This window comes from Triticum urartu, chromosome 7A (genome assembly GCF_056163025.1).
Source record: "Triticum urartu cultivar PI428250 chromosome 7A, HENAU_Tu73, whole genome shotgun sequence".
NCBI lineage: Eukaryota > Viridiplantae > Streptophyta > Magnoliopsida > Poales > Poaceae > Triticum > Triticum urartu.
The window spans coordinates 150045584-150117672 of record NC_141879.1 but is presented as its reverse complement, the minus strand read 5'-3'; the positions used below and the strand labels follow the sequence as shown (position 1 = coordinate 150117672).

General features: G+C 46.0%; 1 protein-coding gene across 1 annotated transcript; it reads right to left on the bottom strand.

Annotated features, from left to right (window-relative positions):
- Positions 1 to 34568: 34568 nt before the first annotated feature.
- On the bottom strand, positions 34569 to 38377 carry LOC125520958 (GEM-like protein 1). The gene is made up of 4 exons (XM_048685996.2): positions 37946 to 38377; positions 37758 to 37859; positions 35300 to 35571; positions 34569 to 35015 (listed from the first exon to the last, which is right to left on the bottom strand). The coding sequence occupies exons 1-4, from the start codon at positions 38274 to 38276 to the stop codon at positions 34827 to 34829; spliced, it is 894 nt and encodes a 297-aa protein (XP_048541953.1). The 5' UTR covers positions 38277 to 38377; the 3' UTR covers positions 34569 to 34826.
- Positions 38378 to 72089: the final 33712 nt, after the last annotated feature.

Sequence of the window (72089 nt, the reverse complement as noted above, 5' to 3'; positions counted from 1 at the left end):
ATGGCCCTTTGCGGTCTGGGGGCTTGACATGGTTGGACCCCTTAAAGGGGGAACCCATAAAAAAATACTTATTTTTCATGGTGGATAAATTCACCAAATGGATAGAGGCCAAACCTGTTAAAACAGCCGAATCCAGACCGGTGATAGACTTCATATCCGAGGTTGTACACCGTTATGGCGTCCCCCACAGCATCATCACTGATAATGGCACGAACTTCACAGCCGACGAGGTAAAACCCTGGTGCAGCAAAATGGGCATCAAGCTCGATTATGCTTCAGTCTATCACCCACAAATCAACGGTCAAGTCGAGCAAGCAAACGGTCTTATAATGAGCGGCATTAAACCTAGATTAGTGCGCTCCTTAACGGAGTCTAACACACACTGGGTAGAGGAGCTTGACTCTGTACTCTGGGGGCTGCGGACCACGCCGAATCGTAGTACCGGATATACACCCTTCTTTATGGTGTACGACGCAGAGGCAGTCTTGCCCTGTGACATAATTCATGACTCACCTCGAGTGCGCATGTATGAAGAAAGAGAAGCCAAGCTCGATCGGCAGGACAGTCTGGACACCCTGGAGGAGGAGCGCGACGTAGCCAAAGTTCATTCCACATTTTATCAGCAACAGGCTCGCAGATACCAAAGCAGAGAAGTACAGGCCAAAACCTATAACGTTGGCGAACTAGTTCTACGCCTGCCGGATAAGAAAAACAACAAGCTCGATCCCAAATGGGAAGGTCCCTTCATAATTGACCAAGTTCTAACCGGTGGAGCGTACCGACTGCGGGATGCATCGACTAGTTGACTCGAGCCGAACCCATGGAATGCGGCCAGGCTCCGAAGATTCTACGCCTAGCACCGGACTCTGTGTTTGTCCCCTCTCTTTGTCCATTTTTGCATATACATTATCTGTCTTGTTTTTCTTTCTTTCCTTTTTTCTTTTATTACTTCTCTAGGCCTTCAAGGGTCACCTTGTGCCTCGCTTGCACATTACAGATGCGCTAAGCCGCACTCTTCAATACTTGGGGGCTTCTTTCACAGAAGCTTAAATTATTTATCTGGGCCTCATGCCCAACACATGTGTTATACTTCCGCATGTACCTTTTTTCACCATTATATGCATCGATATGACTTAAGTTTTGGCCAAGCTGGGTTGCCTGGCTCTTGTATTTATGCCCTACGTTCCCGTTAATTCGACTAGGGAATAAGGGGAGCACCTCTACGATTGTTACTGCCGGGTCAGCCGGATGTGTACCTCAGACTGGGTGAAGCCAAAAACTAGCGTTCTTAAGGGAATATTCGGTCGGTGAACAAAAGATGATTTTTATTTATCCATATATGCCCCCAGATGTTTTTCCTATGTTTCCTATCGCAGTCCGGACATGCACTTTAGGGCATGATTACCCAGGGAAAGGAACCCTTAACGGAACTATTCTCCCTGGAAGATGTTTCTTACTACCCATGTAATATAATATAACTAGTTGGGCACTTGTCTGATAAAGCACTAATGACCCCTACGCCTGGTCTCCAAGCATACCCCGGTTCTTATATAACTGAGCGGGTATTCGGATACACTCCGGACTATTGGGCCCGGAGGTTGAAGCAAAAAGGTCCACAACGACAAATGATCTACAATCCGGCTAGAAGGCATTATACATGTCACTTTAATTACATAGTCGTGCAGACTGACTAAGTTCCTCTTCTATACCATCCAACAGGCGGTCTAGCTTACAATCCTGTTGAGAATACTTTGCGGCTAATTCTACTTGCCCATAAACTAAGCTAACGGGGATCTCTTTTCCGTTGGGCCCCACAGGTCCGACCTCGGCCATGTGATTTGGGTCTACCTTGGTATACCGCGTCTTCACCATGGCCCAGGCTTCTCTGGCACCCTGTCAGCAGGCTGATATCTTCCATAATCAGAAGCGCCGCCGTGCTTCCTTGAGCTTCTCCGCAAGCTCTGCAACTCCCTCTGGCAGGGAGACGGACGGCCACAAGGCCTGGGCAACACCCTGCATCACCTGCCGAACTTGTTCGTGCAGATGTGACAGCTCGGACAGAAGATCACCCGCAGACCCGGGCATTTCCTCCGCGGGACGACCCGTCAGCATACCTACAGACATAACGCTGTTAGTCGGCTTCTTTGCCGAACTCCTTTAAAAGGATTCGTTCAAGCACTTACTAAAAATGCCACGCCGAAGCCGCTTATTCTCCTTCTCGGAGTCTACAAGCTGGCCCCGAACGTCTTTCAGTTCCACGCTCAGCTTAATATTGTCATCTTGGAGATTATTTTTCTCCCGCCTAACCTCAGTCAGCACGCGTTTGCCAGCCTCTAGCTGTCACATAACATGCTGGTCCTTCGGATTCTCTCCGGATTCATCTGCAACATCTGTTGCTAGATCTGCAGCCATGCCGCACGTTATATGGTAACCATCATTCTTTAAAGTAAATGTTACCAGCAGGTGACTTTTTCGGTTCCTGCAATGCAGCCACAGCAGCCCACAGTTGGGTCTTGCATTCCTCCAGCTCCTGTGACAGCCTAGTATTCTTCTCTGTAAGAACCTGCACAATAAATATGATCCTTAAATCAGTTCTACTAACTGTTTCAAGTCTCAGGGGCTACTGATACATATAAATCTTCAGATTTACTCACCCGTATATCCTTTACATACTGATCCGTGGCTCTGGCTAGACCATCTTGAGTAGCATGGAGGTACGCCTCTCCAGAATTGAAGGCGTCAAATGCCTCTGGCGAGAAACACGCGTCACGGAGTACGGCCCGGCGGCGCCTATGATTCATGGCGCTTTCCACTTCTGAGTTTGTAGCAGATAATCTATCCGCATCCTCTGTAGGGGGATTATCCGGCGCCTGCTCCATATCGGCTTCTGCCTCCATGTCCGGTCCTAGCGCCCGACTGGTGGAAGCGTGATTGGCAGCATCGCCGGACATATTCCGGCGAGCGTTTTTTCTGTTAAAGAAACGCGGGCGTCATTACATTTTGATAAAGACGATAACCACGGAGCGGGGTTTTTCTTATACCTTTGCGCCGGCGTCTCCGTCCTGACCGCCTTCCTTTTTGGCCTGCCCGGCCTCGGTGCCTCTTGTTGGCGAGTTGCTGCGGGTTCGGCAGGGCGTCCTGAATGCCTTCCCTATAAAAGATGCCATGTGTATATGGTGGGTGAAGTGCTTAAAAGGGTATCCTAGTTTTGGAGTTGGGATTTTTGGTTTTTCTTACTTGCGATGCAGGGAGAAGTCCAGGATAGTCGGCCGTAATGGCCACCATGGCATCGTTGCAGCTTAACTGACAGAACTGCCGGTCTATCAGCTCCACGAATATAACCGAATCTTCTTCAAGTCCGAAGTCGAGGGCTCAGTCAGGGTCCTCTGGTTGTGGAGAAGGGTTGCTGACCTCCTTTATGGCTTTTCGCAGTTCCTGCCACAAAGTGGCAAGGAGAATACTTACAACAAAGAGTGCGGGAAAAATGGGAGCAGGGAGATATAACTTACCCAGCTTGGAGGATTGTACATGGAGAATCCATATCGTGGCTTGATGCGGATGAACTCCTCTTCCTCACCCTTGAACAATTCGGACAGAATTTTCGCTAAAGCGGCGGCATTGTCCGGACCCTTAAGCCCGCAGCGGGTGGCGTCATCCGCCCCGTTATAACACCACAAGGGGTGCCCATGGTATTGAAGTGGTTGCACTCCCCGCATTATGCAAATCGACATGACTTCAATTATTGTCAATCCTGATTGAGCCAGTGCTTTGATCCGGTTCATTAGATAGAGGACTTCTCTGTTGTCTTCCACCTGGGGGCTCCGTGGGCGCCAACTTCGGTGCTTCTTCAGAGGAGCATTGTTGAACTCAGGAAGACCCCGCCGAACAGGGTCCGGAAGGGGAACATCCTCCATATAAAACCATTCTGAAGGCCAGTCTTCAGACGACTTCTTTGGGGTACCGGACAGGTATCCGGTATCGGCGATGTGCCATATTTCGGCTCCGCCCACTTGATAAAGTGATCTCCCTGTATGCGAGGGACGAGGCAAAATAGCCTTTTCCACAGCTCGAAGTGAGCCTCGCAGCCCAGGAACAACTCGCAGAGAGCAACATAGCCGGCGATATGTAGAATGGAGGCAGGGGTGAGATTGTGTAATTGGAGGCCGTAGAACTCCAGGAGCCCGCGGAGGAACGGATGAATTGGAAATCCGAGTCCCCTTAGTAAATAAGGAACAAGGCAGACCCGTTCCCCCATGGAGGGACCGAGAAAGCTCTCCGCTTGCTCCCTGCCATTGTAGGTGGCAAGCCCGGCTCAAGCGGGCACCATATATGCCGGAGGGAGAAATCCCTTAGTCTGCAGTTCGACTAATCGACTGTGCGGGACTGAACACCTCTCCAAATCACCGGGCTTAGGGCTACGGGGGCGGGAGGAGGAGCTGCGGAGATCGTCCATGCTGGAATGGATCTTTTCGAAACACGCTCTGATGGATTCTCGCTGGGGGAGGATGGTATGGATCGGATCTAAGAATCCCCATCCCTTTAATAGACAATTTATTTATCTGGCTAGGGGGGGAATGTAAAAACGCCCTGGCGCCTTGTATTCGTTCGACGCGTGGGAGAAAGCCCTTATTGGGCACAGAAGCCAAGAGGTTCAACATTTATGGAGCCGGACACTACTTACGAACACTTGGAGATTGGAGAAGAACCCGCCTTACAATGCCGAAGACAACACTGCGCGCCGGACTCATCGTCATTGAAGCCTGGTTCGGGGGCTACTGAGGGAGTCCTGGATTAGGGGGTCTCCGGACAGCCGGATTATATCCTTTAGCCGGACTGTTGGACTATGAAGATACAAGATTGAAGACTTCGTCCCGTGTCCAGATGGGACTCTACTTGGCGTGGAAGGCAAGCTAGGCAATACGGATATGTATATCTCCTCCTTTGTAACCGACCTTGTGTAACCATAGCCCCCTTCGGTGTTTATATAAACCGGAGGGTTTTAGTCTGTAGGACAACATACAATCATACCATAGGGTAGCTTCTAGGGTTTAGCCTCTTCGATCTCGTGGTAGATCAACTCTTGTAATACTCATATCATCAAGAATAAATCAAGCAGGACATAGGGTTTTACCTCCATCAAGGGGGCCCGAACCTGGGTAAAACATCGTGTCCCCTGCCTCCTGTTACCATCTGCCTTAGACGCACAGTTCGGGACCCCCTACCCGAGATCCGCCGGTTTTGACACCGACAATGGGCTTCCTCAAAATGCCCTAGGTCTTCGTGAGCAAGCAAGTTGGATGCACACCCACTTAGTTTCTTTTTGAGCTTTCATACACTTGCATCCATTGCATGGCAATACCTACTCACTCACATTGATATCTATTGATGGGCATCTCCATAGCCCGTTGATACGCCTAGTTGATGTGAGAATATCTTCTCCTTTTTGTCTTCTCCACAACCACCATTCTATTCCACCTATAGTGCTATGTCCATGGCTCACGCTCATGTATTGCCTGAAGATTGAAAAAGTTTGAGAACATCAAAAGTATGAAACAATTGCTTGGCTTGTCATCGGGGTTGTGCATGATTTAAATACGTTGTGTGGTGAAGATGGAGCATAGCTAGACTATATGATTTTGTAGGGATAGCTTTCTTTGGCCATGTTATTTTGAGAAGACATGATTACTTTGTTAGTATGCTTGAAGTATTATTATTTTTATGTCAATATTAAACTTTTGTCTTGAATCTTATGGATCTGAATATTCTTGCCACAATAAAGATAAATACATGATGAATATGTTAGGTAGCATTCCACATCAAAAATTCTGTTTTTATCATTTACCTACTCGAGGACGAGCAGGAATTAAGCTTGGGGATGCTGATACGTCTCCAACTTATCTATAATTTTTGATTGTTCCATGCTATTATATTATCAACCTTGGATGTTTTATATGCATTTATATGCTATTTTATATGATTTTTGGGACTAACCTATTAACCCAGAGCCCAGTGCCAGTTTCTGTTTTTCCCTTGTTTCAGTGTTTCGCAGAAAAGGAATATCAAACAGAGTCCAAAGGGAATGAAACCTTTGGAAAAGTTATTTTTGGAAAGAAAGCAATACAGGAGACTTGGAGTGCACGTCAGGGGATAAACGAGGAGAGCACGAGGCAGGGGGGCGCGCCCACCCCCCTGGCCGTGCCCTCCACCCTCGTGGGCCCCTCATGGCTCCCCTGGTGTATTTCTTCCGCCTATATATATCCATATACCCTAAAACTATCGAGGAGCAGAATAGATCGGGAGTTCCGCCGCCAGAAGCCTCCGTAGCCACCGAAAACCAATCTAGACCCGTTCCGGCACCCTGCCGGAGGGGGAATCTCTCTCCGATTGCCATCTTCATCATCCCGGTGCTCTCCATGATGAGGAGGGAGTAGTTTTCCCTCGGGGATGAGGGTATGTACCAGTAGCTATGTGTTTGATCTCTCTCTCTCGTGTTCTTGAGGTGATACGATCTTGATGTATCGCGAGCTTTGCTATTATAGTTGGATCCTATGATGTTTTCCCCCTCTACTCTCTTGTAATGGATTGAGTTTTCCCTTTGAAGTTATCTTATCAGATTGAGTCTTTAAGGATTTGAGAACACTTGATGTATGTCTTTCGTGGAATACCCGTGGTGACAATGGGGTATTCTATTGATTCACTTGATGTATGTTTTGGTGATCAACTTGCGGGTTCCGCCCATGAACCTATGCATAGGGGTTGGCACACGTTTTCGTCTTGACTCTCCGGTATAAACTTTGGGGCACTCTTTGAGGTTCTATGTGTTGGTTGAATAGATGAATCTGAGATTGTGTGATGCATATCGTATAATCATACCCACGGATACTTGAGGTGACATTGGAGTATCTAGGTGACATTAGGGCTTTGGTTGATTTGTGTCTTAAGGTGTTATTCTAATACGAACTCTATGGCTGTTTGTGACACTTATAGGAATAGCCCAACGGATTGATTGGAAAGAATAACTTTGAGGTGGTTTCGTGCCCTACCATAATCTCTTCGTTTGTTCTCCGCTATTAGTGACTTTGGAGTGACTCTTTGTTGCATTTTGAGGGATAGTTATGTCATCCAATTATGTTATTATTGTTGAGAGAACTTGCACTAGTGAAAGTATGAACCCTAGGCCTTGTTTCAACGCATTGCAATGCCATTTGTGCTAACTTTTATCATTAGTTACCTTGCTGTTTTTATATTTTCATATTACAAAAATATATATCTACTATCCATATACCACTTGTATCACCATCTCTTCGCCGAACTAGTGCACCTATACAATTTACCATTGTATTGGGTGTGTTGGGGACACAAGAGACTCTTTGTTATTTGGTTGCAGGGTTGCTTGAGAGAGACCATCTTCATCCTACGCCTCCTACGGATTGATAAATCTTAGGTCATCCACTTGAGGGAAATTTGCTACTCTCCTACAAACCTCTGCACTTGGAGGCCCAACAACGTCTAAAAGAAGAAGGTTGTGTAGTAGACATCAAACTCTTTTCTGGCGCCGTTGCCGGGGAGGTGAGTGCTTGAAGGTATATCTTTAGATCTTGCAATCGAATCTTTTTGTTTCTTGTTTTAGCACTAGTTTAGTTTATTAAAGAAAACTAAAAAAAATGGAATTGAGTTTGCCTCATACGCTTCATCTTTTTAATATCTTTCGTGAGTATGATGGAAAGGAAAATTGTGGCAAAGTGTTAGAAAAAGAATGCATTAAAATGTTTGGCACTAAATATTTGAATGATGAGCATGATTGCTATGTTGTTAGTATGAATTCCTTGAATATCCATGATGCTAATGATATGCAAAGCCACGAGCTTGGGGAAGCTATGTTTGATGAAGATGATATTTTTGTACCCCAAGTTTTGATGAGCAAATTTATGATGATTAAAGCATGCCTCCTATTTATGATGATTATATTGATGAAAGTGGATTTGGAGAGGTCATGACTTTATTTAGTAATGATTCCACTATTTCGGAAGAAGTTCCAATTGATTATGAGAAAAAAAGTTGTTATCTATGATGATTATTGTGATGACTTGTATGCTATAAAGAATAATGATATCCATGAAACTTGTCATCATGATTTTTATTTTCAATTGGATTATGCCTCACATGATAGTTATTTTCTTGAGTTTGCTCCCACTACTATTCCGAATGAGAAGAAATTTGCTTATGTGGAGAGTAATGAAATTTCTATGCTAGTAGATCATGAAAAGAATACTTTAGGTGCTGGTTATATTGTTGAATTCACTCATGATGCTACTGAAAATTACTATGAGGGAGGAACATATGCTTGTATGAATTGCAATAATATCAAGTTTCCTCTCTATGTGCTTAAAGTTTTAAAATTATGCTTGTTTTGCCGTCCTATGCTAGTTGATTATTGTTCCCACAAGTTGTTTGCTCACAAAATCCTTATGCATAGGAAGTGGGTTAGACTTAAATGTGCTAGTCATATTCTTCATGATGCTCTCTTTATGTTTCAATTCTTATCTTTTATGTGAGCATCATTGAAATCATCATGCCTAGCTAGGGGCGTTAAACGATAGCGCTTGTTGGGAGGCAACCCAATTTTATTTTTGTTCTTTGCTTTTTGCTCCTATTTAGTAATAAATAATTCATCTATCCTCTGTTTATATGTGGTTTTATGCTTTTAATTAGTGTTTGTGCCAAGTATAACCGTTGGGAAGACTTGGGGAAAGTCTTTTTGATCTTGCTGTAAAAAACAGAAACCATAGCGCTCACGAGAATTGCTGCCATTTTTTATTGGAGAGTGATATTGAGTTAATTCTTTTTGCAGATGATTAATAGAAAAATTACTCAGGTCCACCATTTTATTTGAGAATTTTATGAGTTCCATAAGTACACATTTGATACAGATTACCACAGACTGTTCTGTTTTTGACAGATTCTATTTTCTATGTGTTGTTTGCTTATTTTGATGAATCTATGAGTAGTATTGGAGGGTATGAACCATAGAGAAGTTGGAATACAGTAGATATTACACCAATATGAATTTAGAATGCATTCACAACAGTACCTAAGTGGTGATTTATTTTCTTATACTAATGGAGCTTACGAGTTTTCTGTTAAGTTTTGTGTTGTGAAGTTTTCAAGTTTTGGGCGAAGATTCGATGGAATATGGAATAAGGAGTGGAAGGAGCCTAAGCTTGGGGATGCCCAAGGAACCCCAAGGTAATATTCAAGTACAACCAAACGCCTAAGCTTGGGGATGCCCCGGAAGGCATCCCCTCTTTCGTCTTCGTTCATCGGTAACTTTAGTTGGAGCTATATTTTTATTTACCACATGATATGTGTTTTGCTTGGAGCGTCATTTTATTTTATTTATTTTTACTTTCTGTTTGAATAAAATACCAAGATCTGAAATTCTTAAATTTTAGAGAGTCTTCATATAGTTGCATAATTATTCGACTACTCATTGATCTTCACTTATATCTTTCGGAGTAGTTTGTTGTTGCTCTAGTGCTTCACTTATATCTTTTTAGAGCACGGTGGTGGTTTATTTTATATAAATTAATGAACCCTCATGCTTCACTTATATCATTTTGAGAGTCTTTAGAACAGCATGGTAGTTTGCTTTGGTTATGAAACTAGTCCTAATATGATGGGCATCCAAGAGGGATATAATAAAAACTTTCATATAAAGTGCATTGAATACTATGAGAAGTTTGATTCCTTATGATTGTTTTGAGATATGGAGATGGTGATATTAGAGTCATGCTAGTGATTAGTTGTGAATTTGAGAGATACTTGTGTTAAAGTTTGTGATTCCCGTAGCATGCACATATGGTGAACCATTATGTGATGAAGTCGGAGCATGATTTATTTATTGATTGTCTTCCTTATGAGTGGCGGCCGGGGACGAGCGATGGTCTTCTCCTACCAATCTATCCCCCTAGGAGCATGCTCGTAGTACTTTGTTTCGATAACTAATAGATTTTTGCAATAAGTATGTGAGTTCTTTATGACTAATGTTGAATCCATGGATTATACGCACTCTCACCCTTCCACCATTGCTAGCCTCTCTAGTATCGCGCAACTTTCTCCGGTAGCTTAAACCCACCATATACCTTCCTCAAAACAGCCACCATACCTACCTATTATGGCATTTCCATAGCCATTCCGAGATATATTGCCATGCAACTTTCCACCATTCCGTTTATTATGACACGCTCCATCATTGTCATATTGCTTTGCATGATCATGTAGTTGACATAGTATTTGTGGCAAAGCCACCGTTCATAATTATTTCATACATGTCACTCATGAGTCATTGCACATCCCGGTACACCGCCAGAGGCATTCATATAGAATCATATCTTGTTCTAAGTATCAAGTTGTAATTCTTGAGTTGTAAGTAAATAAAAGTGTGATGATCATCATTATTAGAGCATTGTCCCAGTGATGAAAGGATGATGGAGACTATGATTCCCCCACAAGTCGGGATGAGACTCCGGACTAAAAAAAAGAGGCCATAAAAAAGGCCCAAATAAAAAAATAAAAAAATAAAAAATGAGAGAAAAAGAGAGAAGGGGCAATGCTACTATCCTTTTACCACACTTGTGCTTCAAAGTAGCACCATGATCTTCATGATAGAGAGTCTCCTATGTTGTCACTTTCATATAATAGTGGGAATCTTTCATTATAGAACTTGGCTTGTATATTCCAATGATGGGCTTCCTCAAAATGCCCTAGGCCTTCGTGAGCAAGCAAGTTGGATGCACACCCACTTAGTTTCGTTTTGAGCTTTCATACACTTGCATCCGTTGCATGGCAATCCCTACTCACTCACATTGATATCTATTGATGGGCATCTCCATAGCCTGTTGATACGCCTAGTTGATGTGAGACTATCTTCTCCTTTTTGTCTTCTCCACAACCACCATTCTATTCCACCTATAGTGCTATGTCCATGGCTCACGCTCATGTATTGCGTGAAGATTGAAAAAGTTTGAGAACATCAAAAGTATGAAACAATTGCTTGGCTTGTCATCGAGGTTGTGCATGATTTAAATATGTTGTGTGGTGAAGATGGAGCATAGCCAGACTATATGATTTTGTAGGGATAGCTTTCTTTGGCCATGTTATTTTGAGAAGACATGATTACTTTGTTAGTATGCTTGAAGTATTATTATTTTTATGTCAATATTAAACTTTTGTCTTGAATCTTATGGATCTGAATATTCTTGCCACAATAAAGATAAATACATGATGAATATGTTAGGTAGCATTCCGCATCAAAAATTATGTTTTTATCATTTACCTACTCGAGGACGAGCAGGAATTAAGCTTGGGGATGCTGATACGTCTCCAACGTATCTATAATTTTTGATTGTTCCATGCTATTATATTATCAACCTTGGATGTTTTATATGCATTTATATGCTATTTTATATGATTGTTGGGACTAAGCTATTAACCCAGAGCCCAGTGCCAGTTTCTGTTTTCCCTTGTTTCAGTGTTTCACAGAAAAGGAATATCAAACGGAGTCCAAACAGAATGAAACCTTTGGAAAAGTTATTTTTGGAAAGAAATCAATACAGGAGACTTGGAGTGCACGTCAGGGGATCAATGAGGAGAGCACGAGGCAAGGGGCGCGCCCAGCCCCTAGGCGCGCCTTCCACCCTCGTGGGCCCCTCGTGGCTCCCCTGGTGTATTTCTTCCGCCTATATATATATCCATATACCCTAAAACTATCGAGGAGCGGAATAGATCAGGAGTTCCGCCGCCAGAAGCCTCCGTAGCCACCGAAAACCAATCTAGACACGTTCCGGCACCCTGCCGGAGGGGGAATCTCTCTCCGATGGCCATCTTCATCATCCCGGTGCTCTCCATGACGAGAAAGGAGTAGTTCTCCCTCGGGGCTGAGGGTATGTACCAGTAGCTATGTGTTTGATCTCTCTCTCTCTCGTGTTCTTGAGGTGATAAGGAAAGAGAGGTCTTCACAGATAAATATATGATCATTGACATCTTTTATGATTGTGAGCACTCATTAAAATATGACGTGCTAAAGAGTTGATATTGGACAAGGAAGACAACGTGATGAGTTATGTTTTCTTATATCTGAGATAAAGTATGTTGTCATGGATCCTCCAACATGTTGAGCTTGCCTTTCCCCCTCTTGCTAGCCAAATTCTCGGCACCAAGTAGAAATACTACTTGTGCTTCCAAATACCCTTAAACCAGTTTTGCCATGAGAGTCCACCATATCTACCTATGGATTGAGTAAGATCCTTCAAGTAAGTTGTCATCGGTGCAAAGCAATAAAAATTGCTCTAAATATGTATGATTAGTGTGGGATAAATAAGCTTTATATGATCTTGTGATGTGGAAGTAATAAAAGCGATGGACTACATAATAAAGGTTCATATCACAAGGGGCAATATAAAGTGATGTTCTTTCGTATTAAGATTTTGTGCATCCAACCATAAAAGCGCATGGCAACCTCTGCTTCCCTCTGCGAAGGGCCTATCTTTTATTATTATCTTCTACCTTATGCAAGAGTCATGGTGATCTTCACCTTTCCTTTTTACATTTTATCCTTTGGCAAGCACAGTGTGTTGGAAAGATCCTGATAGATATATCTAATTGGATGTAGGGGCATGAGTTATTATTGTTGACATTACCCTCGAGGTAAAAGGTTGTGGGGCGAAACTATAAGCCCCTATCTTTCTCTGTGTCTGATTAAAAATCCGTAACCACAAGTATTGCGTGAGTGTTAGCAATTATGAAGGACTAGATGATAGTTGAGTATGTGGACTTTCTTTTTAGCTCTGACATAGACTCTTTCTGATGTTATGATAAATTGCAATTGCTTCAATGACTGAGGTTATAGTTTGTTGGTTCTCAATAAGGTTTCTGATTCATACTTTTGCATTGTGAATAGATCATCACTTGAACATAAGTAATCATATGACAATATCTATATATGTTGCTGTTATGAGAATAATCATGATGCCTTCATGTCTGTATTTTATTTTTATCGACGCCTCTACCTCTAAACATGGAGACATATTTATTGTTATCGACTTTCGCTTGAGGACAAGCGGGGTCTAAGCTTGGGGGAGTTGATACGTCCATTTTGCATCATGCTTTTATATCGATATTTATTGCATTATGGGTTGTTATTTCACATTATGTCACAATACTTATGGCTATTTTCTCTTATTTTACCAGGTTTACATAAGGAGGGAGAATGCCGGCAGCTAGAATTCTGGGCTGGAAAAGGAGCAAATATTAGAGACCTATTCTGCACAGCTCCAAAAGTCCTGAAACTTCACGGATGATATTTTCCAAATATATAAAAAAACATTGAGCGCAAGAACTTCACCAGGGGGGCGCGCCCCCCTACCTCGTGGGCCCCCTGGTGGCCCTCCGGTGACCATCTTCTGCTATATGGACTCTTTCGATGGGAAAAAATCATAAGCCACCTTCTCGAACGAAACTCCGCCGCCACGAGGCGGAACCAATCTAGGGTTCTGGCGGGGCTGTTCTGCCGGGGAAACTTCCCTCCCGGAGGGGGAAATCATCGCCATCGTCATCACCAACGCTCCTCTCATCGGGAGAGGGCGATCTCCATCAACATCTTCATCAGCACCATCTCATCTCAAAACCCTAGTTCATCTCTTGTCTCCAAGTCCGGGATTGGTGCTAGTAGGTTGCTAGTAGTGTTAATTACTCCTTGTAGTTGATGCTAGTTGGTTTAATTGGTGGAAGATCATATGTTCAGATCCTATTTGCATATTAATACCCCTCTGATTATGAACATGTTTATGCTTTGTGAGTAGTTACTTTTGTTCCTGAGGACATGGGAGAAGTCTTGCTATTAGTAGTCATGTGAATTTGGTATTTGTTCGATATTTTGATGAGATGTATGTTGTCTCTCCTCTAGTGGTGTTATGTGAACATCGACTACATGACACTTCACCATTGTTTGGGCCTAGAGGAAGGCATTGGGAAGTAATAAGTAGATGATGGGTTGCTAGAGTGACAGAAGCTTAAACCCTAGTTTATGCGTTGCTTCGTAAGGGGCTGATTTGGATCCATATGTTTCATGCTATGGTTAGGTTTACCTTAATACTTTTGTTGTATTTTTGGATGCTTGCAATAGAGGTTAATCATAAATGGGATGTTTGTCCTAGTAAGGGCAGCACCCAAGCACCGGTCCACCCACATACCAAATTATCAAAGTACCGAATGTGAATCATATGAGCGTGATGAAAACTAGCTTGACGATATTCACATGTGTCCTCGGGAGCGCTTTACATCATATAAGAGTTTGTCCAGGCTTGTCCTTTGCTACAAAAAGGATTGGGCCACCTTGCTGAACCTTATTTACTTTTGTTACTTGTTGCTCGTTACAATTATCTTATCACAAAATTATCTGTTACCACTTATTTCAGTACTTGCAGAGAATACCTTGCTGGAAACCGCTTATCATTTCCTTCTGCTCCTCGTTGGGTTCGACACTCTTACTTATCAAAAGGACTACGATAGATCCCCTATACTTGTGGGTCATCAAGAATATTTTCTGGCGCCGTTGCCGGGGAGTGAAGCGCCTTTGGTAGGTGGAATTTGGTAAGGAAAAATTTATATAGTGTGCTGAAATTTACTGTCACTTGTTACTATGGAAAGTAATCATCTGAGGGGCTTGTTCGGGGTATCTTCACCCTGACCAGTAGAGCAAAGAGTTGCTCCTCAATCTACTGAACCTACTAAAAATGAAAATACTTGCTTCGAAATTCCTTTGGGTATGGTAGAAAAACTGCTAGCTAATCCTTTTTTGGGAGATGGAACAAAACATCCTGATGAGCATCTAATATATGTGGATGAAGTTTGTGGATTATTTAAGCTTGTAGGTGTACCCGGAGATGTTGTTAAGAAGAAGGTCTTCCCTTTATCTTTGAGGGGAGATGCATCGACATGGTATAGGCTATGTGATGATATGGAGTCTTGGAACTACAAACGATTGAAATTGGAATTTCATCAAAAGTTTTATCCTATGCATCTTGTTCATCGTGATCGCAATTATATATATAATTTTTGGCCTCGCGAAGGAGAAAGCATGGCTCAAGCTTGGGGGAGGCTTAAATCAATGTTATATTCATGACCCAATCATGAGCTCTCAAGAGAAATGATTATTCAAAAAATTTATGTTGTGGCTTTCTGATAACAATCGCACCATGCTTGATACTTCTTGTGTTGGCTCTTTTATGATGAAGACTATTGAATTCAAATGGGATTTATTGGAAAGAATTAAACGCAACTCCGAAGATTGGGACCTCAACAATGGTAAGGAGTCAAGTATGACACCTATTTTTGATTGTGTTAAATCTTTTATGGATACCGATATTTTTCATAAATTTAGCACTAAATATGGACTTGACTCTGAGATAGTAGCTTCTTTCTGTGAATCTTTTGCTTCTTATGTTGATCTCCCCAAGGAGAAGTGGTTTAAATATCATCCTCCCATAGAAGTAAAAATAGCCGCACCTATTAAAGTTGAAGAAAAGACTATTACTTATAATGATCCTATTGTTCCTACTTCTTATGTTGAGAAACCGCCTTTCCCTGTTAGGATAAAGGATCATGCTAAAGTTTCAACTGTGGTTCGTAAAAGCGATATTAAAACATATACACCTCCTGAGCAAGTTAAAGTTGAACCTAATATTGCTATTGTTAAAGATCTCTTGTCTAATAATATAGATGGGCATGTTATTTATTTCTGTGATGAAACTGCTAGAATTGCTAAACCCCGTGATATAGATAAACCTAGACCTGTGGTAGGTATGCCTGTTATTTTTGTTAAAATAGGAGATCATTGTTATCATGGCTTGTGTGATATGGATGCTAGTGCTAGTGCAATACCTTATTCTTTATACCAAGAAGTTATGCATGGTATTGCACCTGCTGAGATGGAAGATATTGATGTCACAATTAAACTTGCTAATAGAGATACTATTTCACCAATGGGAATTGTTAGAGATGTTGAAGTCTTGTGTGGGAAAACTAAATATCCTGCTGATTTTCTTGTTCTTGGTTCCCCACAAGATAGTTTTTGTCCCATTATATTTGGTAGACCCTTCTTAAATACTGTTAATGCTACCATAGATTGCAAAAGGGATGTTGTTACTGTCAGTTTAGATGATATGACTCATGAATTTAATTTTTATAAATTTAGTAGACAACACCGTGAAAAAGAATTACCTAGTAGGGATGAAATTATTGGTCTTGCTTCTATTGCCGTACCTCCTAGTGATCCTTTAGAACAATATTTGCGAGACCATGAAATGATATGTTGATGAATGAAAGAAGTGAATTAGATGAAGTATTCTTTAAATAGGAACCTATTCTGAAACACAATTTACCTGTTGAAATCCTAGGAGATCCTCCTCCACCAAAGGGTGATCCCGTGTTTGAGCTTAAACCGTTACCGGATACTCTTAAATATGCTTTATCTTGATGAGAAAAAGATATATCCTGTTATTATTAGTGCTAACCTTTCAGAACATGAAGAAGATAGATTATTGAAAACTCTGAAGAAGCACCGTGCTGCTATTGGGTATACTCTTGATGATCTTAAGGGCATTAGTCCCACTCTATGTCAACATAAAATTAATTTGGAAGAAGATGCTAAACCAGTTCGTGATCATCAACACCGTCTGAATCCTAAAATGAAAGAGGTGGTAAGAAAGGAGATACTAATGCTCCTTGAGGCAGGTATAATTTACCCCGTTGCTGATAGTCAGTGGGTAAGCCCTGTCCATTGTGTCCCTAAGAAGGGAGGTATTACTGTTGTTCCTAATGACAAAGATGAATTGATTCCTCAAAGAATTATTACTGGTTATAGGATGGTAATTGATTTCCGCAAATTAAATAAGGCTACTAAAAAGGATCATTACCCCTTACCTTTTATCGATCAAATGCTAGAAAGATTATCCAAACATACACATTTTTGCTTTCTAGATGGTTATTCTGGTTTCTCTCAAATACCTGTGTCGGCCAAAGATCAATCAAAGACTACTTTTACATGCCCTTTTGGAACTTTTGCTTATAGACATATGCCTTTTGGTTTATGTAATGCACCTGCTACCTTTCAAAGATGCATGATGGCTATATTCTCTGACTTTTGTGAAAATATTTGTGAGGTTTTCATGGACGACTTTTCCGTCTATGGATCTTCTTTTGATGATTGCTTGAGCAACCTTGATCGAGTTTTGCAAAGATGTGAAGAAACTAATCTTGTCTTGAATTGGGAAAAGTGTCACTTTATGGTTAATGAAGGTATTGTCTTGGGGCATAAAGTTTCTGAAAGAGGTATTGAAGTTGATAAAGCCAAGGTTGATGCTATTGAAAAGATGCCATGTCCCAAGGACATCAAAGGTATAATAAGTTTCCTTGGTCATGCCGGTTTTTATAGGAGGTTCATTAAGGACTTCTCAAAAATCTCTCGGCCTCTGACTAATTTATTACAAAAAGATATACCATTTGTCTTTAATGATGATTGTGTAGAAGCATTTGAAATACTTAAGAAAGCATTGATCTCTGCACCTATTGTTCAGCCACCTGATTGGAATTTACCCTTTGAAATTATGTGCGATGCTAGTGATTATGTTGTAGGTGATGTTCTAGGACAAAGAGTTGATAAGAAACTAAATGTTATTCAATATGCTAGTAAAACTCTAGACAATGGTCAAAGAAATTATGCTACTACTGAAAAAGAATTCTTAGCAGTTGTATTTGCCTGTGATAAGTTTAGACCTTATATTGTTGATTCTAAAGTAACTATTCACACTGATCATGCTTCTATTAAATATCTTATGGAAAAGAAAGATGCTAAACCTAGACTTATTAGATGGGTTCTCTTGCTTCAAGAATTTGATTTACATATTGTTGATAGAAAAGGAGCCAAGAACCCCGTTGCAGACAACTTGTCTAGGTTAGAAAATGTGCTTGATGACCCACTACCTATTGATGATAGCTTTCCTGATGAGCAATTAAATATCATAAATGCTTCTCATACTGCTCCATGGTATGCTGATTATGCTAATTACATTGTTGCTAAGTTTATACCACCTAGTTTCACATACCAGCAAAAGAAAAAGTTCTTCTATGATTTGAGGCATTACTTTTGGGATGACCCACATCTTTATAAAGAAGGAGTAGATGGTGTTATTAGACGTTGTGTACCTGAGCATGAACAGGAACAGATCCTACGCAAGTGTCACTCCGAAGCTTATGGAGGGCACCATGCTGGAGATAGAACTGCACATAAGGTACTACAATCTGGTTTTTATTGGCCTACTCTCTTCAAGGATGCCCGTAAGTTTGTCTTATCTTGTGATGAATGTCAAAGAATTGGTAATATTAGTAGACGTCAAGAAATTCCTATGAATTATTCACTTGTTATTGAACCATTTGATGTTTGGGGCTTTGACTATATGGGACCTTTTCCTTCCTCTAATGGTTATACACATATTTTAGTTGCTGTTGATTATGTTACTAAGTGGGTAGAAGCTATTCCAACTAGTAGTGTTGATCATAACACTTCTATTAAAATGCTTAAAGAAGTTATGTTTCCAAGGTATGGAGTCCCTAGATATTTAATGACTGATGGTGGTTCACATTTTATTCATGGTGTTTTCCGTAAAATGCTTGCTAAATATGATGTTAATCATAGAATTGCATCCCCTTATCACCCTCAGTCTAGTGTTCAAGTAGAATTGAGTAATAGAGAACTCAAATTAATTTTGCAAAAGACTGTTAATAGGTCCAGAAAGAATTGGTCCAAGAAACTTGATGATGCATTATGGGCCTATAGAACTGCATATAAAAATCCTATGGGTATGTCTCCGTATAAGATGGTCTATGGAAAAGCATGTCACTTACCTCTCGAACTAGAACACAAGGCTTATTGGGCTATTAAAGAACTAAATTATGATTTTAAACTTGCCGGTGAGAAGAGGTTATTTGATATTAACTCACTTGATGAATGGAGAACCCAAGCCTACGAAAATGCGAAGTTGTTTAAAGAAAAAGTTAAAAGGTGGCATGATAAAAGAATACAAAAGCGTGAGTTTAATGTAGGTGATTATGTATTGCTATACAACTCTTGTTTAAGATTTTTTGCAGGAAAACTTCTCTCTAAGTGGGAAGGTTCTTACGTTATCAAGGAGGTCCACCGTTCCGGTGCCATAAAAATCAACAACTTCAAAGGCACAAATCCAAAGGTGGTAAATGGTCAAAGAATCAAACATTATATCTCAAGTAATCCCATAAATGTTGAAACCAATGTTATTGAAACCGTAACCCCGGAGGAATACATAAGGGACACCTTCCGGAACATTTCAGACTCCGAAAAGGAATAGGTATGTGGTACGGTAAGTAAACCGACTCCAAAACAGTTTTTAAGGAAATATTTCTACGTTTTGGAATATTTAGAAAAATAGAAAAAAAATAAGCAGCAGTCCGGAAAGGGCACGAGGGTGGAGGGCGCGCCCTACCCCCCTGGGCGCGCCCCCCTACCTCGTGGGCACCTCGTGTGCTCTCCGGACTCCGTTTTCTTACAGGACACGTATTTTGGTCGGTGAAAATTCATTATATAACCTCCCGGGGGTTTCGACTCCCGTATCATGCAAAACCCTCTTGTTTTTGTTTCGAGCTGTTTTCTGTCAGGGTTGTCAAGGCCAGGCACTATGTCGTCTCCCTCCTACTCCAACCATGAGGGCAGCGATGCTTGGCTAATGAAGATAGAGCTGAAGAGAGAAGAACCTATGGAGATCAACAAGGATGAAGGGATCAAGAAGGCCATGGAGGACCAAGTTCTAGAAACAGAAGACACCCTTCAACTGGATCACAATCTTCTTACCCCAACAGAAATCGACGCCTTCAAGATGATTGAGTTGGCTCGTATACAAAATAAGTATCTCACACGTGAAAATATTTTGTTGAAGGATCATATCATCGCACTCAAGGGCATTATCCGCAAGCTAGAAGACCTCCTATGCTCGATGTGCGACTATCCATCATCAACAACTCCACCTTCTTCACCAACAAGAGAGACATAATCACCTGGGTATGGGCACTCCACTTGGCAACTGCCAAGCTTGGGGGAGTGCCCCGGTATCGTATCACCATCACGTTTATCTTTACCGTTTTTCTTAGTTCGATCCTTTTGGTAATATTTTGATCTAGTAGAATAAAAGTTCTTAGTATGATCTAGTCATGAGTTTTGCTTTATTATCCTTCTATGTAATCGAGTCCTTGAGCTATATAATAAATATTAGTGTTGAGTCAAGGGCTTGCTTATTTTTTCCATGATCCCAAAAAAAAGAAAAAAAAGAGAAAGAAATAAAAAGAAACAAAGAGATCATGTGAGTCTTATGGAGAGTAATGAGCTCACATAGAAAGAGTATGATGAATAAAAGTTATTGAGGGTTGACAAACATAGTTTTGGTCATCGTTGCAATTAATAGGAAGTAATAAAGAAAGAGAGGTCTTCACATATAAATATACTATCTTGTACATCTTTTATGATTGTGAGCACTCATTAAAATATGACATGCTAAAGAGTTGACATTGGACAAGGAAGACAACATAATGGGTTATGTTTTCTTACACCTGAGATAAATTATATTGCCTTGGATCCTCCAACATGTTGAGCTTGCCTTTCTCCCTCATGCTAGCCAAATTCATTGCACCAAGTAGAGATACTACTTGTGCTTCCAAATACCCTTAAACTAGTTTTGCCATGAGAGTCCACCATACCTACCTATGGATTGAGTAAGACCCATCAAGTAAGTTGTCATCGGTGCAAGAAATAAAAATTGCTCTCTAAATATGTATGATTGATTGGTGTGGTGGAAATAAGCTTTATACAATCATGTGATATGGAAGTAATAAAAGCGACAGACTGCATAATAAAGGTCCATATCACAAGTGGCAATATAAAGTGATGTTCTTTCGCATTAGGATTTTGTGCATTTACCCACAAAAGCGCATGACAACCTCTGCTTCCCTCTGCGAAGGGCCTATCTTTTACTTTTATCTACTACATTGCATAAGAGTCATGGTGATCTTCACCCTTCCTTTTTACATTTTATCCTTTGGCAAGCAAAATATGTTGGAAAGATCTTGGTATATATGGCTAATTGGATGTGGGTTTTCATGAACTATTACTGTTGACATTACCCTTGAGGTAAAACGCTGGGAGGCAAAAACTATAAGCCCCTATATTTCTCTGTGTACGATTAAAACCCCATACCCATAAGTATTGTGTGAGTGTCAGCAATTGTGAAAGATTATATGATAGTTGAGTATGTCGACTTGCTGAAAAGCTCTTATACATTGACTCCTTCCTATGTTATGATAAATTGTGATTGCTTCAATGACTAAGATTATAGTTTGTTAGTTTTTAATGAAGTTTACGATTCATACTTGATATTGTGATTGAATTATTACTCTAGTATAAGAAATCATATGACAAGAATTATATAAGTTGTTGTTCTAAGAATGATCATGATGCCCTCATGTCCGTATTTTATTTTTATCGACACCTTCTCTAAACATGTGGACATATTTTTCGATTTCGGCTTTTCGCTTGAGGACAAGCGAGGTCTAAGCTTGGGGGAGTTGATACGTCCATTTTGCATCATGCTTTTATATCAATATTTATTGCATTATGGGCTGTTATTACACATTATGTCACAATACTTATGCGTATTCTCTCTTATTTTACAAGGTTTACATAAAGAGAGAGAATGCCGGCAGCTGGGATTCTGGCTGGAAAAGGAGCAAATATTAGAGACCTATTCTGCACAGCTCCAAAAGTCCTGAAACTTCACGGATAATGTTTTCCAAATATATAAAAAACATTAAGCGCAAGAACTTCACCAGGGGGCACACCCTGCCCACGAGGGTGGGGGGCGCGCCCCCTACCTTGTGGGCCCCCTGGTGGCCCTCCGGTGACCATCTTCTGCTATATGGACTCTTTCGATGGGAAAAAATCATAAGCCATCTTCTTGGACGAAACTCCGCCGCCACGAGGCGGAATCTTGGCGGAACCAATCTAGGGTTCTGGCAGGGCTGTTCTGCCGGGGAAACTTCCCTCTCGGAGAGGGAAATCATCGCCATCGTCATCACCAACGCTCCTCACATCGGGAGAGGGCAATCTCCATCAACATCTTCATCAGCACCATCTCATCTCAAAACCCTAGTTCATCTCTTGTATCCAATTCTTGTCTCCAAGTCCGGGATTGGTGCTAGTAGGTTGCTAGTAGTGTTAATTACTCCTTGTAGCTGATGCTAGTTAGTTTAATTGGTGGAAGATCATATGTTCAGATCCTATATGCATATTAATACCCCTCTGATTATGAACATGTTTATGCTTTGTGAGTAGCTACTTTTGTTCCTGAGGACATGGGAGAAGTCTTGCTATTAGTAGTCATGTGAATTTGGTATTCGTTTGATATTTTGATGAGATGTATGTTGTCTCTCCCCTAGTGGTGTTATGTGAACGTCGACTACATGACACTTCACCATTGTTTGGGCCTAGAGGAAGGCATTAGGAAGTAATAAGTAGATGATGGGTTGCTAGAGTGACAGAAGCTTAAACCCTAGTTTATGTTTTGCTTCGTAAGGGGCTGATTTGGATCCATATGTTTCATGCTATGGTTAGGTTTACCTTAATACTTTTGTTGTATTTGCAGATGCTTGCAATAGAGGTTAATCATAAGTGGGATGTTTGTCCAAGTAAGGGAAGCACCCAAGCACCGGTCCACCCACATACCAAATTATCAAAGTACCGAATGCGAATCATATGAGCGTGATGAAAACTAGCTTGACGATATTCCCATGTGTCCTCGAGAGCGCTTTACATCATATAAGAGTTTGTCCAGGCTTGTCCTTTGCTACAAAAAGGATTGGGCCACCTTGCTGCACCTTATTTACTTTTGTTACTTGTTGCTCGTTACAATTATCTTATCACAAAATTATCTGTTACCACTTATTTCAGTACTTGCAGAGAATACCTTGCTGGAAACCGCTTATCATTTCCTTCTGCTCCTCGTTGGGTTCGACACTCTTACTTATCAAAAGGACTACGATAGATCCCCTATACTTGTGGATCATCAAACCTATTCATAGGGGTTGGCACACGTTTTCGTCTTGACTCTCCGGTAGAAACTTTGGGGCACTCTTTGAGGTTCTATGTGTTGGTTGAATAGATGAATCTGGGATTGTGTGACGCATATCGTATAAACATACCCACGGATACTTGAGGTGACATTGGAGTATCTAGGTGACATTAGGGTTTTGATTGATTTGTGTCTTAAGGTGTTATTCTAGTATGAACTCTAGGGCTGTTTGTGACACTTATAGGAATAGCCCAACGGATTGATTGGAAAGAATAACTTTGAGGTGGTTTCGTACCCTACCATAATCTCTTCGTTTGTTCTCCGCTATTAGTGACTTTGGTGTGACTCTTTGTTGCATGTTGAGGGATAGTTATGTGATCCAATTATGTTATTATTGTTGAGAGAACTTGCACTAGTGAAAGTATGAACCCTAGGCCTTGTTTCAACGCATTGCAATACCGTTTGTGCTCACTTTTATCATTAGTTACCTTGCTGTTTTTATATTTTCAGATTACAAAAAGCTATATCTACTATCCATATACCACTTGTATCACCATCTCTTCGCCGAACTAATGCACCTATACAATTTACCATTGTATTAGGTGTGTTGGGCACACAAGAGACTCGTTGTTATTTGGTTGCAGGGTTGCTTGAGAGAGACCATCTTCATCCTACGCCTCCTACGGATTGATAAACCTTAGGTCATCCACTTAAGGGAAATTTGCTACTATCCTACAACCTCTGCACTTGGAGGCCCAACAACGTCTACAAGAAGAAGGTTGTGTAGTAGACATCAGAGGCACGCGATGGAGAAGGACGGCGGGTGACGGTGTCCTGGACTAGGGGGTACTCACCACGTCGTCTCCCGATCTATTAGATTGGGCCGAGGACCCCTGTGGCTGTATACTCATGGGCCAGTTCGGACAACTGCCGCATACAAGGAAGATTCCACAAGACTTGGCGATCAAGACAAGGACTTCTCCCCACCAGCGTATTCGGCTAGGACTCTTGTTAACCTAGGCCTCTGGTGCATTATATAAACCAGGGCCAGGCTAGTCGATAGATCAGATATACACATCAACAATCATACCATAGACTAGCTTCTAGGGTTTAGCCTCCTTGATCTCGTGGTAGATCAACTCTTGTACTATCCATATCATCAATATTAATCAAGCAGGACGTAAGGTTTTACCTCCATCAAGAGGGCCCGAACCTGGGTAAAACATCGTGTTCCCTGCCTCCTGTTACCATTCGGCCTAGACGCACAGTTCAGGACCCCCTACCCGAGATCCGCCGGTTTTGACACCGACATTGGTGCTTTCATTGAGAATTCCGCTGTGTGATCAACAAAAGGATCGATGGCTCGCCTGCAGATCAACTGCGACTTCGGCATCTTCGTTACCAGCTCGACTGGTCACCTTGGTTCGACCAAGAATTGCGCCCCGTGTTCGGATCACCATGTCCGGACGAGGGCCTTCATCAAACATCAACTCCGATCTCTATCAAGATCACGGAGGAATCATCTATGGAGCTCGGGGGCTCAACACCAACATTGCCCTCAAGCGACCGTGCTGTTTTTTTGGACAGCGAACTCGTATCTGCCACCACCTCCTCCTCGAGTATCGCTTTGACGATCGCTTTGTTGGAATTGTGCAGAATTGAGTCTACAACAACCCTGGGAAATTTCGTCGAGTTCCGATGGAGGAATCTCTGGCAATCCACGATATACCGGAACCCTGTCAAATCTAGACAGGAATTTGGATGAGTTTAGGGCGTGGTGTCCAGCTTCTAGCTCGGACGTCCTTTGGAAGATCCAACCGTTTATCGGCTGCGTAATTCCTATATCTACCACCTCTCAAAATTTCGGCTCGATCCGACCGTCCAAACTCCGGGAACCTTCCAATTAGTGCATCACTTTTCGGATCTATTTTCTGCGCGAAAACGAATCCGACCCGAGTTCATCTTTTTTATGAACAGGATTTCGGACATCCCTTTTGAAGGAAGTTTTGTATGGGGTATTGTGTTTTGTTCCCGAACACATCCCACTAACTGTAAGATCTTTTGAACATGATCTTCAACATCATGCTGGTGTCAAACCTGTCCGGCAATATTACTCCATGGCTGCCGACCTACGCTAGACACGGCGTCACTTTGTTGAGCCGAGCTCAACTTCTTCGGATCATCATCTCGGCAAGCCGAACAAGAGCCCGGCATCGCGAAGGATAAATCATCACCAACATCGCCGCCCCATGGATTACACGGAGCGGGCATACCGGCATCGCCGCACGATCGCTTCATCAAGCCGGCATCGACCACGTCACGACCTGCATCGACAGGGCCGCACTATTGCTTCTTCAAGCTGGTGTCCATCACGCCGACCTACTTCGACTCATCGGCTGACATCGAGGCTTCGACATCTCGGCTGGACCGGGGGCTTCGCCATCTCTTCATCAACCTACTCCGGACACTTCGGCGTCACTAGCCGACCAGCTCCGTCATGTTAGCTGGGCCGAGGGCTTTGCCTCGGCGAGTCAACCTTTACCAGCATTGCCATGCCGTCGTTTTATCGCCCATCAGGCAATGGGTGTGCGGAGCGGGTCCCAATTTTAGGAATCACCTTCCTTCGGATTGCTACAACAAATAAACCAGGTGCTATTAATCCCAGTATTTTTTGCTTGTTTGGGTTCATTTTTCCCAAGGAATTATTACTCTGGTTTGTCCTTCATATGTACATAGGTCTATCAAATGGTGGCTGCATTAACGACAGTCGCATGGTGGTTCGGTCAGTTTCCGTACATAGTCCGGCGAACGCCGCACTCGGAGCTCGGACCGACCTGCGAATTCAGGCTTTGCCACGCCTTTACCGCATCACGCCGACGCCCTGCATCGACTTGACTTTGGCGCCAGGCCATATTTCTCTTATTACTCACTTTGCATAAATTATTTATTATGCAACGATTTTTTTAAATTATCATTATTACTATTATCTCCGGTTTGCACTATTTTTTGTGCACAGGAAAATGATCCGGGGACTTCGGCGTCACTCTGCCGGTCTACATTGATCGTGCTATGTCACCACTTCAGCGTGTCAAGCTCTCCACTCTGCCACCTCGGGACCGGCTTGAGGGATGGAACCTTGCCCCGCATCAAGCTCGGACCGCGTCATCAATACCGAACACATTAACCAGCTAAGTCGCTTTCATGCTCAAAGCTTTAATTTCTAATTTGTGTTCGGTTCGACCAAGCATTATACTTTTTTGGAAAAAAGTTGCTTGTAAAAAAATTTCCTTGTCCAGACTTTGTTTGTGACGCATAAATTCAAATACCCCGTTCACTTGGGGGCTTCCTTTATGAAGCTTTTCCTGTTGCATATGATTATACTTGTACGGCTTCGTTCCTTGTTCGTGTATTACGCCATAATATGCACCACATTGACTTAAGCGATTTGCAAGCTGGGTTGCCTCGCTCCTGTGTTTACCCCTACGTTCCCGATTGTTCGGCTAGGGAGTAAAGGGAGCACCTCTGCGATTGTCACGATCGGGTCACCCGAGCTGGACCTCAGACTGGGTGAAGCCGAAAGCTAGCGCTCTTATAGTTATTCAATGATGGTCGGCACACAACGGAACTCATGAGTACAAAAAATCTATTGCACAAGTCTCATAATAACAATGAGAACCGAAGAAAGGTATCGGTGGGGGTATTATTTTCTTCGAAGATGCTTCTTACACTTCACGGTAATATAGCATAAGTTCCCTGAGCGCGCTTTGTCTGTTACAGCCTTATGGCCTGATTGCCTGGTTATTGGAAACACCGTCGATATTCTCGACCGATGGAGTACATAACACTTTTCGGTCCTTGACCGAAGAGGGAGAAGCTGACGGTCAGTTAAGACGCGTTTAAAGTTCGGTTGAACATAGATATGATATAAGTACTTCGGTACATGCAATCATTCTTCTACCCAAGTCACTTGGGGGCTCTTAAGTTTATTTGAGACATTTTATAATAAGTGTTCTTCTTCTTAGTCGTTGCAAAGTTTTATTATTATTTATCACTCCTTTTTTCGACACGAGTGTGCGGTCACTAGCCGGGGAGCCTAATTTCTCTCTCAAAGCCGCTAGAGTTTAGTTTGCTAAACTGGCCTGATGAGAAGTACTCCGCCCTCGGGATAGGAGGTTGAAGCCATAGGCTGACCCGCTCGAAGTCTTGAGATAGGATGTATCATGTTAAAGCACGACAGAAGCACTTCTTTTTTCTAAGACCAACTTTCGGATTGGCACCGAACACTTCATATTGTTCGAACGTCATGTTTTTACTGATGTTTCTTGGTTTTCCAAGCTTTTTGGCACTTTTAAACTATTTGTGCTTTTCCAGCATTAGTCTCGCAGTGCAACGCCGGACACCTTTAGGGATTCGGCAAAAACATTCTCAGATATTGCTATATATGCATCAGTTTCGAATTGTGTCTTCGGTCAATAGTTGGGTTGCCCGGCTCCTGCACTTGCTTCCTACGTTCCGTTTTGTTTGGCTAGGCATGCAAAGGGAGAACCACTGCGATTGTGCTTCCAGCTCACATGGTTAATCACCTTAGTGGAGAAAGCCGAAAACTGACTGTCACAATAAGCGTAAACTGGTCAGCGATCCGATGACTATGACGGGCCATTCATAACATTGGCCGAAGTGTTTACGGCTTGACCTCGACTGTCGCCGAACACTACCGGGGGCTATTAACTGGCCTCCCAAACTAAATCCTCAATATTTTGCTCTTACATTCGAGCTGAGGTTTCATGATCATGCTTAGCATGACAACCCAAAGAAAGGAACCGATAGCCGGACTATTTTCTTTGGAATACATTTCTTCTGTTAAACAGTAATATAACATATCTCTCTGCGTACCTTTGTTTATAAAACCGTGTGGCCAGATTGCCTTGTTTGTCGTAAATCTTTGCCCTCATAAAGGCTTTATAAAGTAGGACAAACACTCCTCGGCTACTGGCCGAGGAGGTGGAAGCCGATGGTCGGTCAACAAAGTTTTGTACAATGCGGATCCGAGCATTAATGACGTAAAGTACTTGGATACATAGAGTCATTTCACATAATTTATGATTTTACTATGGATATTGATCCTTAATTCGGCAACCTGTGCCCGCATTAAGGCTCGGGGGCTACTGGGCTTCGGGCTTATTATTTACAAATATTAACGGGGCACATCGATCCCCTGATCTGGTGTTGCCACCCGACCAGTGTCTCGGGGGCTACAGCATTTCTTGTCCAATGCAGAAAATTTTATGTGCAATATAGTTTCCGAGGAGATTTTGATCCTCAGGTTGGTCGGCCGCACCCAACCTGAGTCTTGAGGACTGAGCACGCCGCTTTTGTGTCCCGAAGTATTCTGCCGAGCTAGGACTTGATCCTCAGGCCGATTTTGCAAATCAACCTGAGTCTCAGCAGCTACTGGGATCAGTGGTCTTATGTCATCCTTCATGTGCATCTCGGGTTTTAGACCGATACACACCTTGAGGGCTACTGGCTATATATCTCGGCAGAGAATAAATTGCACCAATAAAAAATATTGACAAAAAATCGGCCCGTAGTCGGGGTGGTGCACCACCTCAGAAGCAGTCCGACATAAAGCTCGGGCGCTAGTGGCTGGCTCCATAGAGGGCATTTCCGACATTAAGCTCGGCTAAACTCCTTCAACTTTTTTGAACCAAGGTGATATGACACCTCGGATATAGTCCGGCATTGGAGCCTGGACATAGTCCGGCGTTGGAGCTCGGATATATTTCGGCGTTGGAGCTCGGATATACAGTCCGGCGTTGGAGCTCGGATACATAGTCCGGCGTTGGAGCTCGGATACATTCTGGCGCTAGAGCTGGGAAGCGGTCCGGCGTTGGTGCTCGGCTGCAAAAGATACCTCGAATGCAGTCCGGCGTTGGAGCTCGGACGCAAGAGGACCCTGCCTCCCGGGAACAACTTCAAACCCGAGGTGTGGCATAAAAATAAACAAGGCATTGATAAAGGCCGGAAACTTAAAGGGGCTCCTCGGATACCCGACGTGTAAACTCGTCGAATGCATTTCGGCGATCCTCAAGATCGAAGATAAAGAAGATTTGTTGAACCAGTTTTCAAGACCGGCAACCGAAGACGAAGAATAGTTCGGAAGAATCGAGGAGCGTCCCTAACTTGAAGACCGGTTCAGGGGGCTACTGACGGTGTCCTGGACTAGGGGGTACTCACCACGTCGTCTCCCGATCTATTAGATTGGGCCGAGGACCCCTGTGGCCGTATACTCATGGGCCAGTTCGGATAACTGTCGCATACAGGGAAGATTCCACAAGACTTGGCGATCAAGACAAGGACTTCTCCCCACCGGCGTATTCGGCTTGGACTCTTGTTAACCTAGGCCTCTGGTGCATTATATAAACCAGGGCCAGGCTAGTCGATAGATCAGATATACACATCAACAATCATACCATAGGCTAGCTTCTAGGGTTTAGCCTCCTTGATCTCGTGGTAGATCAACTCTTGTACTACCCATATCATCAATATTAATCAAGCAGGACGTAGGGTTTTACCTCCATCAAGAGGGCCCGAACCTGGGTAAAACATCGTGTTCCCTGCCTCCTGTTACCATCCGGCCTAGACGCATAGTTCGGGACCCCCTACCCGAGATCCGCCGGTTTTGACACCGACAGCGGGGACATGCGAGCTCGCGGCTGCCAGCGAGCTTGGCGAGGCGAAGGCGGCGAGGCGGGGCGCGGTGGCCATGGAGGCGAGGACGAGGCCGAAGACACGGGGCCGCATCGGATCTGTCGGAGATGACCACGAACAGAGCAGAGCGGCGACGGGAGCTGCAGGGCGCCGGCGGCGGGTGTGGGTGGCAACGCCATGGGAGCGAGGAGGAGGTCGGGCGCTGGCGCGCGATGGGGACGATGGTTGTGGGTGGCGGCGGCGCACAGGGGAAGATGGGGATCGAGAGGAGAGGAGGGCGCTGGGTGCGAGGGGGACACAGGGCAAGGAAAGAGCGACAACAGTGTCACGAGGGGGGAGGCTGTTGTGCGTGGCCAATGCTCAAGGAGCTCCTCTCTTCGGGCGCTCGGTGACAGGGGGTCTCGCTCCTCTCTCTCTCTCTCTCTGGGTGGCGGTGAAAGGGAGAGGACGAGAGGGAGAGGGTGAGGGGATCGGGAGGATGAGACAGGGGAGGCTGGCGGCGCTGCAAGGAGGATGAGGGAGCGAGCGATCGAGCGTGGGGGGCTAGGGTTAGGAAGGGTTTAGGTGGGCCGTCCTGCTAGGAGGCCCAAGTGGCCAAAGGCCTGGCTGCAAGGTTGTGCTCTCTCTCTCCTTCATATTTCTCATTTTCTGTTTAAAAAATAACCAGAAGTTACAAGAAAAGATCAGGGGGGTAAGGAGAAGAGTATGGAGTATATAAGAATATCCCTGGGATCCTGGGTTTCTGAGATATTTGAATAAAATGCTTTGGCAAAAATTTTTAGAGGTAGAAAAACAACCCAAGTTTGAATTAATTCAAACTTGATGCATTTTTTAACCCAACCAAAACAATTCAGAAATAGATGAGATTTGGCAGAGAGGTAAGTGGCATGGTTCAATAATTATAGGAAAAGAATGAATATTTTTATGTGACAGAAAAATGCCACTTGCAATGAATGGGCAAATTGAAAGAAAGAAGCTAGTGATTGGGTTTCAATTAGATGAGGGATTTGGTGGCAAGAGAAAGATGCAAGTGTGTTTTGGTTGAATCCATAAGAATGGAATATTTATTATAGCTCCTTAATAATATTGGGAGTATATGTTCTAAAGAGAAATCACCATTGTGAATATCCCTCGATTTAAATGGACCGAAAATCCATACGATTTATTTAGTTGAGTTGCAAAAAAATTAATGATATGATACATGATGACATGATGCAATGCACAAACAAACAAATCACATGATGAAACTCGGAATAGTTGGAAGTCTTTTGGAGCGCCGGTCTTGGGGCGTCATATGGCAAGTCCGCTCTTGACTCACAATTAGGGTCGTATTTGTCCCAGCTATAAGTTCACTCTCGACTCACAACTAGTATCGTAGTTTTTTTGTATTTTTCTAAGTTGCAAGTCCATTGACTCACAACTGGGCTCATAGTTTGTTTTGATCCTAGTTGCAAGTACACCCTCAGCTCGCAAATTGTACCGAATTTTTGTTATCGCCTAAGTTTGCAAGTGCGCCCTCGGCTTACAAGTAGCACCACCCTTTTTTTGTTCTAATCTCCTAGTTGCTAGTCCACCCTCTACTTGCAATGGGAACATTTTTTAGCTTTTTTGTAGCCTTAGTACAAGCTCACCCTCGTTTTTGCGAGTAGTTCATACTTATTTTTCTTCGCCCAATTGCAAGTCCACCACCGACTTGCCATTGGGCTCAAAGTTTTTTTTCCGCAACTACAAGTTCACATCAACCTGTAACTGGCGTGAACGACCAATTTTTATGCGAGATACAATTCCATCTTCACCATGCAAAATGTGAGCCCCGACAATGACAGTTACTTATCCACCTTTTTTGTCTCTTTTTAGCTGCTCAACATTGTTTATTTTTTCTTTCTCGGGCCTACCCATTTTTCAAATGTCCCAATTGCAACCCCATCTTTGACCCATTTTGGTTTTTGAAAGATATGCAACAGAGTCGGAGGGACCCAAGTTTTCATGTTTTTTTTTTTGAGAAAACACCACAATTTATATGATTTTTGGTTCCCAAAGCATTGAGCTAGTTCCCCACCTTTCTTCGAAATCTCATAGTTGCATACAAATGAGATACACCATTTTGAGTCTTATCCTTTTGTATATAAGGCTAGTTTCTTCACGAATTTGAAAAATATTCTGGAAATTTAAAAAATGTGTGTTTTCTAAAAATGTGTTCACCACTTAAAAAAATGTTCACATTTAAAAAAATCTAGATTTTTTTAGTTTTCGAACATTGCCCTGATTTCTCATTTTTAGTTGCAACCCCATCTTTCACATTTTTTTTACGTTCAAATAGAACAGTGGTATTGCCATCGGGGTGGGTGTAGCTCCCGCACTGACCAAAAAGCATGGTGTTGTAGCACTCTGTAATAAACAATATTTTTTAACACAATACAGACGCAAGCGCTCATATACACGCGCATACACTCATTTCTATGAACGTACACACACTACCCCTATGAGCACCTTTGAAAGACTGAGCCGACATATAATCTTGAAATTTACGAACCAGAACTTGAATGCTGATGGGCTGGGGATACCATAGTCACTCTAACCATCCAACCACAGGTTGGTTCGTCTTGTAATGAACAATGTTGTTGCCCTCTAGCACGGGGTGGATCAAGCGCGCATGCCACAATATATATTTTCTGGGGATTTTTGCACTGTTCGTTGTCAGTTTGACACTGGGCCGGCATAGTGGAAGAAGCTCCCACCGTTCTGGCTGGCTGCCGTGGGTGAAAAAAACAAAAACAGCAACAAAACAAAACAAAACAAAACAAAACGAACAATAGAATGATGGGGCTGTATTTTATTTGCTAATATGGGATGATGTTATAATTAGATGTGAGGTATTATCTCACATCTAGATGTGACATAGTCGGGCCCATTTGCAAATCGTTGGCGTAACTGATTCATGGGTCATTCCTCAATTTAAAAGTTTTTTAAAGGAATTAAAACCTTAAGTTGGAGAGAGAGGAGAAGTAGAAAAAGGAAGGGCGAATGTGGTTCAAGATGAACCGGGTACAACATGACATACTGTCTGGTCATGTCCAGACACCTCTACTCCATTCCCTCTAGATACATAGATTGTGACACAGCTTCGGTGCCTTAAAGGCACCTGCCTTTGGGTCATTGACATGTGGGCCAGCCACCTGTTGGACCCATATGTTATAGACACAAAGGTAGGTGTCTTAAGACACCGAAGTATCATCCCATAGATTGGGTTTGAGAACATAACAGAACAAACAAACCGATGGATTAAGGGGAAACTACATGGATGAACCGTGGACATATGAACCCAGTTCAGAAAACTCACTTTTAAATGTTAAAAAAAATTAAGGAAAAAATCACGCATACATCTTCATATTCTATGTGCGCGTAGAAAGTTTCAGGGAAAACTACTTTTTTCCTAGACCGCTAGCTTTCAAGCTTTTTTTGTGTCTAGCTGGCTTCGACCGATGCTGGACCGTCTCGCCCGCCATGGGCTGCCGCACTCTGGTGCATCCTGTGCGACCAAGAGGACGAGACCATGCGCCATCTCCTCGTCGGTTGCGTCGTCTTCCGCTCCGTCTGGCATGCCATATTTCACTGGTGCCAACTCACCGTCCAGCCTCCCGACGGTACGGTCGATCTCTTCTAGTGATGGTCCTCGACTCTTCATGCATCCCGGCGAGCCATCGCAAAGGATTGGGATCCCTTATTGCTCTCATTGCTTGGATGATTTGGAAGCAGCGCAACGCCTGCATCTTCGATGGTCTGACACTAACCCATACCCACCTGATGCACACTATACAGGAAGAAGCTAGAGGCCTTTGAATTGTATAAATATGATTTTTCATGAATTTTGTGTTTTTCAAAAACTGGCCTCCATGAAGGCCGAGTTTCAAAAGGCATTTTCGCTTAGCAACATCATATATGTAACCTCATCCCCCTGTACCTGGGGCGGAGCAACTCACTCTATCGATGCTCACCAGCACCCTCTAAGCGTCTTCTAGTGTATGTATGCTCTATGACGGTTGCTACCATGTATTTTCATTCACTCCTCTATCAACAAAATGATACGCATCCTGCGTATCCGTGAAAGAAAACTATTTTTTCTTTGGCCTGTGCAAAAAAGACGCTATTTAAAAGCACTAAAATTCATCTTTTTTCGGAGGCAAAACAAGAGATTTTTTCACGAAACTTTGTACTACGCACACATATTGCAAAGATGTATGCATGGAAATTTGTTTCAATATTTTTGACATTTTAAAACAGGTTTAAAACACATTTTTTAACAGGTTCATATGTACGTCCCAACTCAGGATTTGAGGGTCTTCATTGGAGGTAGTATGTTTTTTGTTTGAACAGTGTTCGGACTGTCCAACCGGAGATGGTCTTATGTGCTTGGAGAATCTTCTGCGTGCTGCATGAACCAAAAGCTTTTTTTAGGGACATGAACCAAAAGCTTCATCCAACTATCCCGGATCTCCCAAAAGAAAGAAAAGACACCAACTACCCGAGTTGCAAATTTCCTTCAGAATTGTCATCTTAGCTCAGTTCAGCCCAAGCATGCCCTGACCTGGGTGCGTACCAGAGTACCAGTAAACACCCTACACTGTCACAGTTAAAAATTGATAACAGAAGGCATTTAAAATGGACAGCTCCGATGTTTTTCCCATATATGTCATCATCATTACAACACGGGGTACGCAATGAACAAGAACAAACACTTCAAACACGTATACAAGCTCGTGAGTGTACCGAACCGAAAGCTCCAAGGGGCACAGCATGAAGGATATGTCTTAAACAGGAGACGCTCAGAGCGGAAGACATCGGGTGGAGAACAGGCGATACCCCTGGGGATGTTACAGGCTGAAGTAACTGAGACTTCCCTCTGATATCTACCTATGGTTGCAACTCACGAGCACCGTCAAGGGCTTCTTGCAGGCTGGACACGGCCTTGTCGTACATCAGGAAACCCATGAACCAGAACTCATGCCCTTCAACCGAGACAACCTGAATGTACTTTTCTGCAGGATTTACTTTGCTCACTGAAGGATTGGCTGTTCTTAGCTGATGAAGAGGAATGACCACCTGTTTTTTTTTGGAAAGGAGAACAGCAATTTAGTACCAAGGATATGCATTAAACATATAACAATTAAGATATAAACTGGATGGAGCTAGCAATGTGTGAAACAAGCATCATCGCTGAAGTGCCCACTTTTTCCTTCTATTTTCCTTAACACATAAAAATTCAAAGATCACTAACTACCATTACCTCTGAACCAATAACACTTTTACCATTCATACGATAAACACTACATGAAATACAAAATACAGACCTAGACAGATGTTACGAAGAAGTGAATAACCCGCACCTTGTAGTAACTCCATTCTGTTTTATTTCCCGCCTTGTAGGAAAGAGGATTGTCACTGCAGAATGCAATTTTAGCTGTAGAAATGTACATAACTCCCATGACAGGACCAGCAGATGTTGATAGATAGCACGCGTAGGACATTTTCAGCTGCTCATCCGGCAGAATCTCGAACGTCTGTTTAAATATTTTTTCATAGCCACCTTCCGCTAAGACCTTTGTTCCTTGAGCAAGCCGTCCCATAGCAGCCTCAGTAAAACTAGGCCCTGTCTTGACTGTTTGAGAGAAAAAGGTTGTACTATCAGACATACAGCATACCATGTTAACAGCGAGTGTAGAAGGTATTAATTACTCCCTCTGTAAAGATATATAAGAGCGTTTAGATCACTAGATCTAGATCTAAACGCTCTTATATTTCTTTGCGCAGGGAGTATTAAACTCATCATATCAACTGTAGTTCTGCCAGTCCAACACATGCGTATATTCCTTGGTGAATACAAGATCATGCAGAACATTGGATTGGACATGTTACAGAAGGCAAGAGATGAAGAGAGATTCTTAACTTAGTATCTACACAGTACCAAAACTTTGTCATTCTATATGTCAAGTTAACGATCTCAAAAAACTTCATTAGGAGGTTATTCAAGATGCAATGATTGTGGGATCCTCATCTTCAGTTGGAAGCATAATCAAACATAGAATATACTGTGGCTGATGCGACAAATGTGCACCCAACTGTATGAAGTCTTGAATCTTCTGTTTGAAATATATTCATGTAGAGAAAGTTTGCTATTTCCATAACAAATGGGCATTTAAAATGTATCACTGATTCTCTGGACTGGAGCTAGATGATTACCCCTAAGCCCCTAACTGGAAGGTTATTACCTAAAGGTAAGTGCAGATCTGATGTTATTGTCCACATGTCACAGATTCTCATTAAGTAATCTCTATTTGTCCAAAGGAACCCGTGCTAATTGCGTATAACAACAAGCTACACATGCAGATGCTGATTTGTATAGGTGAATCGAGTAGTTGATCTCTAGTAAGTTAGCGCTGCTCTTCGTAAACTGGATAAATAGGAGAAACGTCCAATCACTAGTTTTTCCTCTGCATAAATGACTAAGCATACTACATACTGGAAATTCATTATGGTTATTGAATTATTCAAAAGATTAAGAAGGCCACCAGTACAGCTACAAGTTTCACTTTCTCCCTTCTTATTAGTCTGCTGGTACAAAATAAATTAACATGCAAAATCTATTGCTGGCTCTACAGAGCTAGGTGTTTAACCCTAAGCCCCTCAAGAAGGTTGGCATCTAAAAGGTGGGAGCAAATCTAATGTTAATATGGCATGTTTCTCCTTAAGTGGTTTCCATTCTTCCCAAGGAATGTGTGCTGATTTACAGGAAGGACAACCTATATGCATATGCTCATTTGAAATGAAGAATTCATTGGTTAAATCTCTTATACTTAATGCCGATGCGACTATTCCATCAGTAGAAACATCACAAAGTTCAGACATGTGAGGGAACTTGATATAAAGAAGAAACACGCAAAAAATAGCTTTACATGAACAATTAAGTATGCTATCTCCATAAGTATGAAACGATTAATTATTCTATATACTGGAAATTTTATATGGATATTAACTACTCCTAGGAAACAAACACTGAACTATCTGAGAACTCTGATTAAGTACGCTGCGACTATATGCATATGCTTGTTTGAAACGATTAAGTATGCTATATACTGGAAATTTTCTATGGATTACTCCTAGGAAACAAATACTGAACTATCTGAGAACTCTGATGAAGTTTGTCAGCAGAATTTATAAGTTTTGGGGAAATTGGTCACAAGCACGTGCGGCATGTAAAACTACACCCAATAGGGCTCCTTTGATACAAAGGAAATGCATAGGATTTTTACAGGATTTGGATCCTTAGGATTTTTTCCTGTGATGGTCGTTTGATTTGTAGGATTGAAATCCTTAGGATTTTTTCCATAGGATTCATTTATACTACATTTTGGAGGAAACTTTTCATCCACTCAAACTTCTTTGTAGAATTCCTTTGCTTTTCTTGTGCTATCAAACACTTCTCCAAATCCCATAGGATACAAGAGGACATGACACTGTATTCCTACATTTTTCCTATTCCTGCGTTTTGAGAATCCTGAGAATCAAAGAGGCCCTTAGGTACTTTCTTTTCTCATGACAAAGATACTCATCCTTCTCCACCAGCTATTCCAATCCCCACAACTACGCGAAGGAATCTCCTGGGGTTTTACTTTACAACTTTATATTCGGTACTCATCATTTCTTCCATCCTTAAAAAGCTACGAAAAGCCTAGAACCTTGGCCCATGGCACCCAGCCCCGCCCCTCAAGAAATGAATCTCACAAACAAACGAAGAACAAAGTAAAGTATATTCCCTAAGGAAACGTAGGGGGGGTGAGATCTCACAGTGCTGCCACGTGTCGCGGCTGAGGCTCTCGACCATGCTGGTGGTCTCCGCCATGGACTTCCCCCACCTCGACAGCGTGTCCTTCATCGCCTCCACCGCGCCTGCGGCACACCGACACCGAAAACGGGGATCAGGACCGAGAAGTGCTAAACCGAGCGTGGCGGAGGCCGGATCAGCGGGTGGTTACCCTTGGAGGAGGAGGCGGCGGGCCCGCGGGAGACGTACTGGCTGGACTCCGCGGCGGCGGCGGCCGGCACGTAGGTGGGCGACTCGGACGTGAGCTTCTCGCTCCACGTGACGGTCTTGGGATGCTGCTGCGGCTGCAGCTGCACCGGCGCCAGGGCGGGCGCGGACGAGGGCGGATCAGCCGCCTCGGGGGCCGGGGCCGGGTCCGGCGCCGGTGCGGGAGCGGGGGGAGAGGAAGGATCAGGGGTAGACAGCGGGTGCTGGACCTCGGATTGGGGAGCGGCGGTGGGGGAGCCGACGGGCGGCTGCATCTCGGCGGCGGCCGGCTGCATCTGGAGGGTTCTCTTCGGGGGTCTCTCGGGCTTCTTCTGGCAAGCGAGGGGGGAGGGGAAGGGGGAGAGGGAGGAAATGCGTTGCGCGTCTGGGTGCGGCTTCGAGGTGTGGGGAGGTTGGGCAGTAGTGGTGTGGGGGTCAAACCTGTCCGGTTTTCCCTTGTGGGGAAGTGGCAGGACGCACGCACGCGACTCCGCCGCGGTGCTGTGCCGCTGCAACGGGCAAACTGCGGGGCTGTGTTCCTTCCCAAACCTTAGGTCTATTCGTAGGATAGGATTATCATATGAATAGAAATTTTATAGAAAATGAGATGACATGTATCTTAAATTATATGAGTATGAATAGAAAATGAGATGTCATTTGTTTGACATCAAAAGAATTTTTTCATTGAGTCTAGACTCATTTTTACTTTTCTATGAAATGTGGAGGATAGGAACCAATCCTATGTAGGAATAGAAATCTATTTCTAGAAACCAAAGGGATATAAAGGAAAAAATCCTATAAAAATCCTATTTTCTAAAATTTCTATGAAATTCCTCGAAATCAAAGGAGGTCTTAGGATTTTGTTAGAATTTTCCAAATAATAACGCTCACACGTGTGACATGTTTACACATCGTTCATACGCTTTGATCCATGTCGATTCTGTTTTGTACGAATCCTAAAGAAATCTGTTAGAATCTGAGTGCTACATGGGTGTCATCGTGTATGTAGGTGTTGGAGATTTTGTCCACACGTCCCGCAGCACGCAGTTTGCCAGCTGCGCTGTGTGGGTGAACTAGTTTCTGCCCACGCAGCCATCACCTAGTTCACGCGCATGTGGGCGAACTGCTGTTCGCCCACATGACACTCGTACGTTGTTGGATGGCAATTGTAGTTGCGCGTACGTGGCAACTGGTAAACACACATGGCAACTATGATTCGTTGCTAGACGTCAACTGCAGTTGCTCGTACGTGGTAACCAGATAAACACACATGACAACTGTAATTGGTTGAACCACACGTGGCAACTAGATAAACATATATGACAACTATTGTTTGACCATATGTGGCAAGTAGTTAATCACATACGGCAACTACCATAAAATAGACATGGCAACTATAATTAACCAAAACACAGAGAGTTGTCATGCTTTTACAGCTATATTGTCATCTCGGATAACTACATCTGTCATCCCGGATGGCAACTAAATCGTCATCCCGCGGGGTACCTAACGTAGCTGCGCCAGGACGTGTGGGCATATTTGCTTCGTGCCACACGTGCGCGATGGGAATGAGTAGTACTTGTTGGGCGTGTGGCATGAAGTAGCTGCGCCCACACGTGTGAGCAATTCTAATGTTCGCCCCACACAGCCCATGTGGGCTGCCTCCTGCTCATGCCACACACGGTGTGGATGGATGTCTAGTATGCCACACGTGTTGGCGTTATCAGGGCCCTAGAATTTTCTCAAACATTAGGATGCGTTTAGTTACTTGCACAAGTCTTGATCAGGCCCGTTAGATATAAATTTGACTCGTTTGGTTGTTTGCTTTCATTGTTTGGCACGCATCGCATGGACCTTAAATCAGCGCTCAGTTAGGCCTAACGGGAACGGCTGAATCGACTGTTTTCTCCTTGCCAGGCTCGCGACATGCAGAGGAGAGGCATGCCGCGCCGTGCTGATGTGAGGAGGGGATGGCGCGAGCTCTTGCATGGAAAAAGCTACGGCAGGAATTGGGTCACCTCCTGCCTAATTGGACACCCTATTTAGCCTCGTCGGTTAACCGCCAATTTCCCTTGCGCGCTCTCCATCCCGGGCGATTTCGTCGACAACCGATAGGTAAGCGGGCTATCTTCTCCGACGACTTCCGCGTCAACAGCCTGCTCCCCGCTGGCTATAAGTTCTGTCAACCCTTCCCCCCTCGTCATAGCTTTTATCTGTGAGCATCTGCTAGGGATAGATCTATGAGCACTAGTAGCATTACAGAGTGTCGATCTGTGACCATGTAACGTTGTGGTAGATACTGGTGATGGATTGCTAGAACAGTTGGGTTTGGTAGTCCGATTTCATGATGTTTTTTTATTTCGGCTCTGATGATACTATCGTAGATCTGGTTATGTCGTGTAAGTTTGAGCATGTGTAGTGTGGTAGGATGCTAGTATGGTTGATATGTAGCTGTGGTGGTCGAGTTTATATGCTTGGAACTCATTGGTAGCACTCTTGTATGTCTGTGGTATGAATTGTGCTTTGAACTTGGCCAGTGATGATCATACCACATCCACACATGGACATATATGATCTATGTATAGTGTTGTGTCACACTAGTACTGATCCTAACCATTATAGGACATGAGCACGCAAGACTTTAGTCAAGCCATTGTTCTATTGGATCAGTGCATGTTGTCCTATGACAAGGACTTCCAACCTGAGGAGGTGCCTCGGGATTCAAAGGTGTTCGAGGTGCCTGTTCAGCCAACATTTGTGATGGCCATGCCTAATGCTGCAACTATTGCCGCACATAAGGCAACCGTCAAGGCTGGAAAGGAGGTCTCTAGGAGGGGTAACACAATGAAGTGGTAAAATTTCTTGTCCACCTTCCTGCTTAACAAGATGTGTGAGATCATATCCAGTGGGGTGAGGACTGACAAGGGTTTCAAGGAGGTGCACCTGAAAAATTTTGCAAAGCGGATCTTCAATTTATGTGGCCAAGAGGTGACCTCAACCCAGGTGTTCAACCACCTCAAGAAGTGGAGAGCCAAGTGTATCCAATGACCAAGCTGAGAGACCTCAGCGGCACACAATGGGATCAGGACACCTTAACGATTTTGTTGGAGTCTGAGCACTACCAAGGCCACACCATGGTTAGATCAAATATACCACTTTATGCACTAGTTTACCATATTGATCGTGACCATCACAACTAACATCACTAACAATGCTTTGTTTCTGTGTTAGGACCACCCTAAGAATGATGAGTTCCTCAACACTCCCATCAGAACTATACGCAGATGCAACAGATCTTCTTGTATGGGATACAAGCAAGCATGTCATGGGCTCTGGCCAATCGCTCGGTTCGCTTATGCTCGAGTAGCCAGACACCTGGGAGTCAGACACCATCAACGTTGATGTTCCTGAAAAGGCTGGTGATCATGTTCCTGTGCTCGATAGGAAAAGGAAGAGGGATGGGTTGACCAAGGAGGAGCTAACCATGATGGAAATATGCCCTAGAGGCAATAATAAAATGGTTATTATTATATTTCCTAAATCATGATAAAGGTTTATTATTCATGCTAGAATTGTATTGACCGGAAACTTAATTACATGTGTGGATACATAAACAAATACAATCCCTAGTAAGCCTCTACTAGACTAGCTCCTTGATCAAAGATGGTTAAGGTTTCCTAACCATAGATATGAGTTGTCATTTGATAACGGGATCAAATCATTAGGAGAATGATGTGATGGACAAGACCCATCCGTTAGCTTAGCATATGATCGTTCAATTTATTGCTAGTGCTTTCTTAATGTTAAATACATGTTCCTTCGACCATGAGATCATGCAACCCCTAGAGACCGGAGGAATGCCTTGTGTGCTATCAAACGTCACAACGTAACTGGGTGATCATAAAGATGCTCTAAAGGTATCTCCGAAGGTGTCTGTTGAGTTGGCGTGGATCGAGATTGGGATTTGTCACTCCGTGTATCGGAGAGGTATCTCTAGGCCCTCTCGGTAATACACATCACAAGAAGCTTGCAAGCGAAGTGACTAAGGAGTTAGTTGTAAGATGATGTATTACGGAATAAGTAAAGAGACTTGCCGGTAATGATATTGAACTAGGTATAGAGATTCTGATGATCGAATCTCGGGCAAGTAACATACCGACAAACAAAGGGAATCATGTATGTTGTCATAAAGGTTCAACCGATAAAAGATCTGTGTGGAATATGTAGGAATCAATATGGGCATCCAGGTCCCGCTATTAGTTATTGACCGGAGAGGTGTCTCGGTCATGACTACATAATTTCCGAACCCGCAGGGTCGCACGCTTAACGTTCACTGACGCTAGAGTAGTATTGGGATATCCGATGAGTGATACGTCCATTTTGCATCATGCTTTTATGTCGATATTTATTGCATCATGGGCTGTTATTACACATTATGTCACAATAATTATGCCTATTCTCTCTTATTTTACAAGGTTTACATGAAGAGGGAGAATGTTGGCAGCTGGAATTCTGGCTGGAAAATGAGCAAATATTAGAGACCTATTCTGCACAACTCCAAAAGTCCTAAAACTTCATAGAAGTCAGTTTTAGAATATATATAAAATATTCGGTGAAGGAAGCACCAGAGGGGGGGCCACCCACCATCCACGAGGGTGGGGGCGCGCCCCCTGCCTCGTGGGCCCCCTGGCAGGCCTCCGGTGCCCATCTTTGGCTATATGAAGTCTTTCGCCCTGGAAAAAATCATAAGCAAGCTCACGGGACGAAACTCCGCCGCCACAAGGCGAAACCTTGGCGGAACCAATCTAGGGCTCTTGCCGGAGAAACATCACTCTGGGAGGGGGAAATCATCACCATCATCATCACCATCGATCCTCTCATCGGGAGGGGGTCAATCTCCATCAACATCTTCACCAGCACCATCTCATCTCAAACCCTAGTTCATCTCTTGTATCCAATCTTTGTCTCAAAATCTCAGATTGGTACATGTGGGTTGCTAGTAATGTTGATTACTCCTTGTAGTTGATGCTAGTTGGTTTACTTGGTGGAAGATCATATGTTCAGATCCTTTATGCATATTAATACCCCTCTGATTATGAACATGAATATGATTTGTGAGTAGTTGCGTTTGTTCCTGAGGACATGGGAGAAGGCTTGCTATAAGTAGTCATGTGAATTTGGTATTCGTTCGATATTTTGATGAGATGTATGTTGTCTCTCCTTTAGTGGTGTCACGTGAACGTCGACTACATGACACTTCACCATTGTTTGGGCCTAGAGGAAGGCATTGGGAAGTAATAAGTAGATGATGGGTTGCTAGAGTGATAGAAGCTTAAACCCTAGTTTATGCGTTGCTTCGTAAGGGGCTGATTTGGATCCATATGTTTCATGCTATGGTTAGGTTTACCTTAATACTTCTTTTGTAGTTGCAGATGCTTGCAAGAGGGGTTAATCATAAGTGGGATGCTTCTCCAAGTAAGGTTAGTACCCAAGCACTGGTCCACCCACATATCAAATTATCAAAGTAATGAACGCGAATCATATGAACGTGATGAAAACTAGCTTGACGATAATTCTCATGTGTCCTCAGGAGCGTTTTCCTTTATATAAGAGTTTTTCCAGGCTTGTCCTTTGCTACAAAAAGGATTGGGCCATCTTGCTGCACCTTATTTACTTTTATTACTTGTTACCCATTACAAATTACCTTATCACAAAACTATCTGTTACCGATAATTTAAGTGCTTGCAGAGAATACCTTACTGGAAACTGCTTATCATTTCCTTCTGCTTCTCATTGGGTTCGACACTCTTACTTATCGAAAGGACTACGATAGATCCCCTATACTTGTGGGTCATCAAGACACTTTTCTGGCGCCGTTGCTGGAGAGTGAAGCGCCTTTGGTAGGTGGAATTTGGAGATGGAACATTGCATCCCGACTTGCACTTAATCTATGTGGATGAAGTTTGTGGATTATTTAAGCTTGCAGGTATGCCCGAGGATGTTATCAAGAAGAAGGTCTTCCCTTTATCTTTGAATGGAAAGGCATTGACATGGTTTAGGCTATGTGATGATATGGGATCATGGAAATACAACCGATTGAAATTGGAATTTCATCAGAAGTTTTATCCTATGCATCTGGTTCATCGTGATCGTAATAATATATATAATCTTTGGCCTCGCGAAGAAGAAAGCATTGCTCAAGCTTGGGGGAGGCTTAAGTCAATGTTATATTCATGCCCCAATCATGAGCTCTCAAGAGAAATTATTATTCAAATTTTTTATGCTCGGCTTTCTCTCAATACTCGCTCCATGCTCGATACTTCTTGTACTGGTTCTTTTATGATGAAGACTATTGAATTCAAATGGGTTTTACTGGAAAGAATTAAATGCAACTCTTAAGATTGGGATCTCAACAAAGGTAAGGAGTCAGGTATAATCCCTAAGTTTGATTGTGTTAAATCTTTTATGGATACCGATGCTTTTCGTGAATTTAGCACTAAATGTGGACTTGACTCTGAGATAGGAGCTTCTTTTTGTGAATCCTTTGCTACTCATGTTGATCTCCCTAAGGAGAAGTGGCTTAAATATCATCCTCCCATTGAAGTAAAAGTAGTTTAACCTATTAAAGTTGAAGAAAAGACTATCACTTATAATGTTGATCCTATTGTTCCTACTGCTTATATTGAGAAACTACCTTTCCCTACTAGAGTAAAGGATCATGCTAAAGCTTCAACTGTGGTTCGTAAGAGTAATACTAGAACACCTACACCCTCTGAGCAAATTAAAGTTGAACCTAGTATTGATATGGTTAAAGATCTCTTGGCCGATAATATTGATGGGCATGTTATTTACTTTTGTGATGAAGCTGCTAGAATTGCTAGACCAGATACTAAAAATAAACATAGACCTGTTGTAGGCATGCCTGTTATTTCTGTTAAAATAGGAGATCATTGCTATCATGGCTTATGTGATGTGGGTGCTAGTGCTAGTGCAATACCTCATTCTTTATATGAAGAAATTATGCATGATATTGCACCAGCTGAGTTAGAAGGTATTGATGTTACAATTAAGCTTGCCAATAGAGATACTATTTCACCGGTTGGGATTGTTAGAGATGTTGAAGTCTTGTGTGGGAAAGTTAAATATCCTGCTGATTTACTTGTTCTTGGTTCCCCACAAGATGACTTTTGTCCCATTATATTTGGTAGACCCTTCTTGAATACTGTTAATGTTAAGATAGACTGCAAAAGGGATATTGTTTCTGTTGGTTTAGGGGACATGTCTCATGATTTCAATTTTGCTAAATTTCGTAGACAACCCAATGATAAAGAATTGCCCAATAAAGATGAAATTATTGGTCTTGCTTCTATTGTTGTGCCTCCTAGTGATCTTTTAGAACAATGTTTGCTAGACCATGAAAATGATATGTTTATGAATGAAAGAAGGGAAATAGATGAAGTATTCTTTAAACAGGGACCTATTTTGAAACACAATTTGCCTGTTGAAATTCTAGGGGATCCTCCTCCACCCAAGGGTGATCCCGTGTTTGAGCTTAAGCCATTGCCTAATACTCTTAAATATGTTTATCTTGATGAAAAGAAGATATATCATGTTATTATTAGTGCTAACCTTTCAGAGCAGGAAGAAGAGAAATTATTGAAAACTCTGAAGAAGCATCGTGCTGCTATTGGATATACTCTTGATGATCTTAAGGGCATTAGTCCCACTCTATGACAACACAAAATAAAATTGGAAAAAGATGCTAAACCGGTTGTTGATCACCAACGACGGTTAAATCCTAAGATGAAACAAGTGGTAAGAAAAGAAATACTAAAGCTTCTGGAGGCAGGTATAATTTATCCCATTGCTGATAGTCAGTGGGTAAGTCATGTCCATTGTGTCCCTAAGAAGGGAGGTATTACTGTTGTTCCTAATGATAAAGATGAATTGATCCCACAAAGAATTGTTACAGGTTATAGAATGGTAATTGACTTCAGTAAATTAAATAAAGCTACTAAAAGGATCATTATCCTTTACCTTTTATTGATCAAATGCTAGAAAGATTATCTAAACATACACATTTTTTCTTTCTAGATGGTTATTCTGGTTTCTCTCAAATACCCGTGTCGAAAGAGGATCAGGAAAAGACCACTTTTACTTGCCCTTTCGGTACCTTTGCTTATAGACGTATGCCTTTTGGTTTATTTAATGCACCTGCTACCTTTCAAAGATGTGTGACTGCTATATTCTCTGACTTTTATGAAAAGATTGTTGAGGTCTTCATGGATGATTTTTCTGTATATGGAACTTCTTTTGATGATTGCTTAAGCAACCTTGATCAAGTTTTGCAGAGATGTGAAGAAACTAATCTTGTCTTGAATTGGGAGAACTGCCACTTTATGGTTAATGAAGGTATTGTCTTGGGGCGTAAAATTTACGAAAGAGTTATTGAAGTTGATAAAGCTAAAGTTGATGCTTGATACGTCTCCAACGCATCTATAATTTTTTATTGTTCCATGATATATTATCTATTGTTTTGGACATTATTGGGATTTATTATCCACTTTTATATTATTTTTGGGACTAACCTATTAACCGGAGGCCCAACCCAGAATTGCTGTTTTTTTTGCCTATTTTAGGGTTTCGAAGAAAAGGAATATCAAACGGAGTCCAAACGGAATGAAACCTTCGGGAACGTGATTTTCTCACCGAACATGATCCAGGAGACTTGGACCCTACATCAAGAAATAAAGGAGGAAGCCACGAGGTAGGGGGCGCGCCTACCCCCCCAAGTGGACCCTCCACCCTCGTGGGCCCCCTGTTGCTCCACCGACGTACTCCTTCCTCCTATATATACCTACGTACCCCCAAACAATCAGATACGGAGCCAAAAACCTAATTCCACCACCGCAACTTTCTGTATCCACGAGATCCCATCTTGGGGCATGTTCCGGAGCTCCGCTAGAGGAGGCATCCATCACGGAGGGCTTCTACATCAACACCATAGCCTCTCCGATGAAGTGTGAGTAGTTTACCTCAGACCTTCGGGTCCATAGTTATTAGATAGATGGCTTCTTCTCTCTTTTTGGATCTCAATACAATGTTCTCCCCCTCTCTTGTGGAGATCTATTCGATGTAATCTTCTTTTTGCGGTGTGTTTGTTGAGACAGAAACTTCAGCGCTCACGAGAACTGCTGCCATTTTTATTTTAGTTAATTATTTTTGCAGATGATTAATTGATAAATTCCTCACGTCCAGCAATTTATTTTAGAATTTTTGGGGTTCCAGATCTTGCGCTAGTTACAGATTACTACAGACTATTCTGTTTTTGACAGATTCAGTTTTTCGTGTGTTGTTTGCTTATTTTGATAAATCTATGGCTAGTAAAATAGTTTATAAACCATAGGGAAGTTGGAATACAGTAGGTTTAATAACAATATAAATAAAGAATGAGTTCATTATAGTACCTTGAAGTGGTCTTTTGTTTTCCTTCACTAACGGAGCTCACGAGATTTTCTACTTTAAGTTTTGTGTTGTGAAGTTTTCAAGTTTTGGGTAAAGATTTGATGGATTATGGAACAAGGAGTGGAAAGAGCCTAAGCTTGGGGAGGCCCATGGCACCCCCAAGATAATCTAAGGACACCTAAAATCCAAAGCTTGGGGATGCCCCGGAAGGCATCCCCTCTTTCGTCTACTTCTATCGGTAACTTTACTTGGAGCTATATTTTTATTCACCACATGATATGTGTTTTGCTTGGAGCGTCTTGTATGATTTGAGTCTTCGATTTTTAGTTTACCACAATAATCCTTGCTGTACACACCTTTTGAGAGAGCCATACATGATTTGTAATTTGTTAGAATACTCTATGTGCTTCGCTTATATCATTTGAGTTATATAGTTTTGCTCTAGTACTTCACTTATATCTTTTAGAGCACGGTGGTGGATTTGTTTTATAGAAACTATTGATCTCTCATGCTTCACTTAGATTATTTTGAGAGTCTTAAATAGCATGGTAATTTGCTTAAATAATCCTAATATGCTAGGTATTCAAGATTAGTAAAAAAATCTTATGAGTGTTTTGAATACTAAGAGAAGTTTGATGCTTGATAATTGTTTTGAGATATGGAGGTAATAATATCAAAGTCGTGCTAGTTGAGTAGTTGTGAATTTGAGAAATTATTGTGTTGAAGTTTGCAAGTCCCGTAGCATGCACATATGGTAAACGTTATGTAACAAATTTGAAACATGAGGTGTTCTTTGATTGTCCTCCTTATGAGTGGCGGTCGGGGACGAGCGGTGGTCTTTTCCTACCAATCTATCCCCCTAGGAGCATGCGCGTAGTGCTTGGTTTTTGATGACTTGTAGATTTTTGCAATAAGTATGTGAGTTCTTTATGACTAATGTTGAGTCCATGGATTATACGCACTCTCACCCTTCCATCATTGCTAGCCTCTTCGGTACCGTGCATTGCCCTTTCTCACATTGAGAGTTGGTGCAAACTTCGCCGGTGCATCCAAACCCCGTGATATGATACACTCTTTCACACATAAACCTCCTTATATCTTCCTCAAAACAGCCACCATACCTACCTATTATGGCATTTCCATAGCCATTCCAAGATATATTGCCATGCAACTTTCCACCATTCCGTTTATCATGACACATTCATCATTGTCATATTGCTTAGCATGATCATGTAGTTGACATAGTATTTGTGGCAAAGCCACCGTTCATAATTCTTTCATACATGTCACTCTTGATTCATTGCATATCCCGGTACACCGCCGGAGGCATTCATATAGAGTCATCTTTTGTTCTAGCATTGAGTTGTAATCATTGAGTTGTAAATAAATAGAAGTGTGATGATCATCATTTTCTAGAGCATTGTCCCAAGTGAGGAATTAAAGAGAGAGAGAGAGAGAGAAAGGCCATAAAAAAGGGAAGAGAAGGCCCAAAAATAATGAGAGAAAAAGAGAGAAGGGACAATGCTACTATCCTTTGCCACACTTGTTCTTCAAAGTAGCACCATAATCTTCATGATAGAGAGTCTTTTGTTTTGTCACTTTCATATACTAGTGGGAATTTTCATTATAGAACTTGGCTTGTATATTCCAACAATGGGCCTCCTCAAGTGCCCTAGGTCTTCATGAGCAAGCAAGTTGGATGCACACCCACTTAGTTTCTTTTGTTGAGCTTTCATACATTTATAGCTCTAGTGCATTTGTTGCATGGCAATCCCTACTCCTTGCATTAACATCAATCGATGGGCATCTCCATAGCCCATTGATTAGCCTCGTTGATGTGAGACTTTCTCCTTTTTTGTCTTCTACACATAACCCCCATCATCATATTCTATTCCACCCATAGTGCTATGTCCATGGCTCGCGCTCATATATTGCGTGAAAGTTTATAGGTTTGAGATTACTAAAGTATGAAACAATTGCTTGGCTTGTCATCGGGGTTGTGCATGATGAGAGCATTCTTGTGTGACGAAAATGGAGCATGACTAAACTATATGATTTTGTAGGGATGAACTTTCTTTGGCCATGTTATTTTGAGAAGACATAATTGCTTAGTTAGTATGCTTGAAGTATTATTATTTTTATGTCAATATGAACTTTTATCTTGAATCTTTCGGATCTGAATATTCATGCCACAATTAAGAAGAATTACATTGAAATTATGCCAAGTAGCACTCCGCATCAAAAATTCTGTTTTTATCATTTACCTACTCGAGGACGAGGAGGAATTAAGCTTGGGGATGCTTGATACGTCTCCAATGTATCTATAATTTTTGATTGCTCCATGCTATATTATCTACTGTTTTGGACATTATTGGGATTTATCATCCACTTTTATATTATTTTTGGGACTAACCTATTAACCGGAGGCCCAGCCCAAAATTGCTGTTTTTTTGCCTATTTTAGGGTTTCGAAGAAAATGAATATCAAACGGAGTCCAAACGGAATGAAACCTTCGGGAACGTGATTTTCTCACCGAACATGATCCAGGAGACTTGGACCCTATGTCAAGAAATATAGAAGGAAGCCACAAGGTAGGGGGGCGCGCCTACCCCCCAGGCGCGCCCTCCACCCTCGTGGGCCCCCTGTTGCTCCACCGACGTAATCCTTCCTCCTATATATACCTACGTACCCCCAAATTTCAGATATGGAGCCAAAAACCTAATTCCACCGCCGCAACTTTCTGTATCCACGAGATCCCATCTTGGGGCCTGTTCCGGAGCTCCGCCAGAGGAGGCATCCATCACGGAGGGCTTCTACATCAACACCATAGCCTCTCCGATGAAGTGTGAGTAGTTTACCTCAGACCTTCGGGTCCATAGTTATTAGCTAGATGGCTTCGTCTCTCTTTTTGGATCTCAATACAATGTTCTCCCCCTCTCTTGTGGAGATCTATTCGATGTAATCTTCTTTTTGCGGTGTGTTTTTTGAGACCGATGAATTGTGGTTTTATGATCAAGATTATCTACACTATAAAAAAAAGACACATCCCTGACATTTTGGGCCGAACGAAAATTTTTCCTGTCATACATATGACACTTCTATGATGATAGTTGTGACAAAACCCGGTATCATCACAGATGTGGTGGGCTCCTACTTCTATGACAAAAAATCATGACAGAAAATGGGCTTTTTGTCCTGGGCGGGCCGGAGACACAGCTGCATGACATTCTTTGGGCCGTCCATGACGGAAAAACCGTGGTAGAAGCGAGGGGGAGGAAAATTTCGGGGAGTTCCCGGTTACGGTGGGAGGTCGGGGGCCGAGCGATGCACATTTCTCTCATACATGTACGCGCGTGTGTGCGAGGCGTTGGCTCTAACTGAACCCGAGCGAGGCATTAGGCTCTAACTGAACCCGAGCGATTGCACTGCAGGCTATGCGTTACTGAACCTGAGCAATCGATCGATGGCTGTTAACTGACCCCGATCGAGCGATTCCTTCGCTACTGCTGCTAACTGAAGCCGATCGATGCTGCCTCTGGATGAACAGTGAGCGTTGCGGGGGGGGGGGGGGGGTGGATGAACAGTTCCTGGTGGGGGTGGATGAACAGGACCCCGTGGTGTTGCCTTTGGATGAACAGGACCCTAATCAATCGAGCCGGTTGGGGCTGGATGAACAGGACCCCGTGGAGGGCTGGATGAATAGGACCACCCCATGGAGGGCAGGATGAACAGTAGACGGTGGAGGGCAGGATGAACAGTAGCCCATGGAGGGGTGGTTGAATAGGAGCCCATGGAGAGGGCTGGTTGAACAGTAGCCGGTGGAGTAGCGCGCGGTGGAGGCTGGATGAACAGGAGCCCGTGGATGAACAGTCGCAGGTGGAGGCTGGAGGAGGTCGACGGTGGATGAGTAGTAGCTCGTGGAGGCTGGAGGGGGTCGACGGTGGAGATGAACAGTATCCCGTGGAGTCCCGTTTTGCGGTACGCCACACCCCTCCCGATGAACAGGACCCCCGTTTCGACCATAGCGCTCCAACACAAGTCCGTTTCGTCCGTTTTGCGGTACGCCACACCCCTCCCGATGAACAGGACCCCCGTTTCGACCGTAGGAGGTCAGTTTCCTCCGTTTTGCGGTACGCCAGGCCTTGTTTCCATCGCATGTTCCGTCCAAGCCCTCCCGATGAACACGACGCATTCCGTTGCCTCCCCATGAACACGACGCATTCCGTTGCCTCCCCATGAACACGACGCATTCCGTTGCCTCCCCATGAACACGACGACGACGCCGTTTCTCCGTTCCGACCTAGCCATGTACACGAGCCCTGGACGTACGTATGCGCGAGTAGGCATTCGAGACCCCGCCCGTATGTACACATACGTGGCCGTATTTTCTTTCTTGTACCCTGGCCGCTGTACGTACGTGTAAATGCTACGTGCGCGCCTCTACTATGACACATGCGCGCCTCTACATCGACCAGTATGTACGTACACGTTCGCGACCAGAATGACAACGCTACGTACGCTTCGACCAGGTGGGTCCCGACTGTCAGGCACTTCCTTGCCTGCGAAGATGTAGCTGGTGGGTCCCAGCAGTCAAGGGGTGAATCATTTTTTTTGCCCGGACGCACTTCCTTGCGTGCGAAGATGTAGCTGGTGGGTCCCAGCAGTCAGGGGGAAATGTTTTTTTTCACGAAATACGGTGGCCCGTCCGGTGGGTCCCGCTGTCAGGTGGAGGAATAATTATTTTGCATGTAATAAGGAGGCACTTCCTTGCTGCGGCCGTGGACCCAGCTGTCAGCCTCTCCACGTACAGTCCACGTCCGATGGAAGCTGTTCCTTGACCATGTTGACCACGCCGCGCCGAGAGCACCAAGGTGGTGGACGACTGTCGGTGTACTAGAGTAGGGGTACCCTAGTATCCCGAACTTGTGCACGGGCAGTCGCAGCATCCCGCGGCAAGGCTTGCCGGGTGACCGCCAAGGTCCTCCGTGGTTCCTTTGGAGCCATTCAAGAACAAAGTATCCAAGTCAAGACCCCGGCAAGAGGAGCTTGCCGGGAAGGCCAACCAAGGCACTTCAAGACCCTGGCAAGAGGAGCTTGCCGGGAAGGCCAGCCAAGGCATTTCAAGGAACTTGCCGTGGCGCGCCACGCGTCCCGGCAAGGCCCGGTGAGCGACAAGCTCCCGGACGCGACAAGACAACGACCGCGGCAAGGCATTTGCCGCAGTAAGCCACCACTCTATGTTCGCGCTCCAGCACATCCACCAACGTGTCGCTCTGGGACCCTTCCCAGTGTACGTGGCAGGAGGCTGTGCAGCCAGCGGTGAGCGGTGGCAAGCGGCGCTGACAAGATTGCCATCGTGGCGAGCGGTGGCGTTCCTGACGGTCCCTTTTACACTGTTTAGGCGACGCAGACGGGCATTTAATACCCTTGTCCCCTGCCGTCAGGGTTAGGTATGATACACTGTAGCAGGTAGCTGTACCTACCGCAGCACCTTTCCATTTTTACCCCTGTCTGCGCTGCCACCTGTCGGTGACCCCTTGAGCATATAAAAGGAGGCCCATGCGCAACGTAGAGGGGGTTAGCTAGTTCGGAGAACACTCACGCTCGGTCTCGTTAGCTGCTGGTGTGTACTGTAGCACTCCGCGCTCCCAAGCAAGAACTCAATACAAACCACAAAGCAGGAGTAGGGTTTTACGCATCCGTGCGGCCCGAACCTGGGTAACTGCTCGCGTGCTTCGCCTTGATCTGCTCTTTGTACGACCTCCGCCCCCGCCGAACCGAAAGGGACTCGGTCCGCCGGTCCCATAGGTGTTCGTGGATCAGTCCCCCGACATCTTTGGCGCGCCAAGTAGGGGGCGTCGAAGTTGTGTGAACCAGATCCGGCGTGCACGCGAGCTAGATCTTCATCATCTTCATCGACATGCCACCGAAGAAGAAGGCTTCGGAGGCGGCTGCTCCGTCCGCCCCGCTACCGCCGGAGTAAACGGCTGATGGGGCGGACGCCGGCGGAAGAACGGGCGTCGACGAGGGGGCTCACGGTGCTGCCAGGTCCAAGAACAAGGCTGCGCTGCCCATTGGCGGCGTAGCCGGCTCCCACAACGACCGGGCGCACTCCAAGACCTCGGCGTCCGTACATGCACCGCGCCCATCCCAGGAGGCGCGGGACCGGCAGCGTCATGGTACTCACGGTACCATGCGTTTGCTGGACCAAGATCGAGCTGGTGGATCTCGGAGTGCTCAAGACCAGCATGCACGCCAACATGCTGGCGCGAGCGAGGCACGATCGCCTGGACGGGACACTGCTCCTTCTAACGAAGTTAGAAGTCCGAGCATATCCCGCTCCTCGCACCGTTCGCCACCACCACCCGCCACTGCAGCAGAAGCTTTGGCGCGAGCTCAACTGCTCCTGGACTACCCTCCAACGGCAGACAAGATCGACGATTGGAGGGCCACCATTCAGAGTCTCATCGGCTTCGCCAACGGCGACACCCAGCGGCAGCCGAGCACGTCGCAGCCGCAGCCAGTCAGCCAGGCATGAGCCGGTGGCGACAAGACCGGTGAGGGTGCAACCACTGTGCACTCTCCGCCCCGAAGGCCAAGATCGCCGACTCGCCGGATCCACCTCGACAGCGACTCCACCGCGTCATCAGATCCGCGAGCTCGTCGTGATCAACGCCAAGTTCTTCACGAACGATGGCAAGAATACACTCGTACTCGCATCGAGCGCCGAAGAGAAGCGTGACGTCAATCAGACCAGCGTGCTGGGCCCTCTGTCGACTTGCACGCGCCAGGGGAACCAGGCGACTTGCCGTACGCGGTAGGTTGCCCTGCGTTCACTCATGAGCTGCGGCAAGTCCAGTGGCCCAGCATGAAGAATTTCAAGCCAGACGTACCAGAGAAGTACGACGGCAAGTCGCATCCGTCGGAGTTCCTCAGCATCTACACCATCGCGGTGCATGCTACCGGGGGACGGGACGACAAGATCCTTGCCAACTACTTCCCGCTGGTGCTCAAACCCAACGTCAGGTCCTGGCTCATGCACTTGCCGGACAACACCATATCCTCCTGGGCAGACCTATGCCATCAGTTTGTCGGCGCCTTTACAGGCGGCCACAAACCTCATGGCCAAGAGAGTGACCTTCATCTGCTCGCCCAGAAGGAAGGAGAGCCCCTGCGCAAGTATATTCAGAGATTCAGACATGTGCAGTACAACATCCCAGATGTCCACCCTGCCGCGGTCATCAGCGCGTTCCATCAGAACGTGCGTAACCGCAGGATGCGGGAGGAGATGGCGATGTGCAAGATCAGAGACGTCAGTGAGCTGTATGCCCTGGCCGACAAGTGTGCACGTGCTGAGGAAGGGAGGAAACTCCCCGGAGAGAATGCAGGAGCAGGAGGATCTGACAGCGAGGATGCTGCCCCGGCAAAGAAAAACCGGCGGCGGAACAGGAAGAAGAAAGGCAAAGATGTGCTAGTCGTTGAGCAGTCCGGCAACGAAGGTGGTGCCAAGAAAGCCAAAGTTGGTAGCTCCGGCAAGGAGATTGCCGCATGCACCAACTGCCAGGCTGTGGCAGTCGCCGACAAGCAGTATTGCAAGATCCACCGCACCAAGGGCCATGACCTCCGGAGCTGCAAGAAGGTCGAGCAGCTTGTCCAGCAACAAAAGGCTGAATACGAGCGACGAGACAAGGAGAGGGCCCAAGGAGGCACTGGAGAATCTAGCAAGAAGCGCGCCGGCCGGGGAGGACGCCGCGGCAAGGCCAAGCAGTGGCAAGGAGACAGACCTCCCCGCAGCCGCGACAAGGATGAAGATGACGACGACGACGAAGACATGGATGATGTCGATACCAGCGAGCAGGAGTTCCAGAAAGCCACAGAGGTCTTGTGCGTTGACGGCGGTGCTTCTCTGCATACTTCACACCACCAACTCAAGTAGTGGGTGCGGGAAGTCAATGCAGCGGAACCACCTCTCGAGTCACGCAAGCTTCTGAAATGGTCCAGCACGCCTATCATCTTTGATATTGAGGACCACCCTGATCGCACAACTGCGGTCGGGTGCTTGCCGATGTTGGTTTCACCAACTATCCGCAACCTCAAGGTCACTAAGATGCTAGTTGACGGCGGGGCCGGCTTGAACCTGATCTCCTCCGCTGTACTCCAGAAACTCCAGATCCCTGACAGCGAGCTTGAAGAGACCGGCCCATTCCAAGGAATCAACCCGGGAAGGAGCAAGCCAAAGGGGAAGGTCACGTTGCCAGTAACATTTGGCAGCGAGCTCAACTTCAGGACTGAGAGGGTCACTTTTGACGTTGCCGATATTCCATTGCCTTACAATGGGATACTTGGCCGTCCAGCACTCGCCAAGTTCATGGTAGCCTCTCACTACGCATACAACATGCTGAAGATGCCAAGCCCGATAAGCGTCATCTCTGTCCCCGGCGACAAGAAGGATGCTCTTATCTGCGCCGACAAGATCTACCAGGAAGCGGCAGCTGCAACAGACCGCAAGTCACTTGCCGCTGAAGCTCCCGGGGGGAAGAAGAAGACCAAGTCCGGCAAGAGTTCTGATGCCCACTCCGGAAAGCGCACCTCTTCGGAGTGCTGCGCCGCCGTCGAGGACGCACCATCGAGCTCTACCGGCAAGTGTAAGAAGACAATGGCAGCTCCGCCAGAGACGAAGAAGGTGTCCGCCAAGGAGGACGGCACTGGTGGTACCTTCACCATCAGTGCCACTCTCGACCCTAAATAGGAAAGCGCGCTCATTGCTTTCCTATGGGCGAATGTCGACGTGTTTGCGTGGCAACCGTCTGACATCCCCGGTGTTCCCAGGAAAGTAATTGAGCACCACCTTGCCGTTTGTCCTCATGCGCGGCCCGTCAAGCAGAAAGTTAGGAAGCAAGCAGTGGAGCGTCAAGAATTTATCGCAGAAGAGATCAAGAAATTGGAAGCAGCAGGCCTTGTCAGAGGAGTGCTCCATCCTACGTGGTTGGCCAATCCTGTAGTCGTGCGCAAGGCGAACGGGAAATGGAGACTTTGTATCGATTTTACCGATGTTAACAAAGCTTGTCCCAAAGACCCATTTCCTTTGCCGCGCATTGACCAGATTGTTGACTCCACAGCCGGATGTGATTTGCTTTCATTTCTTGATGCATACTTAGGATACCATCAGATCTTCATGGCAGAAGAGGATGAGGAGAAGACCGCATTTATTACTCCATGTGGCACGTACTGTTTCATACGGATGCCTTTCGGATTAAAAAATGCTGGTTCAACATTTGCAAGAGTAGTCCATGTCGCTCTTGAGCCACAAATACACAGAAATGTGGAAGCCTATATGGATGACATAGTGGTCAAGAGCAAGGACAAGGCAACTCTGGTCCAAGATTTAGACGAGACCTTTGCAAATCTGCGCAAGATCAGCCTCAAGCTCGACCCAGAGAAGTGTGTGTTTGGAGTTCCCTCCGGCAAGCTTCTCGTGTTCTTCGTGTCTCAGCGGGGAATTGAAGCTAATCCCGACAAGATCAAGGCCATTGAGCAGATTGAAGCACCAAAGCGCGTCAAGGACGTACAAAGACTTGCCGGTTGCGTGGCTTCTCTCAGCAGGTTTATCTCTAGGTCTGCTGAGCGCGCCCTGCCATTTTTCAAATTATTGAAAAAGGCAGGTCCAATGAAATGGACTCCGGAAGCGGAGGCTGCGCTGCAAGACTTGAAGAGATACCTGTCCTCCCCTCCAATACTTGTCGCACCTAAGCCACAAGAGAAGTTGCTGCTGTACATAGCGGCAACCAATCAAGTGGTTAGTGCTGGGTTAGTAGCAGAGAGGGAGGCAGATGACGAGCCAGCAACCACGGCAAGCGCATCCAGCGACAAGCAAGGGGCTTCCCCGGCAAGCTCTGGTCCAGACAAAGATGGATCTGCGCAGATGCACAAAGAGATACAGAAGAAAATGGTGCAGCGCCCAATTTACTTTGTCAGTTCCCTTCTGCAGGGGGCTAGGTCACGGTACTCTGGCGTACAGAAATTGCTTTTCGGCCTTCTCATGGCCTCGAGAAAGCTGCGCCATTACTTCCAAGCACATGAGATCACAGTTGTTACTCGCTTTCCGCTGAAGAGGATACTACAGAATCCAGAAGCGACAGGCAGGATTGTTGAGTGGGCACTGGAACTGTCAAGCTTTGGCCTCAAGTTTGAGAGTACTTCAACTATCCAGAGCAGAGCATTGGCAGAATTTATAGCAGAATGGACACCAACACCAGATGAAGAAATTCCAGAAACGAGCATCCCCGTCAAGGAAGCAAGCAAAGAGTGGCTGATGTACTTTGATGGTGCCTTTTCGCTGCAAGGCGCCGGCGCTGGCGTGCTGCTTGTCGCACCCACCGGAGAGCACCTCAAGTACGTAGTCCAGATGCACTTTCCCAAGGAGCAAGCAACAAACAATACTGCAGAGTATGAAGGCTTGCTTGCCGGTCTCAGGATTGCGGCAGACCTTGGGATCAAGAAGCTCATTGTCAGGGGTGACTCACAGCTTGTCGTCCGCCAAGTGAACAAGAACTATCAGAGTCCGTTGATGGAAGCCTACGTCGACGAAGTGAGAAAGCTAGAAGAGCACTTTGACGGCCTACAAATGGAGCATGTTCCAAGAGCTCAGAACGCCATTGCCGATGGCCTGTCAAAGTGCGCCGCACTTAAGTTACCTGTGGAACCAGGGATCTTTGTGCTCAAGCTGACTCAACCGTCTGTAACACCATCAACTGGACAGAGCAAGAAGAGGAAGTTGATTTCTGGTGACTATTTTCCGGCAGAGCTTCCCGAAGCCGCCGCCAAGAAGGTCCCCAAGATCAACGCTAAAAGCGCTGAGGAGCAATATGCTCCGGCAAGCCCTAGGGTTTGTTCCGTTGAAGCAGAAGCTCCCGATAAGTTTTGCTCCGGCAAGCTTGTCGGGGAACGTCAAGCTCCGACAGAGCCGCAGGTTCTCGCCGTAGAAGCGGATGTTCCCGCAACAGCTGAGATCAACACCAAGAGTGCTGAGGAGCAATATGCTCCGGCAAGCCCTAGGGTTTGTTCTGTTGAAGCAGAAGCTCCCGACACGTTTTGCTCCGGCAAACTTGCCGGGGAGCGTCAAGCTCCGGCAGAGCCGCAGGTTCTCGCCGTAGAAGCGGATGTTCCCGCAGCAGCAGATTTGCCTTTAGTCCTTGTTGTCGAGCCACAAGCTCCAGCATGGGCACAGCAGATTGTCCGTTTCCTTCAAACAGGAGAACTTCCCGAAGAGCAAGAAGAAGCGGAAAGAGTAGCCCGGCAGTCAAGTATGTACCAGTTTGTCGACAAGACACTGTACATAAGAAGACTCAACGGTGTGAAATTGAAGTGTATTCACCGGGAAGACGGACAAAAGCTGTTGGCAGAGATACATGGAGGCATATGTGGTCACCACATTGGCGCGAGAGCACTTGTCGGCAAAGCATTCCGGCAAGGTTTCTTTTGGCCGACAGCCCTCCAGGATGCAACTGCACAAGTAACCAAGTGTGAAGCGTGCCAGTTCCATTCCAAGCAGATACATCAACCAGCTCAAGCTCTCCAGATGATCCCTTTATCCTGGCCATTTTCGGTCTGGGGGCTCGACATCCTCGGCCCCTTCCCCCGAGCAGTCGGGGGCTTTGAGTACTTGTACGTTGCAATCGACAAGTTCACAAAATGGCCGGAAGTAGAACCAGTGAGGAAGGTGACAGCACAGTCAGCAGTCAAGTTCTTCAGGTCGATTGTTTGCCGCTTCGGGATTCCTAACAGGATAATCACCGACAACGGCACGCAATTCACGAGCCGCACCTTCATGCAATACGTCCAAGATCTTGGCGCCAAGGTCTTCTTCGCTTCTGTTGCTCACCCGAGAAGCAACGGTCAAGCGGAGAGGGCAAATGCTGAAGTGCTGCGCGGGCTCAAGACCAGGACTTTCGACAGGCTGCACAAGTGCGGGAAAAACTGGATCGAGGAGCTGCCGGCGGTTCTTTGGTCGATCAGAACGACGCCAAATCGAGCCACTGGACAGACACCTTTCGCTCTAGTCTATGGAGCAGAGGCAGTTCTCCCCACGGAACTCGTATACGGGTCACCTCGAGTGCTCGCTTATGATGAGCTTGAGCAAGAGCAGCTGCGACAAGATGACGCGCTGCTCCTTGAGGAAGACCGTCTTTAGGCTGCTGTACGAGCTGCTCGCTATCAGCAAGCTTTGCGCTGCTACCATAGCCGCAAAGTTAATGCCAGAAGTTTCGAGGAAGGCGACCTTGTTCTTCGGCATGTTCAGTCCGCCAAGAATTCCAGCAAGTTGACGCCAAAGTGGGAAGGCCCTTACCGGGTGAAACGAGTCACTAGGCCTGGCGCTGTCCGCCTTGAGACCGAAGATGCCATTCCGGTGAGCAATTCCTGGAACATTGAGCATCTTCGTAAGTTTTACCCATAAGGCGCGGTTGCCGGAACCTGTTCCTGCAACCACCTTTTGTACAAGTCTTACCGCTGTTGCATGTAATCCTTTGTACAAAGCCGGGCGCAGACCCCGTGCATAAGTAAAGCTCATGTGCTCCGCACATCTTGTCAAATTCATGCTTTCTATTTTTTGCATGTGTTATCTGACACTTTGTGCAGCACCTACTCCCCAGTAAGCAATAATGAGCCGTAAGGCTCCATATCTTTATTTTCTCTTCTTTCTTTTTTCAAGGAAAGGAAGATTCCCTCGCCCACAAGTTTGCCGGGGGGGAAAGGAGAAGATAATAGTATGGACCAGGCGTCGTTCAAGAAAGCTTCGCCTTGCCGGGAAGCAAACAACAGAAAAGCTAAGTTGCCAAAGTTTGAGCAATCAGATTTTTAAAATTTTTAAGTTATCTCCCTTGAACGACCGCGCTTTGTATGGAAAACCTGTGCGCGGAGGAACCAACTCGTAGCTAGTTGCGCCCTTACTTTGTTTCGAGTCCGCTCAACAACTTAAGTGAGCCGCGACTAGTTGCGACAAGGTTTCTTGTCGGTAGCAGCACCGCCAGCAGGCTGCTGACGTTCCGCACTCAGCGCTCGCGGCTAAGGTGCCTGTACCGGCAAGTTCCCTAAAAGCGTAGGGCTAAAACATACAGAGGGAGGAATCAAGTAAAGGGAATAACATTGCAATCATTACCCAGAATAGAGCTATATTACAAGATAGCTTGTCGCGGCTCTAACGGATTGTTTTCGTAACATGATAAACAGCGACAAGGAAAGAAGAAACAGGCGGCCTAGTCTACGCGATCGCCTTCGATCCTCTTGATCCCGCTCACCTTGTCCACAATGGGTGCGACAAGGGTCTTGAGCGCCTCCAGATCAGCATCCGGCGGCAGGGTCTTGAGGACGTTGGTGAGGTTGAGGCCCGGATTGCGGAAGGCCACCTTCACCAACACTTTCTGAAGAGCTCCCGCGCAGATCTTGCGCGACTCGTCGGCCAGCTGCTTTGGGATCTTCTCCCGGAGCCGCCGAAGGGCCGTCGCCACGCCTTTGAAGAACAAGACGAGCTTGGCGCTGGGTTGGAGGTTCTCGTCGGAGGGATACCCGAGATCCTCCATCCCCAGCTGCGCCAACTCCCTGTCAATGTCTGTGGCAGCACTCACGAGGCTCTCCGTCCAGTGCTCCACATTTTCCCTGAAAGCGTTCTGGGTGGCGGCAACACTCTCCAGCAGCGCCTTGTCGGCCTTGATCTCTTCTTTCAAGGCCGCCTCCTGCTTCTTGGCGCCGTCCAGAGTCTTGGTCAAAGCGGTCAGCTTCAACTCAAGATTCGCGTTGGAGTCCTTGGCGGCGCTGAGCTCTTTGCTCTTCTCGGCGAGATCGGCCTCCAGCTGCGCCACCTTCGTCTCCAGCTCCTTCTTGGCGGCCTCGGCGGCGGCGGCAGCATCCTCTGCTTGCTTGAGGGCTCCACCGAGTTTTTCCTCGCACACGGCAAGCTCCTCCTCGTGGGCGTCAAGATTGACCTTCCGCTGCGCCAGCTCGCCCTCCTCCGCGGATAGCTTCACAGCGGCAAGCCGCTGTTGCTCTTCGACTTCAGCCTTCTCGAGGAGGAAGGCCTTCTGCGCTTCGACAAGTTGCTCTCGCTCCTCCGCCAGGGACCGGAGAGCTTCCTGGTGTAGACCCCGGAGCTCCTCCACGCGCTTCTCAATATCTGCTCCCGCCTTCGCGACAAGCGCCTCGCAGGATTCCAGCTTGGCTTGCCGCGCGCGGTAGAGCGACAACAACTTCCGCAGCAGCCGCTCTTCCTCAGGCTCGTTGCTGCTGCTGCTCGGCGCGTCAACCAGCGTCAGCCCCGCCGAGGCAAGCACTTCCCCGTCGAAGATCTCTCCCTCGACCGGCGCCCTGGAGCTTGACGCCCAGGGGAGGTTGATGAAGACGTCATCGCCGGCCTTCAAGTATACGCCTGGCTGGGGCTCTTCGGAGCCAGGCGCTGCGGCAGCGGCGGACGGGTCGGCGGTCGGTGTAGCGCCTGGCGCTCCTGCGGCCTCAGGGCCGTCAGTGCAATCGCCGGACCCCTCGCCAATTGCTGCGGCGGCAGCCTTGGCGGCCTCTGCGCCGGCGGGATCGCCAGCACCGGCTGCTTCTTCAGCGACAACCTCGGTCTCCATCTGCTCCGCAGCAGATGGGTCTGACAGCCGGAAAAGGGAGAAGAGTCAAGCAAAAACCCAAGAAGCTCAAAAGAAGAAGAACCCAAGGGAAGCCCTGCAGCGAAAGGATTACCTGTGCCGGGTCCTGCAGTCGTGGTCTCTGCCGTCGGGGGGCCGCTGGTGCTGTCCCTTGCCGGAGACTTCTCCCTTATCGGAAAACTCTCCCTTGCCGGAGAGCTCTCTCTTGTCGGGGGATTCTCCCTTGGCTCCTGGTGGGGCTGCTCTGCTCCTACACAAACCAGCAGTTAGATATCAGCAAAAACAGAGTATCCATGCGCACCTCACAGCGGAAAGCAAACCATATACTTACGCTGGGGGCTACTCTGGAGAGAAGTTGTCGGGTCCGGCAAGGTTGTCTCGGGCGCACCCCCCGCTGTCGCAGTAGGTTCGTCCTTGATGACAATCACCGGGACCTTGGCTCTCTTTGCTGCTCTCTGGGCCAGAGTCCTAAAAAGGAACAAGTTCAGAGCAAAGAAAATGAGATACAAGACAAACAGCAAGAATTGAAGAACTGCAAGTACAACAAGAGAAGCTTACTCTTCTTCTTCTTCCTTGTCGGAGCTGAACGCCGAGAAGTCGAAGTCCGGCGTGCGCCCGACGCGAGGAGGCGGAGGAGAAGCTTCCCTTGGACGCTTGGCGGGAGCAGTGGCGGCGGTCTGAGACGACCCCGCTCCGGCTGCCGGCGCGGCGCGGGCAGCGGCAGGAACTGAAGCGGTGGTCCAGCTAGACCCCGCTCTAGTTGCCGTCGCAGCATGAGGCGCTCCCGCGGCAACGGTGTTTGCCGCGGTGGAGCGTGTCACGCGGCGCGGCGACTGTTGACCCGCTTGCCGCTCCGCTACGTCACCGGCCTTGCGGAGACGCCTTCTTGGTGGGGATGGAGGCTCTGCTTGCGGCGAGCTGCCCGAAGACGAAGTGGAAGACGAGTTGATCTCCAGCGAGCCGCTCGTATCCTTGGCGGGCTTGCTCGACTCGACGTTCTGCCCGGCAAGCTCTTTCTCGCCGGCAGGCTCCCTTCGCTCGGCACGGCTTGCCGCCTCTGCTGCATCTGCCTCCTCCACGGTGAATCCAAATTCGCCCGCGGCTGCGGCTGCCGCCGCCTCTTCCAGCCTGGTGGCGATGAGTGCCATCTCCGCATCGGTGGTGTCGCGGGTGAGGCTATCCTTCTCGTCGGAGCGGATCGGCACTTCTACCAAGTCATCGAAGAATTGCTGCACGACGTCGTCAGCAGGCTCTTGCCAAGTTGGCACAATCCCATGCGAATCGCACAGCGGCATCATTGCACGGATGCGGTCGAGCGCAGAATTGTTGCACAACGGAACGACACCCCCAGGCAACCTGAACACTTCGGGATGTTGGGGGTCATACTTGAACAATTCTTGGAGCATCGCGTTGAGCTCCAGAACAGTAAAGTTGTAGTTGAGGCCCGGCCGCAGCCTCATGATATCCGCCGCATTCTTGAACTCCCAAGTGGGTCTCCCCCGTTCTTGCAGGGGGGCGATGCGGTGGCGAAGAAAATCTGCGCCAACGGCGCCTACAGTGAGCCCGGCAAGCCTGAGGTGCAGGATCCGGGTGACAGCAATCTTCAGCCTGTCGTCTTCCGGGGCCACGTCACTCCAATCGCTGCCGCGTGCTACTGGGGTTTGGCGTCGGGTGGTGAATGGCTGCGGGTTCTCCTCGTCAATCCAGCACCAGTCTGCCCTCCACTCCTCCCACTTGCCGCGGAATTCTCCCTCCAGATAAGTTTCCTTCTTGCCGGCCCTTGAGATCCAGGCGATTCCGCCGGATAGAGGCTCTCCTCTCTCTACTCGGGGTATGAAGAAGTGGCGAAAGAGGGCTACATTGGGATGGACTCCGACAAAGTTTTCGCAGAGATGTGCGAAAACTGCCATGGTCAGAACGGCATTGGGGGTGAAGTCAAGGAGGTGGAATCCATAGGTATTCATGATGTCGCAGAAGAATTCAGAGAAAGGCGGGCAGAGCCCGCAGTAGAAGAACAAGGCAAAGAAAGGATATCCATTTGGGGCCTTCTTCCAAGCGGCGGCGGGAAGTACCTTCATGCGCGGATGCGCTCGCGTCTCCGCCGACCAGAAGAGGTAGTAGTTCTCCCTCAGCTCCCTCGCGGCAAGCTTGGGGGGGAAGACCGCCCGCTCCTTTCGCAGCGCCGCAAGCCGCTGCGCCTCGGTCGACTTCACGACCTTCCCCTTGTCGGCTTTTGGAGCCATGGCGGAAGTGGTGGAGGAGGTCGACGACGTTGGTGATGCTGGTGGCAATGGGGGGCGGAGCGCTGCTCTCTTTCGGCTTTGGGAAGATGAGGGAGCGGCGGAGATTTCTGAGATTGGAAGCAGCAATTGGCGAATGGGCGGACTGCCCCTGTTTCCCCTGCTTATAAGGAGGGAGGGGGCAGACGTTCCGCATTTCCGAATAAAGTAACCACCTACGATCTCTCCCACGACGCCGCATTCAACGCGTGCCGTTCGGGGAGGGCGCGGTGGATACGGAGAGAGATACGGCATAACCTAGGCCGCGCATGCCCGTGCCCTGTTTTGGGCCTGGCCCAACAGCACTTGGCACCGTGTATGGCCCAGGCCCGGGGGCTCCTGTCGATGTACTAGAGTAGGGGTACCCTAGTATCCCGAACTTGTGCACGGGCAGTCGCAGCATCCCGCGGCAAGGCTTGCCGGGTGACCGCCAAGGTCCTCCGTGGTTCCTTTGGAGCCATTGAAGAACAAAGTATCCAATTCAAGACCCCGGCAAGAGGAGCTTGCCGGGAAGGCCAACCAAGGCACTTCAAGACCCCGGCAAGAGGAGCTTGCCGGGAAGGCCACCCAAGGCATCTCAAGGAACTTGCCGCGACGCGCCACGCGTCCCGGCAAGGCCCGGTGAGCGGCAAGCTCCCGGACGCGACAAGACAATGACCGCGGCAAGGCGTTTGCCGTGGCAAGCCACCACTCTGTGTCCGTGCTCCAGCACATCCACCAACGTGTCGCTCTGGGACCCTTCCCAGCGTACGTGGCAGGAGGCTGTGCAGCCAGCGGTGAGCGGTGGCAAGCGGCGCTGACAAGATTGCCGTCGTGGCGAGCGGTGGCGTTCCTGACGATCCCTTTTACATTGTTTAGGCGACGCAGACGGGCATTTAATACCCTTGTCCCCTGCCGTCAGGGTTAGGTATGATACACTGTAGCAGGTAGCTGTACCTACCGCAGAACCTTTCCATTTTTACCCCTGTCTACGCTGCCACCTGTCGGTGACCCCTTGAGCATATAAAAGGAGGCCCATGCGCAACATAGAGGGGGTTAGCTAGTTCGGAGAACACTCACGCTCGGTCTCGTTAGCTGCTGGTGTGTACTGTAGCACTCCGCGCTCCCGAGCAAGAACTCAATACAAACCACAAAGCAGGAGTAGGGTTTTACGCATCCGTGCGGCCCGAACCTGGGTAACTGCTCGCGTGCTTCGCCTCGATCCGCTCTTTGTACGACCTCCGCCCCGCCGAACCGAAAGGGACTCGGTCCGCCGGTCCCATAGGTGTTCGTGGATCAGTCCCCCGACAACGACGGCGAGGCCTAGGAAGGGGACGACGCGGAGCCGGGGAAGACGCGACAGTGGATGCCCACGCGTAGAGGAGTACGATGGTTCACTGGTTCGCTGCGGTGTGAGGCTGCCGTCGCCGCAGAATAACAGGGGGTGTGGGTGAGTAGAGGGATGGCCTGGCCAGCGGTGGGAGTAGTAGAGGGCGGTGAGGCCTCCGCCACATCGCAGCCGGCCACGGGAGGCAGGAGCTCGAGGCACGACCGGCGCTGGTTTGGGCGGCTGGAGCAAGAAGACCAGAGGTTGAAGAAGCACTACGGCCGTTGGATGGACATCGTACGGTCACTGGAGCTAGAATCATGCATATTGACTAAGTTGACAAAGCCCTCTGTCCCTGTCAACTTAGTAGACCCACAAGTCAGCCTGCCACTATACTGGGTCCCAGCTAACAGGGGGAGTATTCATTTTTTTATGCGTAATAAGGAGGCACTTCCTTGCGTGCGAAGATATAGCTGGTGGGTCCGAGCTGTCAGCGGCGGTAACGTTTTTTCGCAAAATACAGAGGCCCTTTCGGTGGGTCCCTGATGTCAGGTGGAGGAATCATTATTTTGCGCGTAATAAGGAGGCATTTCCTTGCGTGCGACCGTGGACCCAGCTGTCGGCCTCTTCACGTAAAGTCCACTTCAGATGCATGTCGGTCGTTGACCATGTTGACCAGGCCGCGCCGAGAGCACCAGGGCGGTGGACGACGACGAGGCCTAGGAAGGGAACGACGCGGAGGCAGGGAAGACTCGGTAGTTGTTTCCCACGCGGAGGGGAGTACGACTGTACGAGGGTTTACTGGTTCGTGTGCCCTCGCCGGAAAATAACAGCAGGTGTGGGTGAGTAGAGGGATGGCTAGGCCAGCAACGGGAGTATGGTGGGGCGGTGAGGCCTGCGCGGCAGCAGAGCCGGCCGCGGGGAGGAGGGAGCAGGCAGTCCCGCCGGCGCCTGTTTGAGCGGCTGGAGCAGGAAGAGCAGAGATTGAAGAAGCACGACGGCCGTTGGATGACCATCCAACAGTCACTGCTTGTGCGTCAACCTTTTTTTAGGAAAGCCTCAAATCTATGGAAAACAGCATACAACCCATTTGCTAATTCTTAAGGTTTTTTTGGAGCCCATATTCTTTTTGTTAGCATTACAGCCCATATTGTGGCCACGGTTCAAAAATTATACGAAATTTTGCATATTTCGGTGCGGTCCGAACTATTTTTAATCCCGAAATTTCGACTCACATTCAAACTAATTTAAAAAATAAATGTATATCAATATAAAATCCAACAAATTCTCCACGCATAAAATTAATGTAATTTAAAATCTCGAAATGAAAAAAAAGATATTTGAAACTAATTGCCGGTTTGATGTGTTTTAAAAATGTACAACCCATTTCTCATTACTGATGGGCCATTTTCTCGGCCAGCCGAATGAAAGCTCTCCTCGTCTTGAAAGATTTGCAGCCCAACAGGCCTGACAAAGCGACTTACTTGGCAAATCACAAAAAAACTGGGCTGTGGCCGTGGACCCAACTGTCAGTCCATTTATTTTTTAGTCCATTTGGTGGGCTGGGTGAAACAATGATGTAGCATCTATGCATCCCATTTAAATCCCATTTGCATTTTTCTCGAAAGCCACGGACTTGCTGGGCTGGGTGAAAAATATCATGTTGGGCTAGACGGAGAAATGTTATAAAAACATAAACACATGATTGCACGTCAGTAAAATCTTTGCAAGCTTATGTACGCAATCACTAGGAGTTAACTTGCCAAGTTATATATAAACAATTATTATAATTATTTTGTAAGAACTTTTAACTTACGAAATAAAATATCATTTTAATTTGATGAGTTAATAGTACGTGGGGTATTATTATTTTTTAGGCTAGACGTGGGACAGTTGAGTTGGTTCTAGGGGAAAGTACTGGGAGAAAAACTCAGTTTACATCGAAAAAGAAAGTGGGAGAAAATTCAGAGACCTGTTGGGTACACCTGAGGAGGGGAATATGTTGGGAGGAAGGAGATTCAAAGCACGACAGCCGAGTGAACTAGTTTTTTTACGGACAAGTGAACTAGTTTACATACATAAGCAAATTGCTACTAAAAAATCAATCAGGTTAATGGGTTCTTAAAAGAAATATTTCGGACAAAACAGATAATTACGACACATAGGCTAATGCATGAAACACTCACATGATAAAGGTGCTTATTGTTGGAAATATGCCCTAGAGGCAATAATAAAAGCATTATTATTATATTTCCTTGTTCATGATAATTGTCTTTATTCATGCTATAATTGTGTTATCCAGAAATCGTAATACATGTGTGAATAATAGACACCAACATGTCCCTAGTAAGCCTCTAGTTGACTAGCTCGTTGATCAACAGATAGTCATGGTTTCCTGACTATGGACATTGGATGTCATTGATAACGAGATCACATCATTAGGAGAATGATGTGATGGACAAGACCCAATCCTAAACATAGCACAAGATCGTATAGTTCGTTTGCTAGAGTTTTCCAATGTCAAGTATCTTTTCCTTAGACCATGAGATCGTGTAACTCCCGGATACCGTAGGAGTGCTTTGGGTGTGCCAAACGTCACAACGTAACTGGGTGACTATAAAGGTATACTACGGGTATCTCCGAAAGTGTCTGTTGGGTTGACACGGATCAAGACTGGGATTTGTCACTCCGTATGACGGAGAGGTATCACTGGGCCCACTCGGTAATGCATCATCATAATGAGCTCAAAGTGACCAAGTGTCTGGTCACGGGATCATGCATTACGGTACGAGTAAAGTGACTTGCCGGTAACGAGATTGAACGAGGTATTGGGATACCGACGATCGAATCTCGGGCAAGTAACATATCGATTGACAAAGGGAATTGTATACGGGGTTGCTTGAATCCTCGACATCGTGGTTCATCCGATGAGATCATCATGGAGTATGTGGGAGCCAACATGGGTATCCAGATCCCGCTGTTGGTTATTGACCGGAGAGTCGTCTCGGTCATGTCTACATATCTCCCGAACCCGTAGGGTCTACACACTTAAGGTTCGGTGACGCTAGGGTTGTAGGGATATGTATATGCAGTAACCCGAATGTTGTTCGGAGTCCCGGATGAGATCCCGGACGTCACGAGGAGTTCCGGAATGGTCTGGAGGTAAAGAATTATATATAGGAAGTGCTGTTTCGGTCATCGGGACAAGTTTCGGGGTCACCGGTATTGTACCGGGACCACCGGAAGGGTCCCGGGGGTCCACCGGGTGGGTCCACCTGCCCCGGGGGCCACATGGGCTGTAGGGGGTGCGCCTTGGCCTACATGGGCCAAGGGCACCAGCCCCAAGGGGCCCATGCGCCTAGGGTTTCCAAAAGGGAAGAGTCCCACAAGTGGAAGGCACCCCTAGGTGCCTTGGGGGGGAGGGAAACCTCCCTTGGCCGCCGCCCCCCTAGGAGATTGGATCTCCTAGGGCCGGCACCCCCCTAGGCCCTCCTATATATAGTGGGGGAAGGAGGGCTTTTTCATCCATGCCTTTGGTTGCCTCCTTCTCCCTCTCCAACACCTCCTCCTCCTCCATAGCGCTTGGCGAAGCCCTGACGGAGTACTGCAGCTCCATCACCACCACGCCGTCGTGTTACTGCTGGAGCCATCTTCCTCAACCTCTCCTTCCCTCTTGCTGGATCAAGAAGAAGGAGACGTTACGCTGACCGTACGTGTGTTGAACGCGGAGGTGCCGTCCGTTCGGTGCTAGGATCTCCGGTGATTTGGATCACGTCGTGTTCGACTACCTCATCCCCGTTCTTTGAACGCTTCCGCTCGCGATCTACAAAGGTATGTAGATGCATCCAATCACTCGTTGCTAGATGAACTCATAGATGGATCTCGGTGAAACCGTAGGAAATTTTTTTGTTTTCTGCAACGTTCCCCAACAGTGGCATCATGAGCTAGGTCTATGCGTAGTTCTTCTTGCGCGAGTAGAACACAATTTGTTGTGGGCGTAGATGTTGTCAACTTTCTTGCCGCTACTAGTCTTATCTTTCTTCAACGGTATTGTGGGATGAAGCGGCCCGGACCAACCTTACACGTACGCTTACGTGAGACCGGTTCCACCGACTAACATGCACTAGTTGCATAAGGTGGCTGGCGGGTGTCTGTCTCTCCCACTTTAGTTGGAGCGGATTCGATGAAAAGGGTCCTTATGAAGGGTAAATAGAAGTTGACAAATCACGTTGTGGCTTTCACGTAGGTAAGAAAACGTTCTTGCTAGAACCCTAATTCAGCCACGTAAAACTTGCAACAACAATTAGAGGACGTCTAACTTGTTTTTGCAGCAAGTGCTTTGTGATATGATATGGCCAAAGTTGTGATGAATGATGAATGATATATATGTGATGTATGAGATGTTCATGCTATTGTAATAGGAATCACGACTTGCATGTCGATGAGTATGACAACCGGCAGGAGCCATAGGAGTTGTCTTTATTTTTGTATGACCTGCGTGTCATTGAGAAACGCCATGTAAATTACTTTACTTTATTGCTAAACGCGTTAGCCGTAGTAGTAGAAGTAATAGTTGGCGAGCAACTTCATGGAGACACGATGATGGAGATCATGATGATGGAGATCATGGTGTCATGCCGGTGACAAGATGATCATGGAGCCCCAAGATGGAGATCAAAGGAGCTATGTGATATTGGCCATATCATGTCACTATTATTGTTTGATTGCATGTGATGTTTATCATGTTTTTGCATCTTGTTTACTTAGAATGACGGTAGTAAATAAGATGATCCCTCATAATAATTTCAAGAAGTGTTCCCCTTAACTGTGCACCGTTGCGACAGTTCGTTCGTTTCTAAGCATCATGTGATGATCGGGTGTGATAGATTCCAACGTTCACATACAACGGGTGTAAGACAAATTTACGCATGCAAACACTTAGGTTGACTTGACGAGCCTAGCATGTACAGACATGGCCTTGGAACACAGAAGACTGAAAGGTCGAGTATGAGTCGTATAGAAGATACGATCAACATGAAGATGTTCACCGATGTTGACTAGTCCATCTCATGTGATGATCGGACACGGCCTAGTTGACTCGGATCATGTTATACTTAGATGACTAGAAGAGGGATGTCTATCTAAGTGGGAGTTCATTGAATAATTTGATTAGATGAACTTAATTATCATGAACTTAGTCTAAAATTATTTACAATATGTCTTGTAGATCAAATGGCCAACGTAGTCCTCAACTTCAACGCGTTCCTAGAGAAAACCAAGCTGAAAGACGATGGCAGCAACTACACGGACTGGGTCCGAAACCTGAGGATCATCCTCATAGCTGCCAAGAAAGATTATGTCCTACAAGCACCACTGGGTGACGCACCTGTTCTCCCTGTAGAACAAGACGTTATGAACGCTTGGCAGGCACGTACCGATGACTACTCCCTCGTTCAGTGCGGCATGCTTTACAGCTTAGAGCCGGGGCTCCAAAAGCGTTTTGAGAGACATGGAGCATATGAGATGTTTGAAGAGCTGAAAATGGTTTTTCAAGCTCATGCCCGGGTCGAGAGATATGAAGTCTCCGACAAATTCTTTAGCTGTAAGATGGAGGAAAATAGTTCTGTTAGTGAGCACATACTCACTATGTCTGGGTTACATAACCGCTTGACTCAGCTGGGAGTTAATCTCCCGGATGACGCGGTCATTTGACAGAATCCTCCAGTCGCTTCCACCAAGCTACAAGAGCTTTGTGATGAACTTCAATATGCAGGGGATGGAAAAGACCATTCCTGAGGTATTTGCTATGCTGAAATCAGCAGAGGTAGAAGTCAAGAAGGAACATCAAGTGTTGATGGTGAATAAAACCACTAAGTTCAAGAAGGGCAAGGGTAAAAAGAACTTCAAGAAGGACGGCAAGGGAGTTGCCGCGCCCGGCAAGCAAGCTGCCGGGAAGAAGCCAAAAAATGGACCCAAGCCCGAGACTGAGTGCTTTTATTGCAAGAAAAGTGGTCACTGGAAGCGGAACTGCCCCAAATACTTAGCGGACAAGAAGGCCGGCAAAACAAAAGGTATATGTGATATACATGTAATTGATGTGTACCTTACCAGTACTCGTAGTAGCTCCTGGGTATTTGATACCGGTGCAGTTGCTCACATTTGTAACTCAAAGCAGGAGCTGCGGAATAAGCGGAGACTGGCAAAGGACGAGGTGACGATGCGCGTCGGGAATGGTTCCAAGGACAATGTGATCGCCGTCGGCACGCTACCTCTACATTTACCTACGGGATTAGTTTTAAACCTCAATAATTGTTATTTAGTGCCAGCTTTGAGCATGAACATTGTATCGGGATCTCATTTAATTCGAGATGGCTACTCATTTAAATCCGAGAATAATGGTTGTTCTATTTATATGAG

What these genes read in the sequence shown, in the direction of transcription:
- LOC125520958 (XM_048685996.2), bottom strand. Translation starts at nt 38,276, where the DNA reads ATGCAGCCGGCCGCCGCCGAGATGCAGCCGCCCGTCGGCTCCCCCACC. An exon ending in CGCCGCCTCCTCCTCCAAGG is followed by an intron (nt 37,860 to 37,945) that starts GTAACCACCCGC and finishes GGTGTGCCGCAG; the next exon opens with GCGCGGTGGAGGCGATGAAG. An exon ending in CAGAATGGAGTTACTACAAG is followed by an intron (nt 35,016 to 35,299) that starts GTGCGGGTTATT and finishes AAAAAAAAACAG; the next exon opens with GTGGTCATTCCTCTTCATCA.